This window comes from Canis lupus, chromosome 4 (genome assembly GCF_048164855.1).
Source record: "Canis lupus baileyi chromosome 4, mCanLup2.hap1, whole genome shotgun sequence".
Classification (NCBI taxonomy): Eukaryota; Metazoa; Chordata; class Mammalia; order Carnivora; family Canidae; genus Canis; species Canis lupus.
The window spans coordinates 10,393,651-10,465,739 of record NC_132841.1 but is presented as its reverse complement, the minus strand read 5'-3'; the positions used below and the strand labels follow the sequence as shown (position 1 = coordinate 10,465,739).

At 44.8% G+C, this 72,089-nt stretch overlaps 2 long non-coding RNA genes across 2 annotated transcripts; both read left to right on the top strand.

The window, feature by feature from the left end:
* The first annotated feature begins 16,594 nt into the window (after positions 1-16,594).
* On the top strand, positions 16,595-27,343 carry LOC140631834 (uncharacterized). The gene is made up of 2 exons (XR_012029339.1): positions 16,595-16,796; positions 27,169-27,343. It is a non-coding gene; the product is annotated as an uncharacterized lncRNA (long non-coding RNA).
* Positions 27,344-51,983: 24,640 nt separating this feature from the next.
* LOC140631833 (uncharacterized) lies at positions 51,984-65,059 on the top strand. The gene is made up of 2 exons (XR_012029338.1): positions 51,984-52,104; positions 64,742-65,059. It is a non-coding gene; the product is annotated as an uncharacterized lncRNA (long non-coding RNA).
* Positions 65,060-72,089: the final 7,030 nt, after the last annotated feature.

Genomic DNA, 72,089 nt, shown 5'->3' with positions numbered 1-72,089 from the left:
AATGGAGAAGAGCGATGCCCTTAAATGAGAATTTGGGACCCCATGGGAGGATGGAGCCTGCTAATAAGTCTCAACTGACTCCTCTGCACTTTTTACCTGAACTCCATGCAAATGCCTGATCTTCAGAACTTCTTGCCAGGTTAACTTGACCATTTGTTTACAACTTTTAAAAAAACTGCAAAAACCATTTATTGTTACTGATAGATATAAATATTAATATCAACCACTATTAAGCAGCCATTTGGTCAGACATCATGCTGGACACCTGCTTCCTTTTTAATATTTAATTTATATATGTAGTTGAGTTATTATACCTATTCTACTAATGAGAAAAGAGGCTCATTCGAGGTTAAGTTTCTTGTCTAAGGTCCTAGTGCTGAGTGTAGAGAGGACTTATGTTTGACTGAGTCCACATTCACATGCATTCCCTTAAATGCCTACCCTGTGTCTTTTGCTCTGGTTTAAACTCGGGACACAGGAAGCCAGAGATAGAGTGGGGAAAGCCCTGACTAATTTTCTCTGCCTTGGAACTCTCACTGAGTTCCTAATAATCCATATTTGAGTGTAATGCAAAACATGATTTTTAAATCCAATCTAACCACATGGTTATGAAGTTAGCTACACAGCTATATTTTAAAACTTTTCCCTACTAAGATATCAACACTTCTTGTTTAACCTCATAGCATTATTGTAATGATGAATTAGATTGTGCATTGCTAAGAGCTCAGGATTTTTCAGTGGGAAAAGCACTTCACAAATGCAAGTTATTATGATTATCATTCCCTCTTCTGTTTCTGACTCTGCCCTTGGGCAAGTGATGCCACATTTATTTGCTTCCAGTTCTCTCTGCCTGTAGAGATAATCGAGACTGCTTCTCCACGTTGGGACTGTAAAATGAGAGGTAGATGATAAATGAGTGTATGCACCTCAGAAGACCTAAATATTGTTATTTGGTTCAATTGGGATTAATATCGGTTTACACAACTGTAAGTTTCCTAGGCACAAATCATAATCTTTATACCTTGGACAATTCTGGTACACTGTTGGTACTTAGAAATATTGATAAGGCTCAAATATATGTAGTCAAAACATTTGATGCAGACATCAAGAACAATATATTTAAAAGGTTCAGGTTCATTATGTGAACGTTTGTGCAGGCAAACATTAACAACAGACCTGCACATCTTTTATAATTACAGTCTCCTGGGAGGGAGAAACTAGGCAAGGGTACAGAGCTACAGGCATCTTCCCAAGGCTATACAACCCTTTTGGTAATACCTGCCATTAATATTGTCCTGTGGCAGCCTGTGCCAAGTGCTAGGAATATAAGGCAGAGTAGGAAAAGAGAGGGCATGATCTCTGTCCTCAAGGAGTCGAGAGCCCAATGAGATGGATATTAATTAAAAACACTCAAATAAAATGGAGAATTACTAATGTGTTTGGTTATGGAATGAAGTACAAGGAGATAGAAGGAGGTAATTCATGGAGTCCAGGAGGTGGACAGAGGAAGTTCCCTGAGGAGAGGGATGGGGCTGAGATGGAAGGGAAGAGTAAGCACATCTGTGAGTGGGAGGGTGGGAGAACCCTTTCCTGGGTGGAGGAAGCTGCAGCACTAAAGCCCCACCTGGGAAGGAGGGGATGCGTCTGGTTAGAGGGGGTGAAAGAAGCCAGTGTGTTGAGGGGACATAAAATAAGGGACGTGGTAATAGGTAAGGCCAGGTAGTTGGGGTCTGTTTCCCACAGGGACTGGACTCCCCAGGCCCTGTTAGGGATTTTGGTCTTTATCTTCTGGATAATAAGAAGAAATTGTTATTAGAATAAAACGAAAATGAAAAAACAAAAACAAAAAACAAAACAAAACAAAAAAAGAATAAAATTAAAATGGTCTTAAAATAAAATCTTGTCCTTTGTGACAACAAAGAGGAAACACCTATGTGACAGAGAAAGACAAATACTATGTGATCTCACTTATATGTGGAATAAAAGGCAACAAGTTCATAGATACAGAGAATTGGTTTGTGGTAGCCAGAGGCAGGGGCGAGGGGCATTGAAATCTGAAACCACTTTCAGATTTCTGGTGTGTCCAGGAGGATGAATTGAGAATGGAAACCCAGAAGAGGATTGAGGTGAAAGTTTGGGGTGAAAGAGCAAAGTGTTACCTTTAGACATGTCATTTTGAGATTGTAGAGGTGTCAGATGTCAGCCAGGGGACAGGCCTGAGCTCAGAGGAGAGGCTAGAGAGGAAAACTCATGAATCACCTGTATATTGGTGGTAACTAAAGGCCATGGCCTCAGATAATGCTTTTATCTAATTCTAGTGTTATTTCCTGGCTTCAGTGGGTACATTTTAAAAGCCCCAGCTTTCTCTCTTTTATCTCTTCTGTTACTTTTTTCTTTTTTTGTAAGGGCACATCTCCAGAGTTTCCATTCAGATTTGTAGATGACTTCCAGTGAATCTAATTAATCTTGCCACTGCTTAGCCTTTAGAAAGGAAAAAGGGAAGATAGGTCAAAGAAAGGGAGGGAAGGGGGTGGAAAGAGAAAGACTGGAGGAGGACCAAGAAAAAGCAGTGTGGTTCTCTGGAGGAAGGGACCACATCACCTTCAATCCATCAGTCTGGGCTTGCTGGCTCCTTAGTTCTGATCATGCCTGGAGTTGCCTTTCTACCTTGCAGCCTCCTTCCAAGCCAAAGGCTTGGCATCCTTTAATGTTGCTTCCTGATAGTCCTAGGAAAGTTCTCTGCCTTGATCAGTCTACAGGTGTTCTGAGTATCTGGGATGGCCTTGTCCATGTTAGGGTCAGGATATGCCCAGGGTGCCAGGCTGAGTTATTATTATTATTATTATATTATTATTAATATAAATATTAATATCAACCACTATTAAGCAGCCATTTGGTCAGACATCATGCTGGACACCTGCTTCCTTTTTAATATTTAATTTATAAATGAGTTATTATGCCTATTCTACTAATTGGTGTCTGGATGGGCCACTTGACACCAAAGACCAACCTTATGACTTGGCCTGAAAGGTGGGAGGAGGATGGAAAGCAGGGGGCCTTCCTTGGAGCAGGTCAGATGGGGAAAGATGACAGACAGGAAGAGAAATGGCCCACAGAGTGGGAGAACAGGGCAGGAAGAAAATTATCATCAGAAAGGGAAGGCAGGGACCAAATGGTAGAGTTTCAGCCAGGACCAAGACTCACTGGAAAAAGCCAAGGAGACCTCCCATTGGGTGTGCCCATTTACCTGATCTCAGATGGGCAGGGTTGTTCCCAGGACTGGGGAAGGGTGGAGCCTGGTTCCATGGGGACAGCGGTGGCATCTCCTTTGGTTCTCGATTAAAAGGAAATACATCAAAATGCTACCCTCGGTTATCTTTTAAAATGTAGGTTTTTTTTTTTTTTTTTATAAGCCTGTCATTGAGCAGAACTAAAAGAAAGTAGTACAATCAGAAGCCCAGATAGCATGAAAGATTAGGAAGCTGTCGGTAACTTCATTATATTTCAATGTTTTTAACACAAATTTGTGCGTTATCAAACCTCTTTTACTAGCTGCATTCCTCATGTGGGAGGTTTTAAAGAACTGGCTGCTGGTAATGTTCCCTATTCTAAAATATTTATGTTTAAAAGCAGAAAAAGCATCGAGATGATTATAGTCTTTAGCAGCACGATGGAGTTGCCGTGAGTGATTTGAAATGATGCAAACGACTCCTGGTAGGCTGCGGTGTTTTAAACCTCGTTCCAGCTTCCTCAGCTCAATCTGGTGAGCAAGGAGGTGACAAGAAATCTGACCCCACTTACTGTGCGCCTGCGGGATCGCAACTGCTTTTCACAATCCTGTGAGAAACACACCATTACCCTCATCTCGTAGATGTAGAAATTGAGGCTCTGGGAAGTGCAGGCATCCCAGGCACATAAAGACTCCGCTACCAAGGATTCGAGTTTGAGCCCCGATCTTCTGACCTAGTATCCAATGCTTTCCCATGCCATCTTCCTTTTGTTCTTTGTGTTTATTACTTATTTATCCCTGACCTTTTCCCTTTAAGATGATTTGGAATGGCTCAGAGGTAAATGACAATCTTAAATTTCACGAAATAGAGCTTCTTATTCTCTTTCCCCCAAAATCAGGAAAAAGGAAAAGGGGTTCCTATGGGCAGCCACCTGACCAGCCTTATCCTTTCCTCCTTTACTTCCTGGTGGCTTCTTCTTGCCCGCTCCCTGGATTGAGATGCATGTGGCATCTGTGCATACCTCCCTGCATGCATGCTGCACCCATGTGCACCCCCTGTGCACATGCTGCACCTGTGCACACCCCCCTGCATACTGCATCTCTGTGCACCCCCCTGCATGCATGTTGCATCTCTGTGCACCCCCTGCATGCATGTTGCATCTGTGTGCACCCCCCTGCATGCATGTTGCATCTGCGCGCACCCCCCTGCATGCATGTTGCATCTGCGTGCACCCCCTGCACACATGTTGGATCTGTGCACAGCCCCCTGCATGCATGTTGCATCTGTGTGCACCCCACTGCCAAGCACCATATTGGCGCTTCTAGGGCATCCTTCATCCAATCTGATTAGATCGGATTACATGGGGGAAATCTTCACTGACATAACGAGCAGCATCTGATATTATCTTCAGCTCCTTCTTGGTTTTTGTTTTTTAAAAAAACATTAAAACCCACATGTATTTAATGTGCTGTGGCGGAGACGGGAGGAGTGGGTAACCTGGCGTGTTCATCGCCAACATTCTACTGTGTCTGGGAGACTAAAGTCTTTGAGAAGCACCCACCCCAGCCCTTCCTTCCTTTCATCTTCCACTTAGTTACTTCTCTTTTCAATTCATTTCCTTCCTGTTCCTTTTTCTGCTCTTTCCCCTTTTCGCTGCTAATCAACAAGCTTAACCTAAAACCAAGTCTTTGTAAATTTTAACATTCTACATTTCAATCCCAATCCAAGCCAGAGCACAGTGAAGTGAAATAAGACCTGTCTGGACCAACATGCCATATGTCCTTTGGATAAACCATCAGCATTTCCTTCTTTAAGCCCTTTACCAGTAACTGCCTCAATGTTTTTGTGTAGTAAGGATTGCCATCCTTGCTTTGTAGATGGGACAAAATAAGTGAGAGCTGATCCAAGGCACTTAGGAGCAGAGAACATTGGCTGAGAATAAAATAGACAACCTGTGGCTTCTCCTTTCATATCCTAGACAGTAGAGAAGGCCTCATGGGAGCTTGCAGAACACGTGTGACTATGGATGAGAGTCCACTGAAGTCCAGCCAGACTGAGCCATGTCTCCTAAAGCTCTCTTCCACGAAACACATGCCTTCAGTGGTTAGCGATAGGTTAGGTGAGTGATAAAAAAGAGTTCCACATTCATATGAGTTGTGGAACTCCTGGGCTTCCTGAAGTTAAATAGGGCTCCTCTCTCCAGAATTTCCCAGAGCCTTTAGCATGAAGATAGGCATTGAGAATCTTCCTGAGGAGTTCCACAGGATGGGGCGTCTCTCCACAGGGTACTTTCCACCCCACCCCACCCCACTGTCTTCTCAGCATCTCCAGGATGTTCTCTGCAACACAGTTTAGAGGAATGTTTATTGACACTTCTCTTCTCAAAATCAATGGTTTCTTATCATCACTAGTACACAAAATGGGTATTCAGAAAACTCTTAACCTTGGGGAGAAACGACCAAGCACAATGAACTTCACTTGATTCCTTCAGAGGAGAAGGAATGCAGGTGGGGTGGGGCACATTCCCTTCCCTCCTGCCTGGAGGTCCCTCTGTAGCAATTCTTCCAGGGTGTGTGGATAAGAAGGATGGAACCAAGTAAGTAGAAGCTGCTGCTTCAGATTTGCTTCTCTGACATGGGTCTTGAGGACCCCTGAAAAGGTCTCTCTCTCAGCTGTTGCTCTTGGACCTTGGGAAAGAAGCAACAGGCCCTCCTACATCATCCGGTGAATAGGGCCATCACTATTTGCAACATTAAATCAAGAAGTCTCCAACCAATAGAGCATCAGCCAAAGCTATGAGTGTTTATGAGGCAGAGATCCAAGTTCTAGGACGCGGAGGACAGCTGCATATATTGGCGTACATCCACAGAGACCAAATGGTGTATTTTTTAAAAGGAAGCTCTCGTTCAGACCTCAGCAGGACCAGCCAACTACTCTCTCCAGTTTCACACTGATCTCCAAATGCCTGGCTCACAAGTCCTTCCATGGTGGAAACTGGAAAATCCTGTCATACTTAGCGTTGAAGAGAAGAGTTTCTCAAAGTTGGGTGCCCATGCCCTGAGGAGGTGGTGTGTGCAAAGTCATGGGACAAACATCTAACAACCGTACATGTAGATTAAAAAAGCATTTTTGTATTTTATAATTATGTTAACATAATTCCTGGAATAAAAAAAAACCTCCTGTGTTTTCAAGATGAATTACGAGGCCTCAATGGAATTTTGTGGTCCTCTGTGGGTTTTCTCTCTGAAATGGGAATGGGGTAAGGAGTTGGCTATCCTCTACTATTAGGAACTCTTGGGTGAAGAATTTTGGGATTTTCATATCTAGTTCAATAGTCATCTGGTAACTGAAGAAACTGAGGCCCAGAAAGATTACATATCTTGCCCTAATCCCATGCCTGGTAGACATTGTCAGCTGTCTACCCAATATTGATTCCCATTCCTCCACCTACCCTCCCCCCTCCTTTTATAACTATATAAACCCTAGTTATGACCAGTGTGGGAGCTAAAAATACTTGCTTTCTCAGAATTCCTTTAGTTAGGAATAGTTATTTAATACAGTTCTGTCCAATGGCCCAGCCCAGAGTTCCTCACTTCCCGTGGGGCTTGTGGGTTTTTTGTACTTAGAGAAACACCAGGAAGATCTTAACTCTCCCCCTTGGGCCCCCTTTTTTCCCTCCTGTTACTCTGAGCTGTGAATACTTACATACTCTGTAAGTATGGCCCCTTTTCTGACATAGAGAGCATCAGAATTGTCAGTTGTCAGTCCCCACCACTGTAGGATGATTCTCTGTAGGCGGTTTCCAGACTCAGGCTGTGATGAACCAAATGAAAATGTTTGGTTTTGTAAAAAAAATTTTGAGAGTTTCTAGCAAGATTTACTTTCCTGACTCTGATGTCTCCCCTTCCTTTTTTGTTCTTCCTTCATATTTCTGGCCAAAGTGTGGGTGTGAGGTCTGGAGGTGCTGCAGCCACCTTGTACTAAGAGGCAACAAACCTAAGGATGAATGCCAACATTCTGGGGATGATGAAAGAGGAAGTTAGAATGACACTTTGTCTCCAACAGATTTTTTGAGCAGCTCCTCCAACCCTGGACTTCCCAGATTCAGACTGTGCGAATTAGCACTAATTTTGAAATCCCTTTAATTAGGTTTCTATTAGAGGCAAGTAAATTCCTGACTGATATGCCCTGCCAGCTTGTTTAGAGCAGTAGAATTTTGGTGTCTTATAAAAGGTACCTAGGTCTGTAAATATACTTACATAGGAATTTGCTTATAAAAATTTCTAGTTTATAAAATATTCAAAGGATTAATAGTATTGATCAATAATAGTATTGATCTCTAATTGACATATCCTTTAATTCATAGGTGTTATAATTGTGACTCAATGTTACTTCAAAGAAAATTATCAACAATTTTAAAATGCTTTGTGATCTATACATGACTTCATTCATTGTGCTCATTCCACTATCTAGACTAAGCCACAAGAAATTCCAGAGAGAATGAAGGGGTTGGTACCATTCACACCACGGAGGTCCCTAAGGTAGGGAAGAAGGCAACAGTGATGGAGAGTAAATCCCTCCCCACCCTGCAGACAGGAAGGGCAGGAAGTCCTCTGACTTGGAGCAAAAGGGTCATGATGATCCAGTGTGAGGGTCCTGACTCCTCCCTCTGAGACCATTAACCAGGGGAGATTGTGGCTAATGGTAGACATCTCAGAGAGGCCAAAGGAGGGCCTTCCCCACTGTTTCTTTCCATGGGACTCAGCAACATCATTGCATCCTACTGCAACATGGAGAGGTCATGGCAAAAAATAAATGATGGGATGGTGTGTTAGGGCAGGAGAACTGCTTATTTGTGATTGGGAAGAAACTGAAGTGAGCTGGGGAGAGCTGCGGTGGCAAGGTGCAAGGTGACTCCATAGCAGAGGTTGTGGGGTGATGGCCTAAGCTGGGGCTGGCTAAGGTACATGGCTAATGTTGAGAGGTGGCAGAAATAGGGTAGTCAGTGAGTGGGCCTCCAGCCCAGGTGCCAACTCTGTGAGCGACGGGCCAGAGCTGACTGATAGCAAGTGCTACTGGGGTGCCTAGTGATGGAGCCCAAGGAATGTTCCTGAGGAGGCCTCGGGTCCTGGGAACACACAGTGGGCCCAAGGCCAGTCCTCACCAACCCCCAGACCTGGCCATTTACCCTAATACTCTCTCATAGGAGCTAGGGAGAGGGTGAGGGACAAACCCTAAAAATGGAGCCTTAACTTCTAAGAAACCGTGACCCTGAGAAAGACAGTTTGAAAGTAACCAGACTGAGCTCCCTTCTCTGATGAACTTGAGTCCTCTTCCCTGGGTCCTGCCTTTCCTGACTCCCAACCATGAACAGGAGCGGGGGCACCAGAGCCAACTCAAAGCAGTTCCAGGGGTGGAGTGCCGCATTTTCTGGTGTGCAAGTTTTCACTCCTGTCACCCGGCCTTCTGCAGTTAGGGACCCTGGCCTTCTGCAGTTAGGGACTCTGGCACCAAATAAAACGGGAAGATAAAGAGGAAGGCAGGAAGAGTGAGACTCCTTTTCCCAGCGCCACAGCAGAGGGAGGGAAGCCTGATTCCAAACAGTGGACTCAGAAGAGAGCAATCGGGGAGGCGAGCCGGTGGGAGGGCACGGGGGATCCCCCAGCCGCCTGCGCGCCTTTTCCAAACAAACAAAAGCCCTGCTGTACTCGCTGAAGGGCCTGGAGGGACCAGGTCCCGCGTCCTGCACCTGCTGGCCTTCGAGGGTCTTCATCCGACTCGGAAGGCAGAGGTGGGAGAGAAGAGAACCGGGGTCCCACAGCTTGCTGGAAACCTCTGCCGGGCACCCCCTCTTTGCATTTCATTTCCAACAAGTGTTCACTGCCGAGTGTTCACTGCCGGCTCTCCTGCTGTCCCAGCCCCAAGCCCTGCATCGCCATGGTAACAATCTTTACCTCCTGGCATTTGCAGCGTTGTTTTTTTTGAAAGGGCCTCTGTTCTTTATTTATCTGTTTCATCTATTGCGGTGTACCGCCCCCTTACTGTGTGCCCAAGCTTTGTGCCTCTTCCACCCAGGTTCCAGCTCTGACTCTAGCGCCTGTACAAGGGGACCCACAGAGCTTCCCTCATCCCCCCTGGTAAAAACCGAAAACCCATCACAAACGCCAGGTGCCGACCTAGCTCAGCATCTGCTCCCCTGGGAAGGAGGGGAAGTGGGGGGGAAGGGGGGAAGGGGAAGGGGGCGGTGGAGCAGCAGAGAGCAGGATGTGGCCTGTGGTGGGGCCCCAGAGCGGAGCAGAGCAGGAGCCCCCCCAGCGCCCCCCCCCCCAGCTGCTGGGTCAAGGTGGGCCCTCAGATCACAGCCCAAACCTGCCCCGGCTCACAGCAGAGGCGGCCGGCTCTCCCCGCAGAGTGCATTTGACAATATTTAAGAGGAGACTCAAATCAATTGTGAATCTTCTCAAATAGAAGTTGCTTTTCCTCTCACTGAAGCTCAGGGGTAGGAGGAGGTGGGTGCTGCGGGTGCCCCACGACGTCAGGGCCGCAGGCATCTCCCACCTTCAGCCCCGCCTCTGGCAGGGAGCACCCATGCTTCAGGTCACCCTGCGGTCCCCGTGCGCTGCAGACCACCCGCACTCCATCGGCGCTCCAGGGAGGAGGGGGCGAAGGGCGGGCAACGTGGTTTTGCTCCTTGGTCTGTCTCGTTCAAGGAACCTCCCAGATGTCCCCGTGAACACACTTTCACTCTAGTCTCTTCTCCGAGAGCTTGGCCCGACGGCCCCAGCACACCGTGGTCCTGTGGTCAGAGGGAGCCCTGGTGATGCCCTCCTCCAGGTGGGCACCTTGGTGGCCCTGACATCGTGGGGGCTTATCGGGGACAACGGGTGTCGTGTAGTAATCACCCCTCCCTGCAGCTGATGGGGAAGGGGCGGAGGGAGCACCTCCACTGACCTTCTACTTGGTGTGTTCACATGTGCTGCGGAGGCTTATCCTCCCAGAGATGGGCTGCTCCACATTGCCACCTGGAATCTGGGAGGGGGTGGAAGCCACACGTCTGCTAGTGCAGAGCGCTAGGTGTGACCATACCCCCTGGGGAAAGACCGGGCATTGCAGAGGGTCTCCACTGTCAAGAACCCGAATGCCATTCGTCTCTGGTCACGACCTGTCTGTGCTGGGCAGGAGGGGCCGAGCCGTGCAGCAGTGACCTGAATGAAGAATAAACCACATCCACCCACAGGACCAGCATCCAGAAGCCACTGGTTCACTTTTGTTTGTTACCGGCCTGACAGCAAATGAGAGGGTATAGACCCGCCTGTCCCTACTAGATTTATACATGCTCCTCTCAAGGACCCCATCTGACTGGTCTCAGGCACTCAGAGCCTATGAAGGAAGCAGCAGCCTCTCTGTTGAGGTTGGTCAGCGAGGCAGGAATGAAAAACAGTACCCTGGAGACGATGGACTCTGCCTGAATCTTCCATTCTTCAGCCTCGAGAAGTGCCCATGATGGAGGCTGTTTGACCTGAAAGGGACCTAAGGATGCTATGGCTCACTCCCTTCATCTTCAGATTAAAAAAAAACAAAAAACAAAAATAAAAAAATGCAGGCTGGATCAGAGGCAGCAGGACCAGACTGGCCAGCCTCCTGCCCCTCCCCTATTGGCTGATGGTTGCAGTGTTGATTGTATCTTTGGGGCTAAACTCTGGCTGGGTTTTGTTCTAAACCCCTTACAGGAGGGTGACTCATGCCTTGCCAGTTCTCTTTAGTGCTGGCTTCATTATCAGCAGCTCAACAATAAATCTCTCTGGGAAGCAACCCCTGGAAGAAATAGAAAATTCAAGTGCTACTGATTTGGCCAACCCGACAGTGGTACCTAAATGCTAAGTATGCATTATTAATTTTATGCCCTCAGTGGCAGGCCATGCACTCCCGTGAGGTGCCAGAGTCATTGCTTCAAAAGGAGCTTTTGAGCGAGCTTGCAGCTGCGAGGAATCCACCAGTCTCCATCTGCCAGCCCCCAGGCTGCAACTTGGCTGCCAGGCGGGGATTTGCACGACTGCACGTTGTCTTGGCTCCCCTTCTTCCAGCGGGAAGATTGGCATGTGGTTTGCACAGCCAGACAAGCTGCCAGGTGACTCCTGATGTCCCTCCTGGGTGGTCACAGGCCACTAGGTCGCTTAATGCACTAGGACCTTGACCAGGCTCCCCACTGGGAGCAGTTAACTGCTGGGTGTCCCAGCTTTTCTTTGTCTCACCACATGGATTTTTATTCATTAGCAAAACAAGAAATGCTGATTTGCCCCCATCTGTAATGACCCAGTGCTACAGAAAAAGACATCAGAAATGTCTAGGTCCTTTATTCATTTTTATGACTGAAACACTACATGAACGTAGCCTGTCTTGCTCTACATTTCCTTCACAAAATGTGGATTTGGGGCTGATATAGTTGGTGTATGTTCTGGGAAGATACATTTTGAATTAGTTCTTGCTGGGAAAATTCTCTGAGTATCTTTGCATATTTACTGGGTGCCTAACTATAGGCCAAGAATCTCTGCCTTCATGGGGCTGATGCTCCATCACAGGCAGGAGCCAGAAATTGATGAGTTTTAGACAGGCAGAGCATGACTGCAACTCAGCTCAGAGAGAAGCACAGGACATCCCATGAAAGGAGATGGGGCTGGTCACACATGTGTCACAAGGAATCGAGAGTACCCCACAGGAAAGCTCTTGAAACATAGATCAGAGTTTGATGAACAGGAATGGTGGAAGAAGTCCGGAGAAAGAAAAGACAGGAGAGTGTGTTAGTCTGGGTTCTGCAGAGAAACAGGACCAGTAGGACGTATGCATGGATGTGGAGGAAAAGACAGGGAGAGAATTGATTTTAAGGAATTAACTCATGCACTGGGGTGTGAGCAAGGCTGAAATCTGTGGAGCAAACCAACAAGGTTGGAGACCCAAGGATGAATTGCAGTTTGGGTCTTTCTTCAGTAGGAGGGGTGGGAAACATCAGTCTTTTTCTGAAGACCTTCAGCTGATAGGATGAGGCCTCCCCACTGTGTGAAGATCAGTTCACTTTAGTCAAAGTGACCTGATTTATTTTTATTTTTTTTAAAGTGACCTGATTTAAATGTAAATCTTATCCAAAAGCTACTTCAACAGGCACATCCAGAAGAATGACCAACCATCTGGGCACCATGGCCTAGCCACGTTGACACACAAAATCAACCATTACAGAGAATAAATGTGTGAAGTCAGAAAGCGTGGGCATCTGGGGGGAAAGCAAATGATCCATGTAGCAGGAGTGGAGGGCCTGTGAAGGTGTGAGGTGGAGGGTGTGTCTTCTGGGGTCAGGTTTGTGACATGGAGACAGGTAGTGTGCCGTGGATTAGGGGGTTACTGCTGCTGGTGCAGGACAGTCTTGGGGGAGATTGTGTGGGTGGTTTGAGGAAGAAAGTCATGAAAAGCGAAGGTAGAAGCAAGTGACAGTTTAAAGAAAGAATCTACAATAGAATAAACTCCTATCAAACAGTGTTCTGGCCATGCTATGCCCCCCCGCCCCCCACCCGAGGGACATGAGAAGTAGCCTTATGATCTTTCCATTCTTTCCCATGTCATCCCAGGCTCTCAGTCTGAAATTTTACTGGGCATTTATTTTCTTAAGTCTTGGTACCAGGCATCGCTGTACTTCTCTTGAGTGATTCTTTGTTTTTATCTTTGAGTCATTGTGATTAATGACACTGAGCATGGCTTCCTCTTTATGTTAGATGCCAAGATCGCCAAACCTAACTTACAGATCATTCCATGAGGGGCATCATGGTGCACATGTTTTGAATGTGCACATATTTCTGGCTTTATCTTATTTTTCTCTCCCTCATTTTCTACCCGCTCCCCATCCTAACTTACTTGGGTTTTTTTTTACATTTTATTTATTTATTTCAGAGTTGAAAAGGAGAGAGAGAGAGAGAGAGAGAGAGCACAAGCAGGGGGAAGGTTCAGAGGGAGAGAAAGAGAGAACCCCCAGCAGATTCCTCATTAAGCATGGAGCCCTACGTGGGGCTGGATCCCAGAATCCTGAGATCACAACCTGAGCCAAAGTCAGAGGCTTAACCGACTGAGTCACCCAGGTGTCCCCTAACTTACTTGTTTTTAAGTCTGGTTATAATGTAGTCACCTTTGCAAGTTACTTCAAATCCTCTTTGGAATGAAGTGGAGTATTAACAACCAACTGGACTTGACAACCCATGGGGTCAAGGGTATGACTTTCCAGGCCTTCATTAGAGAAAGGAAAATCTGGAGGCAGACTGGTGCGGGGGTGACTCTGAAAATGAGTTTCATTTTAGAAGGGGGATTCCGTCAGACCTTGCCAATTGAGCTGCTAAGTGAGGTCTGCTTCCTGCAGGCTTAGCCCTCCCCGGGCTCTGGGACAATGAAAGTCAGTAATAGGCTGATCCACTTGAAGCTGCTCCTTCATAGTGAGTAGCGTCCAGAATTGACCTGCTGCCCTCCCAGAGTCTGGGTGCTGGGTTCTTATGTGAATAGCGACCTTTGGTCTCTCTCTCTCTCTTTTTTTCTCCTTCGGTCTCTTTGAATTCACCCACCATGCTTATAATACCCGTGGCTCTTTGGCCCTGGCTCTCTGTGGTGTCCTGTACTTGAGGGGTTTCTTTCCATCCCTTTACACACTGAACTGGACTTTGCTTTTAGCATCCTTCACTTCATCCCAAATGATTTTCTCTGGTTTAGGACCTGGATGGACTGAATGTTGATCTGCTACATCAGAACTTTCTGGGCTATGAATGCAGGTCTGGATCAGACTTGAGTTTTCTCTGCTGCTTTTGATTTGATTTAGGATTATCTGTTCCTCCCGAGGAGAGGCATCTGCCCAAGCTGGTCTAACCAGTATTCCCAGCCCTCACTCCACGGTTGCTGCAGAAGGGCCCCTCCTCCAAAGGTGAGCTCCCAGCATATCTAGCAGCCAGGACCAAGCTGAATGTCATGAGTTTGAGGTTCCAAAGGCAATCCAGGTAGAGATATATGCCAGTCAGGAAATATGAAGCCGACAAGATTAAAGAGAGTGAATGGTATTGACTTAGGAGATATCCTCATGGAAAGAATTAACTGTAGACATTGGCAAGAATACATCACCCAGAGACTGGTATTGTGGTAAGAAGAGAAAAAGGACAAGGAGATACCTTGGGGGCAATATCTCTACTATGGGGACAGGAGAGGGAGGGAGATCAATAAAGTAACCCAAGATGGTATGATCAAGAAGACCCAAGGAGAAACAAGGGGAGCAGAAGGTATGGGAAGCTCAGAGAGAAAGGAGCTACATGAAGAAGGCAGTGAAAAGTGACAAGTGGTGCAGAGAAATCAGGAAGGAGGAGGAGGAGGAGAGGGGAGGACGAGAGAGAGGAAGAGGAGGGAAACAACACATTGACATGGTGACCACAGGTCACCAGTGAGTTTTGTGGGATTACGCTGAATTGAATCATGGCCAAAAGTCTGACTGGACAGAATGAAAATATGAAGAAGTGGTGAGAAAATAGGGGATTTATGAAAAGCCTATATTTTAGGAAATGCTCCGAAGAGAAGAAAGAACTTTAGGGAGGTAGACGCTATAGAAGCACTGGGCCATAAAGCCTTTTGTTAGTGGTCTGTTTGAATGACAAGCTGAATCTGAACCAATCATGAAGCCTAATTTCCATGTTCTTCTTGGTGGAGAAAGAAGCAAAGCAGTATTTCTTCCTTTGGTAAGGCTGCGCAGACATCTGTCACAAGACTATACGCCCTTCCAAAGTGTCCTGATGGAAGGTGCAAATGTCAATATCCTTGAATAGTCTACAAGGGAACCTAGAACAGATTTTTGACTCATCAGAAGCAAAAGATAGCTTTTAGCAATGCCGGCTAATTTGGGCGAGAGACATGGTCCTGTTTTTCAGGGATTTGTCATCCCAGACAGGTTAGAATATCATTTAAATATTTTCTATATTCTTGTGTTGAGTACACTTATGTGGAAAGTGGCCCAGGGTGTTGGGGGAAATCTGTGGCAGATGGTCATTAAAGTAAAGACCACATCATGGAAGTAGAAATGACCAGTTTTTGAGTGACTACACAAGAAGAGACTTTGACGATTTAAATTCCTATCCAAAAACATATGTAGTTTTATCCACTTGAGAGTAAATTACTTTTAGAGTGACAGAAGATTAGCTGTGGAAGTCTCATCTGAATATAAAGTCTTGTCTATCTCTAATACTTACAGAGGTAAGTCACAGGGAAATTGCGTTTTGACGCCGATAAACGATCTTCCTCATGTTCACTGATCAAATTGCAAAGCAAACTTAATTCTGAAAGTATTAACAATGTTTACACATTTAAGGGTTGGTTACTCTGTCAAAAATATAGGTCCAGAATGAATTGTTAGAAGCTGAAAAGCCAAAAACACATTTCTCTCCACTGGCTTCCTATACTATGCTTTGAATCCAAGCTCCTAATCTGGCTTTGCCTTCAACTGTATGTCCCCCATGTTCTGTGGGCCTGCACTTTGCCTCAGTGAGGCCATTCTGTGTACTGCCAGGTCCACTTTTGCTTCCATGTCTTTGTCTCTGTCGGGTCCACTTCAGCTGTCTATCTTCAAGTCCAAGACAGAGAGACTACATCCATTGACTCATCATGGTCAGCATCTGCCCCTTTAGCTCTATTTAAAGAGCTTCACTGGAGACTTTTTTACTCATGACCTCACTCCCGCTTCATTCTGGTGTTCTCTGGTTTCATGTTGGCTTAGATCCAGTTTCTGTCTCCCCTCCTGTTTTTTACACATTGGGTATGAAGATGCTTATGAACTGACCTTCATTTTCTAGTTCATCCTTGGACACTTCCCAGGTGGCTTCAGCTGTACATTAGCTCTCTGGCTCTGATTCTCTCTAACAAGATACCATATCCTAACCCAATGCCACTGAGCTCTACACATGCACTCACTCACTAGGCTAGTGCCGTTGACCCCTGAGTGTATGTGTGTGTGTGTGTGTGTGCATGCATGTATGCGTGCAAGCACATGCATGCATGTATGCACACGTGTCTGTGTGCGAAGGTACAGTGCTCAGAAGTTTGCCTATTAGCAATGACCACCTTCTCTCTTATCTAACCAAGACCTATCTTAGCCAAGTTGGGTAAACCTAAGAGCCTCAATATTCTTATCTTTAAGATGAGGATAATGTTATTCCCAAATGGCGTTGTGAGGATTTAAATTTTGAAAATTACATTGCATTCAGTAGAGTCTATGGCACATGGACAGGGCTCAGTAAATGGATGCTTATCTCAAATCTTAGCACTATTATGATGATCAGATTTCATCAGTCAGATTTCTGATGATCTCTTCCTTTTCTAATATTTGGTGACACTTAAGTCTGAATCCTGAAATTGACCAATCATTCAGTCACATGTTAACTTGTATTATCCTCTTGATTCTCAAACCAGATTGTAAGAAGATTAAGAACAAGGATGATACATTATACTTTTCTGGTGTCTCCTACAAAATTAAGCACACAGTAATGTTTGACAGCACAGAAGAAGGTAAGAAAACCAAGAGAGGTCTAAGAGAATGCACTTTGAATGGTGCCTATAAAAGGGATCTTCCGTCAAGAGGCAAGAAAACATTAGTACATCTCTGAGCTTACTGACAGATTTTCAAGCTAGATTCCACTACTGCTCGCTCCCACCCTAAAACTCATGAAGAGAGCAACAAATATCTCCATCCAAAGATGTGATGGTCATCCTTCCACACCAAGCATATCACGTTTCTCCTCTCCTTTCTGCCACAGATGCTGATCTCAAGGAGTCACAAAGCAGAATGCAGTACCTCCTCACAAATAGTCTAGGGGGCCCCAGACTCAAAAATGTTAATGCCTCACATATTGCTGTCCAAGATCATAGGGCCAAGGGGATGTGGACCCTCATCTAGTCTCCATGTTAACAGGATTCCAGCAAGCCCTCCTTATGTTCACAAGTCCACCCCCGCCCCTTTGCAAGTTAGTCAGTGGGCCTTGCCTCCATGACTGGACCTTCTGGGAGGGTGAATTGAGGAGCTAGAAGGCCTCTCTTGGGGTTGAAAATCTATGTAGAAGCCCCATTACACAGGCCCAGTTGGAGAAGTCCATTTGCCCTCCTTCCCACCCCTTTTGTCACCATAAATAATATTTTGCAAGCTATTGCCCAGGGATATGACATTAGGAAGCCATTTGCAGGAACCTCGAAGGCTCTTCTGGGTGGAGTCTCATGTTGTTCCAGAAGGGAGCTCCCATTAGTGGAGTTATATGGCCTTTGGAAGGTATGGCAGTGGCCTCTTGCTTAGCTTTGAAAGGAAGCCAAGTGACCTCTAACCACCAACTGGTCCTAATTCTACTCATGTGTTTAAGTCTTCTTTCAGCCGATCTGGTAACCAGCAGTAGCAGATTAGTGAGTACAGCTATTCTGACTATTTCTAGGATGGCTGCCATTTTCTTGCATGGAAAGGAATCGGGCCGGCAGCATTTGCTGCCATATCCTCTCTCCTGGAGCAGTGATTAGTTGCACCATTGAATTCTAAGCCTCTCTTTCAGCAATTACAGCACCTTCTATTATGAGCTTGTTGAGAGTTGGTTTGGGTAAAATTTTGCTTATTTTCTTGCTCTACGGGAAAATCACATTCTGTTCCCTTGCCCAAAGCAACTGTGCCTCTAAACCTGTTCAGGGCATCTGGCTTTTGAGATCAATGGCAACACAGACACAATTGGACCATGCTTCTCTCGTGAGCCAATCTCTCCCTTTCACAGACCTCAGCAGTGTCAGATTAAGTGAGCAACAACTGGGCTGAGCTACCCATCAAAACAAATCAGTCAACCCATAAATAAACTGCTGGGATACCTCAAGGGATTTAGAAGAATTTTTCATTGTCTTGTTCTTTTGCTTAATATATGATTTCTGCAAGGGGCATGGTGGCATATATTGCTTTGGCAGCCCTCCCCCCTGTTAGTGTGGTGATTGGCAGAGGCTCACACACTGCCCTTCTGGGGGCACTTCAGTAGAGACAGCTTGGAGAGAAGTGGTATTTCACAGAGAAGCAATCTCTTAGCATGTTTGGTGTGTGACAGAAATAGGAACCATATTTTCTGTCCCAGTGATAAGAAAATACACACTTACAAAACTCAAGAGCACTTATGGAGAACTTACTTAGACACAAGGTTGCTGGAACCATAGTATACAGATAGCCTAGCATCTGGCGCAGATCCCGGCTATATCCCATATCTTGTCTCTGATGCTCTGCCCTTTGGGGTTTGTGAGTTTGTGGAAATTCTTTTGAGAAGATGTCACTTTTTCCTGATTATTTGGCTTATTCATATATCAACTTTTAAAAAAAGAGAAAGAATCATCTCTATATTTCGTATTATATCTATGCACTGATATTTGTCTTCCTTACCTTGGAGTGTGTCTTACCCACCTTTGCATGCCTCGGGTCTGGCATTATGACTTCTATTAGGTCATCTGAAGGAAACAACGGAACGGACTCAAGTAGAGATTGAAGGTGTCATTCAGCAGATGCATGTCAGGGAGCACCTGAAAATCAGGTCACTTCCCAGTCAAAGCAGGGTTTTAGTTCTGCAGGGCGAAGGAAAGACAGGTGGCATGTCCTGGTGGTTTGGGTCAAGTAAAGGTTTTGGTCTATTATTGGTGTGAAATGTGTCCCAGTTTTCGTGCATCTTTGCATGAAAGGATTGTGGATGTGGCCCCATCCTGGTACCTGTTAAGAACAGCACTTTCAAGAACCGTTTTTACAAACTCTGCAGTTTGTTGGTTAGTTGGGGTCCACGAGGAGGGGAAGGTAGGGGGAAAAAGGATAGGAAGTTAGGGGTCTGAGGCAGTGGTGAAACAGAGAGCTCTCTGTCATGCCAGTTGAAGTCTTTTTACAGAGTAAATGCCTAGCAAGTGTTTGTTGAGTGCATGAAGATATGGCTGAAAAGATGTAGGATCCACGTCTGAAGTGCGTAACTTTCCTCTCATTGGACAAGTGTAAAATAGGATTCAACTGCAAGAACTCAAAGACTTCCCAGGGATCTGGGCTGTGTCAGAATGAGCAGAAGCTTACTAAAATGGGACATATCTCTAGCTTAAGGAAGCAGGCATTTAATAGAGGGCATTTCATGAGCTCTCAGAAGAAAGACAGTTGTGTTCTGGTCCCCTAGTAGCAACCTCCTGGTTTTGCCACTCTCATTCCCTCAGGCTTCAGAAAAAGGGGTAGAAAGCTATACTCACACCTGAAATTCTAACAAGAAACAAACTGATGTGTACTATGGAAAAGTCACTCTTAGTGTGTCCAAAAAATACAATATTTATCTAGAACTATGTTAAATATGAACAAGATGGAAAGAAACTGTCCTGGTAACTGCAAAATTTCTCCCTGTTCCCCAACCTTGCTCAAGCTCTCCCTCCCTACCACCACACGAGTGAAAAAGAGAAACATTATGCTGCATTCAAAATACAGAAAAGAATCCAATATGGAAGAAATTATAATCTTTAAATCAGCATATTCCCCATGAGTGTTTCAAATTACAGGTGAATTTAGTAAGAATGTATACATTTATTTATTTATTTAATAATATCAATTTCAGGGATAGAATTTAGTGATTCATCAGTTGCATACAACACCCAGTGCTCATTACGTCAAGTGCCCTCCTTAATGCCCATCACCCAGTTACCCTATCCCCTCCATCCACCACCCCTTCAGTGACCCTCAATTTGTTTCTTAGAGTAAAGGGTTTACTTCCTCTTTGTTTTCATCTTATTTTATTTTTCCTTCTCTTCCCCTATGTTATTCTGTTTTATTTCTTAAATTCCACATATGAGTGAAGTCATATGATATTTGTCTTTTTCTGACTGACTTACTTCATTTAGCCTAATACCCTCTAGTTCCATCCACATCATTGCAAGTGGCAAGATTTCATTCTTTTTGCTAGCTGAGTAGTATTCCATTGCATATATATACCACGCCTTCTTTTTCCATACATCTGTTGATGGACATCTGGGCTCTTTCCATAGTTTGGCTATTGTGGACATTGCTGCTATAAACATTGGGGTGCATGTGCCCCTTTGAATCTCTATGTTTGTATCCTTTGGGTAAATTAAAAAGAATATATACTCATTTTTAAAAACAAGAGCACACAGAGGAAATGGAGCAATAGCCATAGAATTCTGAAGAGAAAAGCTCCTGAAGAATATAATTTGGCCCCAGTGGTCATTTAAATATAAAGACAACAAGTGAACATTCACAAGCAAATAATTTAGAGCATGTGACTCCCATAAGCTTCTTGATAAAAACTTCCCAGTGATAAAATGTAACTGCTTGAGAGGTGAATCAAAATGAATAACTTAGAAACGGGAAAACCATGGTCACCAAACAAACACTAATGCTGAATTTGTTTAACTGTAGAACTAAGATTAAGCCACTGGCAGAGGCGTAATTGCGCAGCAGAACATGAATGTCAGGAGCCCTCTAAAAGTAATAATAATGCACAGAACAAATATTGGGAGGTAGAGACAAGAGGACACTGGAGGAAGGCTTAAGAATATTGGATATTTTGTCTCTCATAGCAAGTAATCAATATTGTCTGAAGCTGAAACATGTACTTTAAAGAAATGAGTCCAGGTTTTTAAATGATTTTTGTAGCCTTTTTTCTTAAATGTGATGAGATATTTAAAGAACTTACATTTTGGGAGCAGCATTTTCTAACCATCTATCCACGTATCTACTTATCCATTCATCAAGCTGTCTTTTTATATGCAGTGGACCCTTGAACAATGTGGGTGTGAATTACATGGGTCCACTTAGACACAGATTTTTTTTCAATAAATACAATACAGAACTGTAAATGTATTTTCTCTTCCTTATGACTGACTTTATTGTAAGAATACAGTATATAGTACAGATTTTTCACTGCACAGGGGTTGGCACCCCTAACCCCCTTGTGTTGTTCAAGGGCCAGCTGTATAGGCAAAGAGAGATGTTTGGGGTGAATGTCACCAAATGTTAACATTGATTATTACTAGGGATTACTTTATTTTCTTTGTTCTCCTTTTCTTTATTGCTTGAATTTTTAATAATGAGCCAATGCTTACTTTATAAAAACAATAAAAGCGTTATTTTGTCCAAAAATTAGAGGACCACATCATATAGTCAGTTTTTCTTGAGGGTCAGATTTAGGCCTTGAGTAGTATTTCTTCTAACCACACCTTCAATTTGGAGATACAAGATCATCAGCAAGACTCACTGAGGTATTTCAAATTCCCTCCTAAGCTTATGAATTTTAAAGGCACTACCATTCAAGATAGAATTTAAGGAGGGAGAGCTGAATGAAATAAAGGAGATAAGAAGGAAACCTCATTTTGACCACGAAGTATCTGACATGGTTGTAGGACTATGGAGATGCTCAAGATGTCAGACCCAGGTTGAGGTATTGAGAGAGCAAGAGGGAAGTCACACCTGGAAGTCATGGTAACAGTGAGACCTCCAACATGCAAGCACATGGGAAGAGGACCGAGGACACAGGGAATGTGCGGTGGAAGATGGGAGCGTTAATGATGGGAAAGGAGAGAGGTGCACAGTTGCCAGGACAAATGGTGGGTAGAGAGCACCAGCAAGTCCAGGGCACAAATGATGCTGTGCAGACTCCTGCTTGCAAGGAAGATGGGACATGAGGGGTGCACTGCAAGACAGTAAGCAGAATGTCAATCCCTCCAAGCCCAATGCATCCAGCCATCTTAGATACAAAGGATGACGCTATACACATTACTAAAAGCTGGCAAGTCGGGGGTAACAAGACCCTTCCTTGCATTTAGACAAAATGAAATAACCGGAAACCAAACTGAAACCTTTCCAGACCCCAAATTTATTCTGAGAGAGAGATGGCTTGTCTGGATGAGAGTTTTCTCTTAATCACCTTAGTTGGTGTTCCAAGTAACATATATAAAGTTCTAATTCTGGTCTCCTCACCTGGGGGAGAAATGCGAGTGCCAACAACAACAGAACAGCAACTGCTACAATGAAAGTGATGCAGGAGCTAATCTTGGATTCAACACGATACAAAGGATCTAGAGGAGGAAAAAGGCAAAGAAAGACCTTAATCAATTGGAGTTTAACCTTTGGTTCAATGCATTGTGTCTTGTATCGGAACTACACAGGCTGAGGCTGCTTTATTTTAAAAGTTGTGTTGATGACTTATCAAAAACATTTTTATCTGGAAGATCATTCAGGTGAGAGAATACTCCAGAGTAATTTCTGTTCTACTTAGCATTTAGATAGCACCAGAGAGCTGTACAGGGTTATTAATACACATCTTGTACTTTCGAAGCAACTTACAATCTTTCTGGACAGTACCCCATCCATGGGGCTAAGTGGGGGTGGCCAAGGAGTCAGATGGCTTGAGCTTGAGCCTCCTCCTTTTGAACCATCTATTTGCTCTTCCTGCTGAGGATGGGCCCTTGTCTCGGAATCAGGTCCTTCAGCAGCACTGTCCTCATCTGTGAAGGACAGGACTCTCTTTGTCTGTGAATCCTCTGTGAGACAGGCCACTTCTCATACAGGAACACAAAAAGAAGATGCAGGACACCCAAAAATACTCCTTATGTGGCTCTAGACAAAATAGAGAATTGCATTTTACTCCCCTCTGGCACCAGCCTTCTTCCTGTTGAGACCACTTCTCATCCTTGCTCTGATTAGGACATTTAGGGACTTCATGCTCCCCCATGTTTTCCCAGAATCCCTCACTGGGCATCCCTCCTACCCCTCCCCACCTCCAGACAGCAGCAAGCAGTTCCTTCTCCTGAAGATAGCAGACTGGGCCCTTTTCTCTTGTTCTGGAATTGGGGCCAAATCTCTAGAGCTAATGATGAGCAGTGCTTGGTTCCCCATACTTCAGAGAGAGCTGCTGGGGATTGCCAGCAACCTGGGCCTGCAGCAGAACTGGCTTTCCCTCTTCCCAGACCTCTCTCTCCAGGCTGTAGGAGAGGCTGAGGCAAGAGAGACAGGGAAAGAGTCCCTGTGGTTTGTGCCCTTGTATAAAGTGTGGTGTCCAGCCTAAGAGATGATTCCCTTTCTTCCATTGAGCCAATGGAGGAGGCCTCTGAGAGAATTGCTTCTCAAGGTTGGCCCTTCTTGTCAGAAGGGGAGATGGCAGGGTGGTTTCTAAAAGTGTGCAAGCCCAAGGCAGCTCAGTCCATGGGGGCACCCTAATAAAGAAAATATAACATGTCCTAAGGTGCAGTGCTTTGCAGTGTCCCCTCCCCAGGAACAGATTCCTAGCTGGGGAGAAAGATTGCGGAGTGCGAGCAGGTCATGTGGCAGCAAGGCTAGATGAGTTTGGTGTGGGCAGGATATGTCTCCCCTGGATGGGGTGAAAATCATACAACATAGCAGGGCTTGAGCTATCTTGCTATACTCTATACCTGGGAGATGTTGGCTGGGTCAGGGATCCCACTCCAAGACGCCAGGAGATGGAGGATCAAGACTGGGCTCTGCAGGGGATAGAAAAAGTCAAGAGATGCCAAATGGTGTTCTTAAGAAGTTCACAGCAGTGGACACTGCCACACCGAGGCTGCCAGGGCCAGTCAGTATAAGCCCTAGAAGCAAGGCTGGCTGCCCCAGAAATATGGTTAAATAGAGACATTTACCTTCCCTTCATCCTCTGTGCAGCTAGTGAAATGTTGGAAAATGGATGAAAAAGGGCACATGAATCATATAACCTTTTAAGTTCTTTAACCCTGCTACTTCTAGATCTGAAGTGCAGTCACAGGAGTATAAATTTTGTTTGGCTTGTTTAGATTCTAATGTGATATGAGGTCTCATTTAACATCTGTAAGTTTTAATATCTGTAAGAGATACCTATTAAAATAATCTTATTTTGAGATTTAAAAAATAATTTTGTATTATGTTATATCTCATTGCAAAGCAATGCATACCCTCTACAGAAAATTTAGAAAATTAGGACAAGGTTTTTTTTTTTTTTTTTTTTTAATGTTACTGTGATAAAAACACTTAACAGATCTATCCTCTTCAATAGGCAAGTTTTTATTTATTAATAGAGTAAAATGCCCCCATTTATTTCGCCCGCAATTCTGTGGATTGGTGATTTGGGGCTGAGCTTCAGTAGGCAGTCCTCATCTTTTTTTTTTTTAAAGGAAATATTGGTATATAACATTGTATAAGTTTCAGGTATGCAATATTATAATTTGACATCTGTATACACTACAAAGTGATCACCCATCAAAATTCTAGTTACCATCCATTACCAGACAATTGACCCCTTCACTCATTTTGCCCTATCATCTTCCTCCTTTCCTCTTTGGTAACCATCAATCTGTTCTCTGCATCAATGAGTTTGTTGTTGTATTCTTTGTTCATTTGTTTTCATTTTTTTTAGATTCCACATATGAGTGACACCATATGGTATTTGTCTTTCTCTTTCTGACTTATTTCACTGAGCATAATACCCTCTATGTTCATCTGTGTTGTCACAAATGGCAAGATCTCATTCTTTTTACATGGCTGAGTAATATTCCAGTGTGTGTGTGTGTGTGTGTGTGTGTGTGTGTGTGTGTATTCCATTCATTATCTATTCATCCATTTGATGGATACTTTGGTCACTTTGGCTATTGTGATTAATGCTGCAATGAATATAGGGTGCATGTACATTTTTGTTTAATGGGGTTTTAAATATTTTATTTATTTGAGGGAAAGAGAGACAATGAGAGAGAGAGAGAGAGAGAGAGAAATAACGAGAGCGAGCATGAGCAGGGGGAGAGGCTGAAGGAAAGGGAGAACAAGGAGCCCAATGCAGGGCTCGATCCAAGGACCCTAAGGTCATCACTTAAGCAGAAGGCAGATATCTAACTGACTGAGCCACTCACACATCCCTGTTTTTATTTTCTTCAGGTAAATACCAGAAGCAGAATAGTTGGATCATATGGTAGTTCTATTCTTAATTGTCTGAGTAACCACCATACTGTTTTCCACAGTGGGTGCACCAAATTACATTCCCACCAGCAGTGCATGAGAGTCCCTTTTTCTGCACATCCTCACCAACATTTGTGATTTCTTGACTTTTTGGTATTAGCCCTTTTAACAGATGTAAAGTGATAGCTCATTGTGGATTTGACTTGCATTTCCCTAATAATTAGTGATGTTGAGCATCTTTTCTTAAAGATGCTTAGACCTTTTCTGGTCTGTTGGCCATCTGTATGTCTTCTGTGGAAAAAAATATCTATTCAGATCCTCTGCCCATTTTTAAATGGGTTGTTTTAAAACAGATATGTTTTTTAAAAGCTAAATATGAATCGAAAGCAATAAACAGTGCTATTTTTGTGTTGGACACCTCACAGATGGGGATGGTCTCATTGCTTCCCTAGCAGGGAGATTGTTGTTTGAAGTTAGCTTGTGAAAGGACATTTCCTTCAGAGGCCTCAAATCGTGACATCTGTGAACCTGAAATAATTTCTTCTGGTAGAGGTGGAGGGCATTGGGGCAGGGCAGCAGGAAGGTGAGATACCAAAAGCAAGGCAAGCATGAGATAGAAGGTGGAAGGCAGATCTGGAGCTATGGGCCAATCGTGGGCCTCTGATGGGGCTGCTTAGAATTCTCCAGGAAGGCTGGGAGGCCAGGTGACATGAAAGGCTATGGATCAAACTAGACAGGAAGTCTAAAACTATATTTCCTCTCTCTCTTTGAGTTCCTCCTATATGCCAACCACTGGGCTACCCTCTGGTGGCAGAGATGACCAAAGCTCCATACCATACCAGTCTCTGCCAAACTAACAAGGATGATGTAGGTGAAGAGTTCATTAAAATGTCATCGGTTCCACCAGAGAAGTTTGAACTCGGTGCTGCAAGAGGACAGGGAAACCGAGAGTGTGGGAAGCCTCACACAGCGGGTGATACCTTAGTTGAATGGGGTGGGGCAGACAGAGGGGATAGCATGCACAGGGTGCAAAGGTACTGCCAAGGGTGGGTCGATGCGTAGGATGAGCAGCTCAGGGTAATGGGTGACAGTATTTGGGGAAGAGAGGGAGGAAGTTCTAAAAATCAGTTTTGATAGAGTCCTTTCGAGTTTTGCTCTAATTAGCTGTGATAAAATGGACAGACATGAGCTTTGTAGCCAGGCCAGTTAAAGCTTAATTGTTTAGCCCTGGTCTGTGCAAGCTGGGTGGCCTCAGGCAGGTTCTCCTTGCTTAGCTTTCATTGCCCATCTGTAAATAAAAGCGGTCAAAGCTGGTTCTTCAGGCTGTGCTAAGGATCAAGGGAGGGAACGGGAATGAGAGCACCTAATAGGCCAGAGATCTGGGAAGCAATGGCTTCCTCCTTCCTGCCTGAAAACCTAACTCTCCCAGGAAATCCTGCCACCTGCCCAGCTAGAAGGCTCCACATTCCATCTTCTGAGGGCAACACTGTGTCACTTCTCTGCCACCATTCTGGAGTCTGCAAAGGCGGAATCCACGAGAGTGATGAGTGTGTCGGGGCCTGGGTGAGATCTGGAGTTTGGAACACCACCAACTCTGTGTTTTGCCTTTAGGATGAGGCCTTCCTGAAGAGTGGTCCCACACAGTCACATGAGCTCAGGATACCTGGTGCAGCTCCAAATACCTGTGGTAGGAGACCTGGCAAGATAGGCTTAACCACACGCTCCAGCCCTTGGCAATCCCCCTCGATAGTGACCACTACGTGGTGCCCTCACCAGCCACTAACAGAACCCATCTGTCCTCTGTCAGAGTATTATGGCTGAATTGTGTCCCCCTGCCTGATTCACATGCTGCAGTCCTAACCCCTCGCACCTCGGAATATAACTATATTTGGAGCTAGGGTACTTAAACGGTGTTTAAGTTAAAATAGGATAAGCCCTAATCTAATAGGACTGGTATTCTTACAGTAAGAGGAGATTGGGACACAGACACACACAGAGGGAGGACCACATGAGGACACAGGGAGAAGACGGCCACCTACATGCCAAGGAGAGAGGACTCAGAAGGAGCCAACCCTGCTGACACTTTGATCTTGGACTGCCAGCTTCCAGAACTGGGAAACAATAAATGTTTGTTGTTGAAGCCCCTCTCCCCATGTGTGGCACTTTGTTGAGGCGCCCCTAGGCAGCAAATACGCAGTCTGAAAATCTTCGCCCCTCCTTGGCATTTTTCTTGTCAACAAAGACCAAACCCAACACATTCTGCTGGTGCTTGTACGTTCACACTGTGTCTGTGGCCCCTGCAACTGCCAGCCATGGAGAAAGGCATTCTTTCCTGCACACTCAGACCCTCACAAATGATACTTTCGACAACCACTTCAACCCCACAGCTCTCTCTTCCCCAAACCCCAGTCATCTGTGAGCCTTAATATTTTCTCATTGCTTCATGCATGTCAAGCCTGAGGCCTCAATGAGAGTATTGCCATTTGTTGCTGGAGGAGGTGGCAGCGTGGTTCAGCTTTGGAATCACGAGTCAACCAATGAAAGACCAAAGGGCAAGCCGCAACATATAAGATGTCTGTTTTGGGGGAGTCTTAGGGATTGCAATCCAAGAGACTCAGATTCCAGAGAACTCAAAAACATGCTCTAAAGAGACAAAGGAGGTTGGAGTTTTTAAAGAGGAAAGAGGGAATTTACATAAGTTGTTTTGAACGAAATGTGTGATTGGTGCTGGTGTAGCTGCAGTTGGCCTCATCTATGTGTGATTGGTTGCTAGGGCTAGTGTTAGGCAGAAAGTCCATTTATGTTCATTTTATCATATAGTAGATGCTTTGGCATTTAGCTGAGTTCAGCAAAAATTCCAAGAATTTGGGACAGAAGACACGCCGCACCTCCTCAATGTCTTCCCAGCTTCCTTTTAAATAACCCTCTTAGCCATGCTTACTCTCTTTTATTCTGTTGTTACACACAGAGCTGGTTTGAATCTCAGCTCCAACATCCTGGCTGTTACCACCTCGAGCTTTGGTTTGCTTGTCTGCATTGCTACAGGGAATCCTTACTTAGCTGGTCCTACAGAATGGGCCAGTCAGATCAACCCCACCCTGGAATCCATGGTTCCTTTCTTGGTCCATGGTGGGTATGCCATTATCCCATGTTGCATCATCCACTGCTACCACCAGGACCACACGTGGGCTCCCTGGCCATGTGGTTCTACCTCTGCCAATCTGGACTCACTTCTGGGCTCTGTAGTGGGTGCCCAGCCCACTGCCATTTGCAGGCTAGTCCAGGACCCTGACCCGCCAAGGCTGTGCCTTCACACTGTGCAGCTACCTGACTTATGTCCAGGCACCAGGTCCCACAAGAGCACAGGGACAATGAGATCTTTGTCTTACTTGTGCATACCCAAAGGTATTCTTGAACTGCCAGAGTAACAGTCTCCCTACAGCTAAGAACTCTGACTTCCATTTTTTCACAAACACCATTGTTATGGCGTTAAAGCAGAAGCACTCTGCCTCTGTGATCCTCAAGAAGCACTGACTTGGCTACAAACTGCAAACCAAGGGGCAAAAGCCTTGTCTGAAGAGGGGTATTGAACACCAAACCGTACTGCTTTGCCAAACAGGTATGTGGGCTGAAACGGGGGTGGGCAGGTAGGTATAATTATGTCAGAGGTAACTAAAGCAAACAGACCAAAAATATAAGGAAAGCATATTGGTTAAAAAAATAATAAAACTTCTGAGTTTTCAAAGGGGTCGATTATAATTACTTTTATTTGAACTCAGAAATCTTTCCCAACCACAGCTAAATCTTTTCTTGAACAATCTATGACAGTCCCCTGCTACAGGAAGTTAAAAGGGCAAATTTTTCATGGCCAATTAAAGAGAATCATTGAGATGTCTGCTGTCTAGACTGAACAGCCCTCTAGGGCTGGCCCCCTGGATCAACTTTACCTGTAAGCATCAACCAACCAAGAGCCAAAACTTTTGGTAATGGGACATTTAAAAAATATTTCTTCTCATTCTTTTTCTCTGTTATAATTTACCAAGATTTTAGGAGCAGGAGCCTAATTCCCTTTGGGAAATGTGATGTGGTGGCATTTTGGCCTCTTTTCAAAGGCATGTGCAGTCTGTCCTTATATCCAGGTGTGAGCAGCAATGAGAATCTATAAAAGCCAAACCTGAATCTTAGCAGCACCCCTTCATTGAGGTATACAGACTGTGATGTGAATAAGCAGAGTTTGAACACAATGCCTCCACAAAAGGACCTCTCCTGTCACTCCCCCAGTTCCCATGGGCTTCATAGCCCTGCTCACCATTGGGTAAAATATTTTGATACCAATAACTCTATAAAGCTTGCGGGACTTGAAGCAGAAAACTATGGGGACCCCTCTTAAGAAAAAGAGCAAAAGTTATCTTAGTTTGACACATTTTCCCAAAACCTATGCACACGTGAATACTTTGTGGGGGCCTACCCTTGAGTGTTGGAGGGGGCTGAGGCTCCTGTGCTTTCAGGAGTGCCGGTGGCCAAGTATTCCCAGGCAAATCCTAGGGCCACCTTTACCCCCTTGGGCCTTGGGTTTTCTTCCTTCCCGAGCTGCCTGAGTGTCCTACAACCTTCATTCCTTCTCTAAGCTTTAGTGTCAGATACAAAGATGAGCCCCACTATGTACTCTGGGCCTCAGTTTTCTCTCCTATTAAGTGAGGGCTTAGGATACTATCTTCAGAAAGTGTCTGGAACATACTCTGCTCTCAGTAAATGCTATTCTGTGCCTATTTCTCAGACCTCTTGCCTGAGTTCCTAACCACTCAGTAGCCCGGTTTCTATGTCTGATTCTAGCACAAAATGTTACTATAGCTAAGAATTATAAGAAGAATTGTACCCTTCTCCCTAAGGGGGAAAAAACAGCTACCAAAAGAGACCAGGGACCATCAGGAGCATGAATATTGAGATGTTCCACAGACAACGTTCCCACTGAAGACTTGTCTATCCTAGGAAACAACCAAACCCAACTTCAATTTTAAATATCCAACCAGAGGAGATTGGTGAAATGAAAGTATCATGATTCAATGGAACACACCAAACTCATTTTAAATGATATCAATAGATTTCTATAACATACTGCTAAGTAACTGATACAGGCTGTGGAACTGTATTTACAGTATGACATACTTTCCACACACATACATACATAACCGGAAGTATGTATTACAAATGTTATCGGTGATGATCTCAGGATGGTGAAGGAAGGGCCATTTTCTTGTATCACTTTCCTGCATTTCTTATGTGACTGCTGCCCTGCCGATGCCCAGAGCACACCTTGGACCACTTTTTTCCTGAGCCCACACCTACTTTGAGCTTATAATCAAATTTTCATCATCAAGTAGGTGTGCTATTGCAAGATGCTTCTGGGCTCATACTAGTGAATTTAGAAACAGCACGCACTTTCAGCCAGTTATTGCTGTGACTCTAGAAGAATGATTACTTTCACCATTTTGTGGGTCTGATGATTCTTCAGGAAATTGAGCTGAAAGTTTAATATCAAGTGACTTTGTGAACAGCATTTTTATTTGAAACTTGAGCCTTTGGTTTCCGAGATGTGAAGCACACTGTTCCACTCAGTAGGGAGTTTGCTTGGACCATTAACGACGTCAGTTTGGTTCAAACAGGACCTGATGTGGGGGGTCACATCCACAGGTGATCCCATACATTATTTGTCCCCAGTCACAGCTCTCTGATTTTAAGCAGCTCCACATTGTATGAGGCAGCTTCCTAAGGAAACACTGGTTTCATCTGTGGAATTATATTTCTGAACACCAACCTATATGTAGAGTAGCTGAGAAATACTTGTCAAAAAATACTTAAGAATAGTGATCGAAATGATTTCTAATGTTTATATTCTGTTACTCTGTTTTACTAGTAATATTAAGTTAAAGCTTAGCTTTTGTACTTAATTTCATAGTTTGCAAACTACTTTGTAATCACAGTTTTGTTGATGTATAATTCATATAACCATACAACTCACCCACTTAAAGTACAGTTCAGTAGTTTTCATATATTCTCAGGGTTGTGCAACCATAACCACAACCTAATTTTAGAACATTGTTTTCACCCCCAAAAGAAACTCCATGCCTATTAGCTGCCACTTCCCATTACCCATCCCTAACCTTCATCCCCAGACTTAGGTCACCAGTAGTCTACTTTCTGTCTTTAACAGATTTGCCTTTTATGGATGTTGCATATAAATGATACCATACCATGTTGCATAGGGTCTTTTGTGACAGGCTTTTTTCACATAAGCACATAATGTTTTCAAGGTTCTCCATGTTATAACGTGTATCAGCTCTCTGCTCCCCCCCTTTTTTAAAGATTTTATTTATTTATTCATGAGAGACAGAGAGAGAGGCAGAGACACAGGCAGAGGTAGAAGAAGGCTCCCTGCAGAGAGCCTGATGTGGGATTTGATCCCAGGACTCTGGATCACAACCTGAGCTAAAGCGGGACAATCAACCCCTGAGCCACCCAGGTGCTCATCTCCACTCCCTTTCATTGCTGAATACTCCACTGAATGAATAGATCACATTTGACTTGTCCACATCAGTTGATAAGCATTTGGGTTTTCTACTTTTTGGCTATTATGAATAATGCTGCTGTGAACATTCATGTACAAGTTTTTTATAGATACATGTTTTCATTTCTCTTGGATATATCCCTAGAAGTGGAATTGCTGGATCATACAGTAACTGTACAGTTTACATTTTGAGGAAAAACAAAAATGTTTTTCCAAGTGGCTGTCCCATTTTACATTCTTACCAGCAATGTACAAGTGTTCCAATTTCTCCACATCCTCACCAACACTTATTATTGCCTTTAAGAACATTATAGCCTTGTTTGGTTTTCCAAATAACAACCAGTTCTTCAGTTTTCTGACATCAACCAGATGCCTTATAATTCCACTCGATTCTGACACTCTCTACCTGGGGTTAGTGTAGACCCCACAGATTCAAGAGCTCAGTCCCACAAAACTGACCCTGGTGCATCCCACCAGATGCAAATAGGGTCCCCAGGCTACCCGAACTTCTGCCCAACTGACTACACATTCAGGGCTTATCATCTTAGGTTCAGTAATGGGCTAGAATGATTCACAAAACTCAGGAAAGCTCTGGAGTTATGATCACATTTTTATTTAAAAAAAAAAAATACAACTGGGTCGCTTGTGGGGCTCAGCGGTTGAGCGTCTGCCTTTGGCTCAGGGACTGATCCCAGATTCCCGGGATCGAATCCTGCATTGGGCTCCTTGCATGGGGCCTGCTTCTCCTCCCTCCACCTGTGTCTCTGCCTCTCTTTCTGTGTCTCTCATGAATAAATAAATAAAATCTTTTAAAAAATTAAATTTAATTTAAAAAATAAAAAAAAAATACAATTTAGGGGCAGCCAAAAATGGAGGAGATGGATAGACAAAAGTATGGAAATAAGATCACAGTGCCTTCATGCTCTCTCCAGGCATGCCATACCCCCAGCATGTCAATGTGTTCACCATCCCAGAAGTTCTCTTAGCTTCTTTGTTTCAGTGCTTATCAAAGTTCCATTGAATACCCACATCTGATTAAATCGTTGGCCATTGGTGATTGAACTCAATCTCCCTTTCCCCTCCCTAGAGGACCAGGATGGATGTTAACAGTTCTAACCCTCTAATCTTGTGGTTGGCTCCTCTGGGAACTAGCCCCCATCCTGAGGCTATCTAGAGGTCCACACAGAGTCAACGGATCAGCAAACACTCAGGTGTGGTCATAAGAAGCTCACTCATCATTTGGGAAATACCAAAGATTTTAGGAACCCTATGTCAAGAACTCAGGATGAAGACCAAATATATATTTTTATCACAGCCATTCTGCTGGGTATAAAGTGCTATCTATTGTGCTTTTTATTTGTATTTCTCTAATGACTAATGATGTTGAGTATTTTTTCATATGCTTATTGGTCATTTGCAAATCTCTTTTTGGAGAACACTCTATTCAGATTCTTTGCCCATTTTTTATTCGGTTATTTGTCTTTTTATTATTGAGTTGTAATAGTTCTTTTTATATTCTGGATATATGTCCCTTATAGACTTGCAAATAATTTCTCCCAGGCTATGTGTCGTCTTTTTACTTTCTTGATGATTGTTTCTTGCAGTACAACGTTTTTAATCTTCATAAAGTCCAACTTATCCCTTGTTCCCTTTTTTGCTTGTGTTCTTGGTGTCATATCTAAGAAACTATTGCCTTACCCAAAGTCACAAAGATTTACTCGTTTGTTTTCATCCAAGAATTTTATGGTTTTAGCTCTTACATTTAGGTCGATAATCCATTTTGAGTTAGTTTCTGTATATTGTGTGAAACGGAAGTACAACTTCTTTCTTTTGCATGTGAATATATAGCTGTCCCTGCATAGTTGAAAAGTTTATTTTTTCACATTGAATGGTCTTGGTACCCTTGCCAAAAATCAATTGACCATAAATGTAAAGGTCTATTTTTTAGACTCACTTCTATTCCATTGATGTATATGATTATGTTCATCCCACAGTCTAGTTATGGTAGTGTTATAGTAAAATTTGAAGTCAGAAAGTTTGAGTTCTTCTACTGTGTTCTTTTTCACTATCATTTTTGGCTATTCTGAATCCCTTGCATTTCCATATACATTTTAGGATCAGTTTGTCATTTTCCACAAAAATCCAGTTGGGATTTTGATAGATTGTTTTGAATCTGGAGATCAATGATTCCAACCCATGACCATGGTGCACCCTTCCATATATTTAGATCATCTCTTCCAATGGCTTGTAGTTTGTAGTGGACAAGTTTTGCTCCTCTTTTTATTAAATTTATTCCTAATTTTTTCTTTTTCATACAATTATAAATGATATTTTGTTTTCTTAATTTTATTTTTGAGTTGCTTGTTACTGGTATATATAGAAATATAATAGATTTTGTGTATTGGCTTGTATCCTGCAACTTTGCAGAACTTGTTTATTAGTTATAATAGTTTTTTAGTGGATTCTTTAGTATTGCAAGTACTTTTTGCACATTATCTCATTTAATCACCAGAAGAGGACTGTGACTGGTGTAGGACAGACATTAGCTTCATAATTTTACAGATGGAGGAACTGAGGCTTGGAGTGGCAAAGAACTTGCCTTAGATCCCATTGTTAATAAATGGCAGAGCTTTGACTGATTCTCAGGAAAGAGTAGGAAGACAAGGCAGATTGTCCAGAGTCAATTTTCTCACCATCCCAAAACTCTAAAAGAAAAGCAAAAAAAGGGATCCCTGGGTGGCACAGCGGTTTGGCGTCTGCCTTTGGCCCAGGGCGTGATCCTGGAGACCCGGGATCGAATCCCACATCAGGCTCCCAGTGCATGGAGCCTGCTTCTCCCTCTGCCTCTGTCTCTGTCTCTCTCTCTCTGTGACTATCATAAATAAATAAAAATTAAAAAAAAAAGCAAAAAACAAAAAACAAAAAAACAAAAAACAAAACCTATAACCTGCAAGAAAAAAAGAGGCTGGGAAAAGATAATAGCTGATAAGAAATGTCAACAAATTTTTTCTGAAGGGAAACTATGGCAGTTACTGCCTAACTAGAATAGAAGGATCCTTAGTGTGAGTGTCTAAGGCAGAGTTTAAGAAGTTAGCACACTTATAAGATCACTTATACATAAAAGAAACAAAATGATCTGCCCAAGTCCTGAAAAAACCTCAGGACTTAGAAAGTACAAAGTCTCCTAGAAAATGGGGGTGAGTTATGGGCTGGGGATTTAATGAAATCTGCACATGTGTAGTTAAATCCCCGCACCTGCTGTCACATCTGAGTCTAGTGTCTCCCCCTCCACCTGGGAACAGATAGTTGGTTTATACTTTGGAAAAGCTGACTAGGGACACCAGAGAGAGTAGGGATTGGCAGGATGATAGGAAGAAAGCAGATAAATGGTGGAACCTCACTCAGGTCATTCTTGAATGCTGGAAGGCAGACTTGCATTCTGCTCCCCCTGCAATCTCTAGATAGGAGAATAGAGGAAAAGACCTCTCTTGAAATAGATTGGTGTTGACACTTGGGGCTCCCTCTGTTGAAAACATAAGCTGTCACCAGCCATTTTGTGGAGAGTGGCCAAGTCCTTCTACACATATACAACTTGTGGTCAGTATTTGAGGGAAGTATTCAATATGAAAGAGAGAGATAAAAAAATAAAGAGGAAAAAGGAGGCCAGAGGAAGCATAGATAATGCAGGAGGCAGAAAACTAAGAAAACAAAAACAAAACCTCTTAATATCTTCAGGGAATATGAGAGACCTCTTGGAAATTAAAACCAGGATATGAAAAATAGAAAAAAAATGTAAAAGCTTCATTAACAGGATTGGAATATAAAGTTGAGAGAAGATTCCAAGGAACTGGAATTGGACAACAAAACAGAACCATGGCCAGTAGAAAAAGAGAGATTTAGAAACACAGTCTAGGTTTCAATGTCTGATGAAGAGACACTATATATAGAGAGATCTGCACAGAAAAATTGGTGAAGAGGAAATTATCAAAGCCACGATATTCAAGACTGAGGGAGAGAAGCATTAAGTTAAAAAGAGAGGGATCCCTGGGTGGCGCAGTGGTTTAGCGCCTGCCTTTGGCCCAGGGCAGGATCCTGGAGACCCGGGATCGAATCCCACGTCGGGCTCCCGGTGCATGGGGCCTGCTTCTCCCTCTGCCTGTGTCTCTGCCCCTCTCTCTCTCTCTCTCTGTGTGACTATCATAAATAAATTTAAAAAAAAAAAAAAAAAGAGACACAGAGTGCCCATAATAATGAATTTCTAAAAAGCATCACATTGGGGCACCTGGGTGGCTCAGTCAGTTGACCATCCAACTCTTCGTTTTGGCTCAGGTCATGATCTCAGGATTGTGGGATAGAGCCCTGTGTCTGGCCTCTGTGTTTAGTAGGAAGTCTGCCTGAGATCTCTTTTTCCCCCTCTCCTTTTTCTCCTTCCCCCCAAAATAAATAAATAAATCTTTTTAAAAAAGTGTCACACCATCATTTAGAATTACCAGGAGTTAGGAGAAAACTTCTAAAAGATTCTAGGTATGATGTATGCATAAGGTGTGTGAGTGAGCATGTGTGTTGATATATAAAGGGTTTTAAATCAGAACAGCATTGAACTTCTTAATAGCAAAACTGAAAGATAGAAGATAATGCTACAATGCCTTTAATATTCTGAGGGACAATGACTTTGAGCCACAATTCTACCCTCAGGCAAACTATTAATCAAGAGCAAGGGTAAGAGAAAGACATTTTCAGAAAATCAAAAACTCAAATATTTTACCTCCAATGTACTTTCCTTAGGAAGATATGCTTCAGCAAAAGAAGGAAATTAATCAAGAAGGAGAAAGATGGCACCTAGATAACAAATGATTCAACACAGGGAATGGCTAAGGGACATCTCGGGGTAATATTCAACCTCCAGACAGGCACAGAGGCTTGGCACTCTGTGGGAGGAATTCTCTGGCAGGAGCCCAAATGGCATCTCTGTATTTGAATATATATAAACAATGCTATTGATTTTTAATTCTTTTGGAGGGTGAGAAGTAACCATTAGAAGATAGAAAATTTGACAAATGAAAAAATAAAGCAATGATTAACTCCTGGAAGAAACAAAGGATCATAGAAGAAAGGAGGTGGGGTCACAATGGACTTTTTGACTCAATAAAGAATCGTATTCACAGTCATAGTATTTGTAAGCACGCTTATTGACTTAAGAATTGTGATATAACTGTTGGGAGATGGGTAGCAGTTGGGGTGGAAGGTGGAGCAGGAGTACTAAATCCTTCTCTCCCTCAGCAGGAAGTCAGCCGTGTCTAAAGTGGATGAATTAGGATTTAGCACTATATGCATGTTATTCAGAAATGAAAAGGTTAAAAATAAGGGGGAAAGCTAGATGATCTGAGAGGGCTTGCCTCAGAGGAGGGTCTGGGGAGATGATGAAGGGTAGGGCACTATTGCTTTTTATAATTAGCCATTTGGTACCATTTGACTTTTAAAACAATGTACATGGGCAGCCCCAGTGGCTCAGTGGTTTAGCACTGCCTTCAGCCCAAGGCCTGATCCTGGAGACCCGGGATCAAGTCCCATGTCAGGCTCCCTGCATGGAGCCTGCTTCTCCCTCTGCCTGTGTCTCTGCCTCTCTCTCTCTCTCTGTGTGTGTGTCTCTTGTGAATAAATAAATAAAAATCTTTTTAAAAATAAAATAAAAAATAAAACAATGTACATATATTAACACTGAAGAGAGAGACTGAGGGGATGAGGATTGGTTTTAGGTCCTCCCACTGTATCACAAGATTAAACCAGTTCCCTCTTTGATGTGCAACTTTCTAAGCTTTCTGTCTCACGGTTTCTAAAGAACTGTGTGCCCTCCTTCATCTGCCACCCCTGCTGCAGGCCACATAGGACTCTTGAAATCTCTATTTTCCTCCCTCAAATCCCTGCAGGGAGCCCAATTCTAGGTTTCATGGTTCCTGTGGCATTCCACTGTAGCATCAAGTCTGATCTGGCCTCAGGCTTTCCCTAGAAGGCATCTGGTTTCCCAATAAGAAGATTTTTCTGGCTCCCCCTTTGGCTACACTTGGAGAATAGACTTGTGGCTAAGAAGTCTAAAATCAACAATTTAAAGTTTCAGTGAGCCTTTGTGTTTCTGCTTAATGTAGCAGTGGAGAGGTGACTGACTGCAAGAAGTTGCTCTGCTGAGCTGAAGAACTAGAAGCCCAGGACTCTGGGACCCCGTGCACTTGAGCTGGCCTGACCCTGGAGGCCACTCAGACTGCCAATGACCCTGGAGGCCACTCAGACTGCTGGCTGGAGGGCCTAGAGGAGGTCTTAATGGCCTATGAAATGTCTGGTTTGTTGCATTTTGGGTAAGTTGGACTGGACTCCGAATCAGCCTGGTGGGTTTGCTAGGATTGGTCCTCTCCATGGTATGAGGACTGAGCTGACCCCCAGTGGTCACAGAGAAAAGCTGCTCTGTATCAGGGCAGAACAACCTTTCCCCCCAACCCCCTCCCAGCCCAGCCACCCTGTTAGTGCTCACATTTGAGGACTGACATCTGGGCATAGCTAGGGTTGCTTTTACTCCCTTTCTTAGTGGTGGCTTCCTTAAGATGGACTGACCTCTTTAGATGGTCACTCATGGTATCTGGGCTTCTTTCTATTGAATGGGACTAATTTAGCTCCCACCTCTTAGACGTTCTGAATAAAGCTTACATGGCCCCTAAGAGGTAGCTTTCTCAATGTGTTTTCTTTTTTTTTTTTTTAATGTGTTTTCTTTTTAAATGAAGCACAACTAGACATTTTTTCGAGACCTATGAAACAAAATGGACCTTCCTATTAACCTCCAAGAGCCTCTACCTTGCATTCATCCCCACTCTTCCCTCAAAATGTACCAACCCACATAATAAGAAAAGAAACTCTCTTCCAACTCCAGGCAAAGACCAACTACATAATCATAAAGGGACATTGAATAAAAAATTATCTTATGATATAATCTGGAGGTGCCTTCATATTTGAATTCTATTGTCCTTTTAGAATTTATTCAGTGGCGGAATAAAAACTTGGGCTATCCCATGAATTTTCTGCTAATATGTGAATAAGAAAAAGTCCTCTTGTCACTTTAAGTCACAAACACAGTCCTGGTTCAAAAATTAGAATATTCAGTCCCATGCCATAATAGAAAAACTCCAACTTCAGTCAATTTATTAACCGCTCCATCTGTCCTCCAACAAGGTCCTGCAATGGCCTAGCACTTCAGAGTGAGGAGGAGGTTGTGGCAGCATTCACAGAGGAGAGACAAATGCTCTCTGCTCCCCCAGCCTCTCCAGGGACCCCAGAAGAAATGGGCCTTTGCTCAGGCAGCCCACACAGAGATGGTAGGTGGGAGAGGTGCCTTCTCTTCTCTGCCACTTCCTCCACCATCCCCATAAACTGTTGGCTCCTCCCCTACTCTTCCTCTCCTGACTTACTCCATTTGTCTCTGCTGTCCTCAGTTCCTCACAGCTGCTGACACCAGAGGTGGGGACCAATCCCCACAGAGAGAGTGTAATCTATGTCCTCTGCACCATTTCCCATCCTCCCCCATCACCGAAGAGGGCTCAGCCTTAAATACTTCTCTAGACCAGGCATCTGATACATCCTGTCCCAGGTCTGAATGTTGGCAGCCAGCCACACTCGGGACCAGATGCACAGACTTGGGGCAAAGCCTTCTGGTTCTCTGGCACAGCCCCGACTGGCTGCTGCGTTTTCCACCTCCCTGTGGGCGCTCCTGCCAGCTGAGAAATAGGCACAAGGAGAGCAGCTTCATGGGCACTCTCCAGTGAAGCAGGCTCTGGGGGCTCAGCCTGGGCCCGAGGCCAATAAGGGGTTTCCTGCTGTCTCTGGCCTCCTGTGGAGAAAGAAAAGTGGACACTTGCCCAGCCAGTTGCTGAACTAATCAAGGCTCCTCCCCAAATTGTGGAGCAGGGAGCATGCAGAGAGAGCACTGGGCTTTTGGGCTCTGCCCACCTGAATGGACATCTGACCTTTCTACCTTTCACCATCTACCTTTCTACCATCTACCTTTCACCAGAAGAAACACTCTTTCCACCATGGGAAGGAGCCCATAAGAGAAAACCCTGAGAGGGCTGAGAAATGTTCCTCTGCAGAGGCTCCCTATTCAGCCACTCTCTGGGAAGGTGCTGCTTCCCCTCCCTTTGGGTCAAGGCTGTACTTGGTCTTAGAACCAGGACCTCCTTTCCTTACCATCCTGCAACTGCAGTTCTCCCCCAACTCCAGCCTGTGTGATGGGGTCCAGGCCCTCCTCTGGGGCTTCACCCTCTGGACTGAGCTCCTGCAACTGCGATCCCTGCCTTTCTGCTGCTCAAGTGTCTTTCACTGCCTGGGCCTCCACTTGGGCCTGCCACCCTGACGGGTTGCTTTGGCACTGCCACTTCTGATTTAGACAGACTATGGCATCTCTCAGCCCCTGCAGCGCCTGAGCTGCCTGAGCATCTGCCCTGGAGCAAACATTTTGTGGGTACCAGGCTCCTCTGAGATAACATTTGTCCTGGCTCTTCAGGTGCTGGTTGCCCTTAAATGCCCTGTTTCTGTCCAGCTACCCGTGCCATGAAGGAGTATGGCTAAGCTATGACAGTTCTCTTGCTCTCTTAACCCATTTCTTATTTCTTTGTCTTCTTTCTTTCTTTTTCATCCCATATGTCTTCTGGGATGACCCACAGTCAGGGATGAGAGCCCTCTGGACTAGGAGAGAGGGAGGAAAGGGGAGTAGGACTGTGGAAGAGGAGGCTGATCTGAATCTAGCAGCTATTACTGAGCACCTGCTGTGGGTGAGACACTGCACAAGCCTTTGTGGGAGATGTAAAGGAGATCTTGCTTTAAGGAGACCATAGTCTAAAAGCACTTAGGAGGCACATGATCCCATAAAAATCACTCTCTCTGACACCTGACTCCAGTTCATGGTGTCTATACCTATACTACATTCTAACAGAGTTAACTCATGGTCCTCCTATTTACGAGGGTCCTCTCAGAGTCAGGAATTCCTGAGCATGGGTCTTTGCTCTGCTGCTGCCCATCCTGGCCACAGCAGCTGTGTGGTTCAACCCTACCCCCGTTGCATGCTGAGCCTCCCACTTACTTTTGAAGCCAGTCTGTTTTCTAACATAGGAAGTTGGGGACTCAGGCTGTCTTGGACATCCACTGTGCTTGTTCCCACTTGGCTTTACATATAGGCCAACATTTCCCTCTGAAAGTCCTGCAAAGCTGGAGCACTTGCCTACTGGGCAGCAGCCACGGGGCATCTTACTTGTTGCAGTTTCGAGTTGGAGGGACCAGCAGAGCATTATTTCTTCAGTGACTAAGTAAAAGAGAGGTTATTCCAACCCTTGAAATTTTCCTCACTGGCCCAGCTGCAAGGTTATTTTTTTTTTTAATTTTTATTTATTTATGATAGTCACACAGAGAGAGAGAGAGAAAGGCAGAGACATAGGCAGAGGGAGAAGCAGGCTCCATGCACCGGAAGCCTGACCTGGGATTCGATCCGGGGTCTCCAGGATCGTGCCCTGGGCCAAAGGCAGGCGCTAAACCGCTGCGCCACCCAGGGATCCCAAGGTTATTGACTTCAAGAATGGGATGGTTATTTACTGGGTATGAGTAATAATAAAGGTGGTAATGAGGGTATGTATCCACCCTCTAGGCAGCTCCCCTTGGCAGTCAGAGGGGACTCCAGGAAAATAGGTAGAATGAGATAATGGGAGGAAAGATGCTTTGTAAGCTGTAAATCACTATATATAAAGGATTATTGTAGCAAAGGGCATTCTACATCTTTTCTTGTTTACCTTTTCTCTCTTGGCTTAGGAAAATGAATTTTTATTGTATGAATGATCTAAAAGTTTTTAAGAGAGGGATCCCTGGGTGGCGCAGCGGTTTGGCGCCTGCCTTTGGCCCAGGGCGCGATCCTGGAGACCCGGGATCGAATCCCATGTCGGGCTCCCGGTGCATGGAGCCTGCTTCTCCCTCTGCCTATGTCTCTGCCTCTCTCTCTCTCTCTCTCTGTGACTATCCTAAATAAATAAATAAAAATATTTAAAAAAAAATAAAAAGTTTTTAAGAGGGAACAACTCTCACCAGGTGGTTGGCAGGGTAAGAAGTGAAGGCAAGATGTGACACATATCAGGCACTCAATAAAATTGTTGAACGAATAGATGGAGAAAAACAGGTGCTTCTTGAGAGGCACAAACATGGGCCGAAAGCCTTACAACCCCAGGCTTCACCATGCAAATACCTCTCAGCTAAGCAGAAGATGCCATGGAAGCAGCTTCCTGTTCACTGGCCTGGAAACCGGACCTCTTCATGATGCTCAAACTCAAGTTGCGGATAGTGCGCCCAAACTGATTTGGCAAAAAGCAAACCACAAGTACATTAATCAATACAGAAATTTGTCTGAAATTCTAATTTAAACTTAAAAATATAACCAAAAAATCCCAGTTACTATTGCTCATTTGTTTGAACCAGTACCCCTATTTGGTGGTTCTGCTGCTTGCTCCCCCTTTGCCCCTCTTCCCTGGGCTCATGGGCAAGAACTAAGTTTTCCAGTTAAAAGATTTCAATTTAGCTTTCCAAAATCTCATAAAGATAATTGGTTTTAGAAACAGCTCCTAAAAGGGGAGTTTAAAACCTTAAGGTAGCTTACAGCATTATTATCATCAGCTGGCATTTCCTGAGCTCATCACTGTGACACCTTGCCTTAAGTACCTCACATGGATTGTAGCATAAATCTTCCCAATACCTCCAAAGATGTGGGTGCTAGTTCATGTTTTTTCACTGTTTCTTGCTACTTGTAACAATTTCAAAGACAGGAAAACTAAAGCTAATTGCCACACCCAAAGTCCCACATTTCATGAGTGACAGAGTGCACGATGGACTTGGGCTCAGCCTTGGAGCCCAAGGGATTGGCTGTTGCCACCCATGTGGCAGAGGGCTGTACTCAGCACACATCACAGTGACTGTGGGGCATGGTACTGAGCTCTAGGCTACATATGTTCAGGGAATTTAAAACAGTAAAGTGAATTTATAGGAATGGTGAGGGAGAACCAAAGTCAGGGAATACCCAGAAAGTCATCTTGGGATGCTTCACTTGGAGTAGATTTCTCAATAGTGGCATTTTTGACACTTGGGGCTGGACTATTCTTTGTTATGGGGCCTGTCTTATGCATTGTAGGATGTTTAGCAGCATCCCTGGTCTCTACCCACTACATGCAAGCAGCATACTCTCCCCGAGTTGTGATGACAAAAATGATCTTCAGACATGGCAAGCATCCTCTGGGGGGTGCTGAGAATCACTGACTTAAAGAAATGAAGGCTTGGGAGAACAGATTGTCATTGAACATTAAAAAGCTGTCTTCAGGTATGTGATCTTGACAAGGACCCTAAGAAGTTACTTGGGCTGAGAAGAGCTGGGTCTTCTGAACTTTGATGCATGGAGTTAGCCAGAAGAAAGAGGCCTGGAAGGACTGCCTGGAAGGGAAGTGGGGAAGACCACAGGGGTCATCACCCTGGCTTGGTGAGAATTAGTTGAACAATCTGTGTAAGTTTAGATTATCAGATAATGAAGATATTTAATTTTTAGTTTTTTTATCTTTTTTTAAAAAAGATTTTATTTATTCATGAGAGAGAGAGAGAGAGAGAGAGGGAGAGATGCAGAGACACAGGCAGAGGGAGAAGCAGGCTCCATGCAGGGAGCCCAACATGGGACTCAATCCCAGGTCTCCAGGATCAGGCCCTGGGCTGCAGGCGGTGCTAAACCGCTGAGCCACCCGTGCTGCCCAGTTTTTTTTTTCTTTTGTCTCTGGCCACGTGGATAGATTTAGGTAAGCCTATTTTCAACACACATTTACTACGTCCTCTGTCATTATATTGAATGGGATTATTTCTTTCCATCCCCAGGACCTGGTACACAATAGATGCTCAATAAGTGCTTGTTGATCATAATCTTGAATTAAGGAGGAAAATTGCCTGTGAAAATAAGGTCATCTTGGAAATGGGTTCCTTATGGCCTTCAGGCCTGGGAAGGCACTGTTGATCAGTGGTGACTGCTCTCTGGTGGCACGAGATGATCTACTCATATACGTACTGATGAGTCTATCATGATATGCAATGGATTTTTGTTGACTAACTTATTTGCCTCCCTACTTTTCTAATTTCCTCCTGACAGTGCTTCCTTGTGTGGCAGAATTTAGTGGAAGCAGATTCTGAGGAAGGTTTGCCAAATTGTTGTGGGGATGGGGGCAGGGATGTGCAAGCACACAATGTCGGGCTTGTGATGGGGAACGATGGGGAAAGAGCCTGACCTCAGGAATGGACATTCACATGAGATCATCCTGGGAGAGGCTCCAGAAGGAAACCAGGAGCCCAAAGAGCAGAGGTAAAATCATGTTAGCAGGGCAAGGCCAAGTCAGAACACATGTTCTTGTATGGCCTAGATTACCTAATATATCAATATGTTTTTTCCTGGTTGTAAAAATTGTGCATGATCATTGTAGGAAAAAAATAGAAGAGAAAGGAAAGCCTAGAGAAGAAAATGAGAAATAAGTCTCATTCCATCACCCTAGTGATAACAGCTATTCACATATGAGCGCATTTCTTTGTGGCCTTTTTTGTACATATGTGACTTCACGTAATATTGTGAATACTCTCCCATGTCATTAAAAGTTAAACATCACTTCCTGTAGCTGCAGGATGTCGTATTTGGTATTTCCTCACAACTTATTTAACCTTGTGTTCATTTTCCAATTTTTCTCAATTAAAAATAATACTACAATTTGAAAAACTGTCTTGAGAAAGGTCAAGGTGAGGTCAGGGAAATACTGGCTCTAAATAGGGTGCACTCCTAGGATTTGAGGAAGAGAGAGAAATGAATGACATCATCTAGCTGCAGAAAATTCCCCAACCCTCAGAGATGTTCTGAGAGTGTCTTTCTGAGAGTGTTGCTGTTGAGGCTGAGGTGTCCTCCCTGCTGGGACCTCAGTGGTGCATAGAGGGCAGGGTCCCACTTTGCTACATGCAAAGAGGCTCCTGGAAGGTGTGCAACAAGAGGCTTTGCTTCCAAGCTGCCATGATGGAGATTGTTAAATCTTATCAACACCAGGACGTGCAATATAGTAACTGAGTCAGAGAAGCATCAAAGTGTGATGAATGTTGAACCCTCTTCCCCAGCTGTGTTGGAAGAGGATGCCCTCATTGGCCGACAGGAGTGCTCTTGTCCCCTCAGCAAATCTCTCCCTGTCCTGTCATGTGTGTGTGGTATAATAAAAGTCTATTTGGTCTTTGTCCTGGGTTCCTGGCACAGAGCTACTAAAACCTTGGAATCTTCTGACTGATAGAAGTATCTGTTGTTATTTACAACAAGCCCCTTTCAAAAGCACTTGAGTTTATGCTAATGAGGTGAGTCTTGGCCCAGTCTTGGCCTCCCCACTAATGAGGGTTGGGGGCTGGTCCCTGAAGAACCAACTATGTGACTACAGGGTTAGAAGTATCAGTCACACCCCAATTCCTGGGAGAAGGGCTGGAGATTGAGCTCAGTCACTTGGCAAGTGATTTAACCAATCATATATAATGATATTTTAACAGAAACACTGCAACAATAAAGCTAAAAGAGCTTCCTGGCTGGTGAATACATCGATGTGCTGGGAGGGTGGCACACTGGATTCCACGAGAGGGCATGGAAACTCGGTGCCTGCCATCCCCTGTATCTTACCCTATATCTCTTCCATTTGGCTGTTTCTGGGTTTGTAATAAAACCACAACTGTAGTGCATTCCTGAGTTCTGTGAGTCATTCTAATGAATTCTCAAAACTGAAGGGGATTTGTGGGAATCTCCAAATTTATAGCCCCTTGGTCCGATGTGTGGGTGGTTTCCGATACTTGTAACTGAAATCTGAAGTAGACTTTTCCATTGAAAGATTGAGTTGACTAATCAACACATGTTTGGCAATTATATTTCTCAGTATAGAATAAATAAATTGGGACAGTGGTTTCTCAGTCTCTGGTGCAATTTGCTAGAGTGTGATAGTACCATCATGTAGGGTGACCAACTCCCAGTTTGCCTGGGACTTCCCTGGTTTTAAAACTGAAAGTCCTCTGGCTTGGGAAACCCTGTAGCCCTGGGAAAAATGGAACTACTGATCACCCTACCACCAGGACAAGCGTCTCTCTTTCTCTCTCTCTCTTTTTAAAGATTTTGTTTATTTATTCATGAGAGAGACACAGAGAGAGGCAGAGACATAGGCAGAGGGAGAAGCTGGCTCCCTGCAGGGAGCTCAATGTGAGACACAATTCCTGGACCCCATGATCATGCCCTGAGTCAATGGCAGATGCTCGACCGCTGAGCCACCCAGGTGCCCCAGGACAAGAGTCTCTTGACAGAGTTGAGCACAAGCGTCTGGTTTCTGGGGATAATTGTCCAGTCCCATTCACATTTATTCCTCCAGCATGAGAAGCCACAGCCTGCTGGGCATGTGGGTGACAGGCTCATCATCTTAAGGGAAGCATATTTGACCTATAAATAACTAGAAAGCATATCGAAGGCTCAAAGGCTGTTGTTACAACTTTGTATACAAGGAAGATGTTGCTAAAGCAACAAGTAATGAAACTGGTCCAGATCTAAATAGTGGGTTTCCTGGCAGTGTCCCTAGCACTGGCCATGGCCACAGCTCTCAAAGATTCCTCTAAAGCAGCAGATGTCAGTACTGAGTGAGTAGAACAGTAGTTAAAATGTGGATTCCTGGGATGCCATTTCCCTGCATACTGGTTCACTGCTTCCAGGGGTAAAGTTAAGGATTCTGCATTCTTAATAAGATCCCCCACTGGGCAGCCTGGGTGGCTCAGCGGTTTAGCGCTGCCTCGGCCCAGGGTGTGATCCTGGAGACACGAGATCCAGTCCCAGGGCAGGCTCCCTGCTTGGGGCCTGCTTCTCCCTCTGCTTATGTCTGTCTCTCTCTACTCTGTCTCTCATGAATAAATAAAATCTTAAAAAAAAAGATCCCCCACTGATGGTGTTGGTCTATGGACCACTAAGAACCATGACCTTTAAGCAATTGAGAAAGTTAGATGTCTCCAGACACTTGGAGTCTCCATATACATGCAGTCAACATATTTATGATCGCCTATAATCTAATCAATTTTATTTAATCTTATTTAAACAAAGATGGAGCCTTTTGAGTATGACTTAATGGCTGTGCCTTTGCAATTTTTTCATATAAAGAAATTTATTAAGCAGATGGCTTTTTTTTGGTCAGACTGTTCCCTCTCACTTTTTTTTTTTTTTAATTGCAGAAAATGACTTCTGAACTCCTAGAAGGAGGCTATGTTGCCAAAGGTGCTTCCTGCCCAATGCCCCCAAATCTCAAGGACTGGAGGATTATTTTACTGCGACCATCGTCATAGGCCCCTCCCTCCCGGCTCAGGACATCTAAACGAGGGGTCAGGAGAGTAGCTATTAAGCAAACTGCAGAGTGCTTTGGGGGCAGTCTCTCTTGTAAATAGTATAAAGTCTTCTGTCTGTGGGTTTTACATTTAGAATGACTTCACAGGGCATCAGCTGTCTCTGATTCCTTTTTTCCCCTAGGAAGGAGATCATTGGAAGCAGGTGAAGGCAGAATTATAAGAAGCCCAAGTCAGATTGCTGCTGGGATTTAATGCATGAGGAGCTTTTGTTTTCCTCTTCAAATCTTTTTGAATTCCTCCCAGTACTTCAGGCTTCTGCCTCTGATCCACCAGCTCCCTGAAGCAGGCGCCGAATGGTTTGCTGGGGTAGCCTATTATCAGAGCAAAACAAACACCTTCTGCCTCCAGCCTCATTGTTTCAGCGCATATCAGGAGTTTATGAGATTGATCGGGCTTCAGAGAAACACATTTGGCTCCACTCCTCACCTGCTTGGCCCTATACTCTATAAATCAAATGACTTGTTTTCTCCCAAGAGCCTTTAAGATTGCTAACTGGCTACCCTTCTGGAGGGTCAGTTGGGGGTAATTTACTTTATTTTATAAAAGATGATGGCACAGCACGCCCATCCTGAAGAAATGAGAATAACCCGGGCTTCTATCACCAGGTGCGTTCAAACTGGGAGTCCTTTCTCTTTGGAACCAATTCTGGAGGAATGCCTCCTCCATCCAAAGGACTAGGTGCTCAGAATAACTACAAAATGAATTCATGGCACAAAGAGAGGGCTTGTCTTAAAGAACCCCTCACTCTCCCTGTTTCCTCACTCCCCAGACACGAATTAAGAGTTTGCATTTGCTGTCCCCATTTCCTGCCATGTAGTATGTTTTCTAAGCCCCTCAAGTCCTCTGTGTCTCTCCTTGCCAGCTTCATACTCACTCCTCGGCAGAATGACAAATGGCACCTTTTCACTGTGTTCTTCTACAAATCGAAAGACGGTGATGATAGCTGGAAAGAGTCTCATTCTTGGATTGGACACCATTTTGTGCCTTTAATTTAGGGAGTTAGCCTCCCATATTTCATCCTACAGGGAACAAGTCCAGTGTGTTTGGTTCCTTAGGCGGTAGGGTTCCATCTGCCTGTCTGCCCACTCCCTGGAACTTGATTTCTCAGGTGTCCAAAACAAAGACAAGAAGACAAACCTAAGGAAGGGAAGGTGGGGGGAAAGATCAGACTACCCTAAATAAGAGAGAAAAACCAAAATGGGGAGGAAAAAAATAGAAACTAGAGATAAGAGGAAACTCCCAAGTGAGAAATGAACAAGAATTCTAAATTAAATTTTACTGCTTCTACCCTAAGCACAGGCAACACATCGTATAGACAGTCCTCACTTCTCGTAGTTCTAACACGCATGACTTCCATTCACGCAGTTTATTGAAATAAGGCAAGCCCCTCAACAACAAGGCTCATCTTCCAGTTACCACATGTATCAATTACGAGTCATTGTACAGAGTAATTCTTCAACTGCTAGTTATGAAGTAAATGCCAGAACCATATCATGACAAGCGACCAATGATGCCACCCCGTCTTTCAAAGTCTTTGGGCAGCTGGTCACCATGCATCTGTTACCCAGCAATTCTGTTTACACCCAGCAGAGGTGCAGCCACACTGCCTTCTTGTCGCGTAGCGATGAACCCCATGTGCCATTTTACCAAAACGGGTGGTTGAAAGAGGGAATTGGCCAACAAGATGAAAGTGCAGCGAAGAAGCAAAAGTGAAATTGAAGACTGAAATGAAGATTGCACATGAAGATTAGGAGATCTGTAAAGGCCAAAACAGAGGGACGTTAGAGCAGGCCTGGGTCTGTGGTACCAATGCATGTCAACAAGGAAGAGACACCAGCAGAAGCCTCACAGGAAAGGAACTCTCAGAGTTATTTCATGACCTTGAAAGCACAAAAGATAAACTATTGGGACTTGATCCAAACCAAGAAAGGAATATGACACTTTGCCAAGGCATCAAAAAGATGCTCTCAGTTTGGTTAAGTTCTATGACTCACAGTTTCACACAGAAGTGGCATAATAAGTGGCTGTTCATACTCCTCTTCCTAGGTTTGTTACAAAGAAATAAAACACCCTGTCAGTGTTTCAAATGTTTTAAGTTACGACGTGCTAAATAAATACAAGTTTTTACCAGTTTTTCGTTTCCCTATATATTTATAGCCAACAGCAAAAGAGCTCTCAATGTTTTCATAGAATTTTTAAAAAGTCACAAAACAATCATGATTTTCTCATTGGTTATTAGGATCATTTGCACAGTTTTGGCTGGCATGGTCATTTCTCCAGTCCAGTGTTGCTGCTCACAGGGGACAGCTTGCTTGGATCACAAGCATGTATGCATAGATGAAGCAGAGCTAATCATCGCAATTGTAATCATTTGTAAATTTTAAGTGTTATGATCCTGGTGTTCACAGGAAAAAAAAAAGTGTGTTGTGTGTGTGTATGGGAAGCTGGCAGGTAGCTTCCCCATCTGTTGAATGCTGGGTGAAGATGCCATGAGTCAGTCCCTTAATCCTGCCTCTGAGATAGCTGCCAATTTCTGGGGTGAAGACTGGGGCAGGGTCTTAACATCCTTCAGATCTTTGCTTCTGGGGCTCCATGTTTCTCAGGGGCTACCTTAGCCACTGTTTACTGATGTGTACCTGGGCCCCTCTTTGATTTCCACAACACAAGAGTTACTCACACCAGATTTTTGGAATTCAACAAACTTTATAGAGGATTTGGAGAGGTCATGAAGAAGTCACACAGTGTGTAGCCTTGGGCCATTCTGCTCTTCCTTCTCTTTGTTTCTCCTTCCCTCTCCCTCCCACTCTGGGAGCAGTGCATTCCCTGCCCTGGGATATTTATAGCAGCTTCTCCTTTGACTCCCAGGGGTGGGGTGGTGGGATGGGACTCTCCCAACTGTTACCTACTTCAAGTATCTATCCAAGGATCTTTCCCAGCAAAGCCATTACGAGCAATTCAGGCGCCAGCTGATTAATTAAGTTTTTTATATATACACATACAAAGTGCACATAGAAAGAAGAAATTATATACATGAAAGTGTTAACCCGCAGGGAATATCTCTGGGTGGTGAGGATTACAAGTGATTTCCTCTTTTCTTTCTTTTGCTTTTCTACAATGAATGTATGTTATAAAACATGTACCATGTACATATATTAAATTTTAATAAGAATAAAATCATTAAAACAGGCTGTGAGCAAGCCTTCACAAAGGCAAGGCCACGAGAGGCTCAGAGGAGGAAGGTAGGTGTTTGGCAGGCAGTGTGGAGAGATCCCAGGCAAGCTCAGGAGACTGAGGGGAGAGGGGGGAGTGGGGCACACAGAACAGGGGCATGGGAAGGGAGATGACAGCACAAAGAAGTGGGAAAAGAATCCGATCACCACTTTAAGGTAACATAATTTGGCTCCATTGTGTTTCTGTGTTAAGGGGTTGACTAACAATTACAATGGTAATTATAACAATTTTAGGCTCTTCTCCTGCACACTGTATTTTCATTATCCTCCACCGTAATGTTCCTAACATCCTGCTACTACAAAAGAGGAAATCCAATAGACGCGGCCTTAATTTTAGCTCTACGTTATAGTTGGCTAGGACACAATGCCATTTTCAAATTGCCTGCACACATTAACATGAGTTTTTCTTGCCCCACCCCACTGCAATCCATTCAATATTGTAGTAGTTTAAAATGATCAATCTGTGGGGGTCAGAAAGAGAAGTGTGTGTTCCCAGGGACACAGTGGAGCCCCTGTCTCTCTGCACAGTGTCCTACTGCACCCCAGCTCACTCTGGAGCTTCCCTTACCCTTGCAGCGGAGCCCAGTGGCACCTGAAACAGGGGAGCTGTTGTCACGAGTGTTGTCATGACCCCAGGAGCTGAGACCTAGAAATGGCAGAGGTCCGTTGAAGGGGAGGGGGTTGGCAATGGAATATGGTAATGGTGGAGGACAGATGGCTATACCCCTCCAGCCCCACAGCCACTCACGAGTTTAAGGGCAGAGTGGACTGTGAGCAGCAGGGATGGCAGGAAAGCTTTGGAGGTGATCCTGGACCCCCTCTGGGGGCTATGCTCACAACCATCCTCCTTTGGTCTTCCCATTTGTCCTTCCCATTCAAAACTATATGCAAAAACAGACAGTGAATCCTTTCTTCCTTTGGTATCCTCTTTTCTTTCCTTATTACATTTTTTAGAAGAGAGATCCACACTTTCTGACTTGCTTGCCTCCCCTCTTATTCATTCTTCAAACCGTTGCGGCCTGGATTCAGACCTCTCTGCTCTGTTCACTAATGAAATTGCTCACTGAAGTCAGTGCTGATGTTCTGTTTTCAAACCTTCATCCCGCCTCGTCTCCTTGCAGTCCTGACAATACTTTATCTTCTCCCCTCAAACCTCTTCTGTTTCAGCTCTCCCTTGCTCTTGATTAATGGCTGTGCCAACCTCGGGTTGCCTGAGCAATAAACTTTGGTGATGTCTTCAACTCCTTCTTTGCCGATATTAGAAACATCTATAGAATCCCTCCTCCTTTCTCATGCCCAGCTCTACTTCTTGGTTTAACCTCACACATCCTTCCTCCGAGCTGTTATCCTCTGATCAAGCTACTATTTTTAGCTATGAACTATTATTGATTTCTAAGGTAATTGCATTGTGGTCAGGAACTGTGGTTTGGATGTGGATTCTTTGAGCTTTGTTCAGTGATGTTTTATGGTCTACTATGACATCGATTTTTATGAATGTTCCATGTATACATGGAAAAGCATGTGTATTCTTTGGTTGTTGGGTCATGTGTTCCATGTGTCTCCTGCAGATTAAACTTGTTCAAATATTCTACATCCTTATTGATTTTCTGTCTACTGAGAGAGGTAAGTTAAGTGTCCCACTCTGTTGGTGTATTTGTCAACCTTTCTCTGTAGGTCTGTCAATTTTTACTCTGTGGATTTTAAAATGATGTTATGAAGGACAAACAAGTCTGAAACTATTAAAGCTTCTAATGAATTGGACTTTATTTTTTTTATCTTCAAGAATACTTTTTTCCTGAAAGTCTAATATGTCATTATGCCAGCTTTCTTTTGGTTAATATTTAACTGATATATCTTTCTCTGTTATTTTGCTTTCCTGCCTTCTAGGGCCCTCTCTAAGAGGGGGTATAATATGGAGGTAAAAAGTATAGACTCCAGAAGGAGTTTGCCTGGGTTCAAGTCACCACTCTGCCACTCAAGTTAGATTACCAAGCTATTTAACTTCTTAGTGACTTAGTTTTCTTATCAAAATTGAGTCTGTCTCATTGGGCTTCTGAGAGGAGTAAATGAATTAACATTTCTAGTGTACTCAGAACAGTGCTTGGCACATAGGCCACTGTTACGATCAGATATAGCTCTCACAGATAGAATATCACGGGATCTAAATAAACAGGATCTGATCATCTTTGTCTATTAGTTTGAGTTTGGTTATTTACATTTGTTTTGATTGCTGATATATTTTTATTCATTTATACTATCTTATTTTGTACTACCTATTTTATCTTTCTTGTCTGCCCACCCCCAACCCCATTTTTTCTTGCCTTCTGTTGGATTGATTATATCCCAACCCCTCCCCCCGCCGCCCCCAACAGTTTGGAAGTTATGCATGTTACTTTATTTTTTAATTTTTAAAAAAGATTTTTTTAAGTAATCTCTACACCCAACATGGAGCTCAAACTCACAACCCTGAGACCAAAAGTCACATGTTCTACTCCCTGAAAATTATGAATTTTAGCTGTATTATTTTAGTAGTTATCCCAGATATTTTAGTGTCTATTTTCAACTTAACAAACACCTCTAAAATTCTAAAAGGAAACTTTTATAAAACACATAAAACATTGTAACATCAATCATACCCCTGCAGGATTACATTACATGTATCCAGGATTCAGGTTCCAACTTGAGCTTTTTTTTAACCTCACAGATTAGGCACCATTGCTATTGTTTTATACAGTTAACAATTATTTGGATTTTTTTTTCCAGATCTGCCATTCATTTGTCTACCATTCCTTTTTGTATCTGAGAAATTTTGGGAAGATTATCCCCAATTCCTAAATTACATCCTTTTTAGGAAGTTCCTTTAGTGAAAATCTGTTGGTAACAGATTCTATCAGCTTTGGTTTATCTGAAAATGTTTTTACTTTGCTTTTGTTCTTGAAAGAGTGGCAGGAGGTAATGCTCCCTGAATATTTATGATTCTTCTCCCAACACACATACACATACCTGTACATCCTCCTTTTTTTTTTTTTTTTTTTTCATCCTCCTTTTTAATTGGGTGGGGCTGTGCGACTAGTTCTGGCCAATATATTGTGAACAGAAATCATGCGTCATTTCTGGGCTGAGGCAATGAGAATATCCAGCATGACTCTGGTTTTCTCCTCCCCTTCTTTGTTGGTTCTGCAATCTATGTGCTGAGATGGTGGAGCCACAAGATGTAGGAAGCCTAGATTTGTGAGTCCCTGGATAGTGGTAGGTTGCCTTAGAGGGTTATCTGATTTGTAGGATATTTGCAGTAAGCATGAAAAAAATCTTTGTGTAGTAAGACACTGATATTTGGCTTCATTTGTTACTAGCCTATTCAGTCCGTATAATAGATATTTTCTCTTAGGACATTGAAAGGATTGTTCTGTTATTTTCTGGATACTATTATTGTTGATTCCATTGAATTATTACTTCCTTGTCAGTAATACATCTTCCCGTCTTTCTCTATTTTTTAAAAATATTTTATTTATTTATTCACAAGAGACACACACAGAGAGAGGCAGAGACACAGGCACAGGCAGAGGGAGAAACAGGCTCCATGCAGGGAACCTGATGCAGGACTCAATCCCAGTAGTCCAGGATCATGCCCTGAGCCAAAGGTAGACGCTCAACCCCTGAGCCACCCAGGTGTCCCCATCTTCCTGTCTAGGAACTTTTAATATCTTTGGAACAGAGGGAGGGCATGTTTTAGGGTTTTGTAGTTTGTCTGGGTGTGCAGATTCCTTGGTATTGCTGAATCTAAGGACTCTGAAGATTGGTATCTTTCATCAGTTCTGGAAAATTCTTGGTCATTATTTTTACAAATAGTAGCTTGTCTCCACTGTTTCTGTGATGTCTTCCCAGTATTCTAAAAAGATGTATTTTGGATCTTCTTTCTTCATCCTTTATTTCTTTTGATACTTCCTTTTCATATTTTCCATCTTTGTTTCTCTCTCTCTTTCTCTATAGTTTAGTGTGTCATTTCTTAATATCCATCTTCCCCTTCACTAATTCTCTCCTTGGCTGTATCTTACATGCTATTTAGCTCATGCTTTGAGTTGATAATATCAATTCTATTTTTCCTTTCTAAAAGTTCTGTTTGGTCCTTTCAGGATCTGCCTAGTGATTTTATGACCTCTTGTACTGTGGTTCTGTATTTGTCTGACATTCTTTTTTATTTCTTTAAACATAATATACTTAGTTTTTTTTCTATACTTGAAGATTGTCCTACTTGTTTTTGTAGTACTTATTTTGTAGTCTGTAGCTTTTGCTGATTGTCTCACAGTGGCTTGTTTACTCATATATTTAGTGACTTAAGCATTTTTTTCTTCCTAAATTCCTTTAAATTCTAATTTTAAATGATTGCTTAAAGAATTAGCCTATTTTATGAGATAAATGAAATAATGTATGTGAAAGTTCTCCGTAAAGTGTAAATAGCTACATAAATGAACTATATATACTGATATTAGATTTCCTGAACCTTAAAAGTATTACTTAAAACAATGTGGTTATACCCATCTTGCTTTAATACAATGCAGTTAAGTTTTTATTAGAAATGGAGTCAGGCGGGGGTGCCTGGGTGGCTCAGTCAGTTAAGTGTCTGCCTTGGGCTCAGGCCATGATCCTGGAGTTCTGGGATCAAGCTCCAAGTTGGGCTCCATGCTCAGCAGGGAAGTCTGCTTCTCCTTCTTCTTCTGCCCCTCCTTCCACTCATTCTCTCTCTCTCTCTCTCTCTCTCAAATAAATAAATAAAACCTTAAAAAAAAAACCTTTTAAAAAAGAAATGGAGCAGGGTAGAAACTGGAACTGCAGATTCTCATGCAACTCACTGAATTAAAACTTGATTTTTCGTCTCTAGGTCTTTGGTTTCATTTATTTAATTTTTTTCTTTTTATTATGAGTATGATTTTTTCTATTTTGTTTTTGATTAGTCATTCTTAGTAAATAGAACCCCATTGAATTCTTTTGTTATTGAAGTATAATTAACATATTGTGTTATATTCTAAAGTAACACACACACAATCTGGGGTCACTACATTTTTTATTTTTTTATTTTTATTTTTTGGCAATTTTAAGGCTATTCGTACAATGGGAACTTGGACTCCAGATCTGTAAGTGCTGGCTAGTAGCTAGGAATTTTCAGGAGGCATGTTTTTTTTTTTTCTCCTGCTTCCTCAGAACCAAGGCACAAGCAGACAATGATCTCTTCCACATTCCTCTGCAGGATGGGCTTTTTCCAGTTCACCTATTTCCAGTTCACCTGAGCTGTCACCCTTCAGAAATGACAGTTCCTGACCTCCCAGCCTGACCAGACGTCTGGCTATGGCCCCTTCTCTTTACATTTAATCTACTGACTTTGTTCTCAGCCATCAGGGATCAAAAAACACAGATTCCAATGTTCCCAGATTTGTGCTTACTGCTGTAATCAAAAGGATGCTTTAAATATTTTCCCCATCATCTTTAGGTGTTCTGTACAGGAAGGTACTTTAGAAAATGGAAGTTTCTAAATAGAGTCTACGTGGTGGGCTCAGTTTTATGGGAATCCAGTAAAGAAAACAAGACCACAATTGCTGCTTTCAAAGCATGCATGCTATTGCAGAAAGGCAAAAAATTCAAACTATAGATAAGTAAATATAGAGAAATAAGCAGTGATTACTGCTCAATAGATAAATAAAGCACATACAGAAGATAGAAGAATGCCAGGAAAGGGGATTGATTTGCAAGAGGATGGTTACAGGAGGCCTTGCTGAGAATGTCAGCTGTGTAAACACCTGAGGAAGTGAGGGCCAGGTGTTGAGGGTGGTGAAAGTGGCTCCAGGAAGAGGGAGCACACAATCTACTCCTTAAAAACTCTGGTTAGTAACATTAAAGCTCAGTAGCATGGGCCTCTCCTCAAGAGTAGAGGAAAACTTTTCCAGGAAAAGATGTCCTAGAGGTTGTAAAAATACAGAGCAGTCATTCTAAGGGTCAGGGCCTGTCTCTGCCCTGGGAGGTCCCCACAGGGAGACTCTCGGCATCCTGTGTCCCATATTTCCTAGGTCCCAGGTGTAACAACAAGCATGGAGCTCCCTGCTATCACCTCTTCCTTTTTCCGCCCCGTCATTTGCCTCCTCCTCATACAGAGATTTTCTTCCCTTACACACAGGTTCTCTCACTGTGTTAGCCAGAGCCTTATGGTGTTTGTTTAAATAAGTAAACCCATCAGCAGTGCGATATGAAAGAAAAGTTGGACCTTCACACTGATGATGGATGTGATGTGCAGAGTTTTTTAAGGCACTTAACTGGAAAACACAGCCTTGCTCCCTTGCCTGGGACATGCTAACTTTCCTCAAACATTTCTTCCAACAGAGCAAGTAAGTTCTTTCTCCCCTCTGTGAGAGGAGCCGCCTGCCCCCTCAGGAGCTCTCTGTGAGGAGGGAGGAAACAGTTTCTGCCACCAGGCCCTGGGGCCAGGAGCAGCCTCATAACCAGGCCAGCTGTGGACAGGCCCGTGTCGGGCTCAGCCCCGTGGCTGCTGCTCTGCTCCTTCAGGGCAGCCCCTTCCTCAAGAGCACCCCTTTCTCAGTTGGGTGCTGTGATGCCAGTGGAGAGAAACAGAAACTCTACCTCAGAGGTACTTCAGGGAGGGATCAGACTTTCTTTACCCACTTTCTCAAGTCTTCTCGAACTAGCAGGAAGCATCTGCTAAACAAAGCATGTTCTTCCATCCCAAGGGTGCCAGGGGTTGTGTGTTGATGGAGAATGTTTGAGTACAGCCTGTCTCCACCTTCACTGCCCCGTCACCCTGGCCAAGTATCTCCATCCCAACGTGGTTGGGCCTGGGGCTCCCACCAACACTAGCCTACCATGTGGCCAAAGTTTATGTGTAGAACTTTGTGCTAATTTTAAAGTTCATGCGAAATTTTCATTCTATTCAGCAGATGCCAATGTGTTTTGCTTTGATATTTGTTTTCCCTAAAACGTGTCTGTAGAACTGATGCTCCAGATGGTGTGGCATGTGTGGCCTGGGCTCTGCACAACCCTGAGGTCACCACCTCCTGACTCCTGGGGCACGTGTCCCATCTGAGAAGCAGAGGTGGTGGAAGGACACAGGCCTGGGAGTCAGGAGGCCTGGAGTCTAGCCCAGGCTCTGCCACACTTGCCAGAGCACCTGACCTCAGGTAGCCATTCCAGTGTCTGGGCTTCGATGTGCCCATCTATCAAATGGGAACATCGGGCAAGGTGGTCTCTGTGGTCCCCTCTAGCTTGAGCATCCCAGACCTTACCACTCTATGTGCAGTATCTGGTTGCATCCTCATTTGGGAGGAATCCTTCATCAGAATCCAAACATTTCTGGGGCACCTGGGCAGCTCAGTGGTTGAGTGTCTGCCTTCAGCTCAGGTCGTGATCCCGGGGCCCAGGGATCGAGTCCCACATCGGATTCCTTGCGGGAGCCTGCTTCTCCCTCTGCCTGTGTCTCTGCCTCTCTCTGTGTCTTTCATAAATAAATAAAATCTTTAAAAAAAAAATCCAAACATTTTATGTTTGTTTTTAGCTCAGTGATGGCATGTTTAGTGAAGTCAGTGGCAAATTGTTTTTTTCTAAATGGTGACCAGAAAAAATAATATTTTCTTCCTATTTTTAAAAAGTCTCAGGTTCTGGCAAGCCTGGCATAAGTGTCAAGTAACACAACCCCAGGCTTCACATTATGCTTGAGCACTAGCCTCTTTGGGATCCAAAGTAATGAGGCCACAATCCAGGTCCTAATCCCTTTCTCCCAAAACATAGCAAGTAAATTACTCATGCTTCACTAGCCTCTTTCCCCATGGGAGGTGGGAATGAGAAACAAGGATTTGTTTCTAGATGCACAGCGTGGAAAAAGCTTGCAAGGACTTGAACGGGGGCTTGGTTTGGAGCCTGGGGAGGCATGAGCGGGTCCCCTGATTCCCTGGCTAAGACTCTTCCACTTAGCACAGGAATGCAAGTCACATCATAGAAGTCCTCTTGATATAAAAAGATCACGTTTGTGGCAGCTCTAGCAAATTGTTAAGTGCTGCATAAACATGAAGAACCAATACCAGTACTTTTATGTGGAAAAAGAGCTGTCTCTATTGCTGTCTTGATAAATAGTAAACCCCTTCCTTCCTTCTTCCAGCATGTACTTATGTTTGTTCTGTTTGCATTCGCATGCAAATTAGTCTTTCCTCTTTAAAGAAGTCAGTTTAACTAGAAGCATTAAATATAATGAAGTAGAAATGCATTAATGTCATGCTGGCAAGAGAGCAAAAAAGCAGAGCACCTGGTTGGATGTGCTCCACAGAGAGGATGCGCATCTGCTTTCATGGCTGAAGAGGGACCATGATGCCGGATGGCTGCGAGGAACCTTAATGATCATCTGGCTCTGGAGTATTCAGTGAAAAGTGGCTTCCTTGGCCTGTGGCTTTGGTCTGTCTAAGATATTTAGTTAAAACCAATGTTTTACATCTTTGATCAGATTTATAAACAAATGGTATGATTTGGCTTCCTCATGTAGCCACCATCAACTTCCTGTAAATAGATGACTGTTGCCAGGTGTCACCTTAGCAGGACTGAGCCATTAATCATGGCAAATGAAGCTTCAGGTAATTAAGTACATAATTTTGAGCTGTGAAGTGAAATTCCATATAAAGGATATCATGAAGCTGGGTATTATGTAGAATTGCTGACAAAAAGAGACTGCATGGAAATATGGTCTTTCAGTAACATTTGACTCCCATCCAATCCTTGTATGCCAATCGTTGAGAGTGCTCCATGTGTATATGATCCTGGACTCACATGGTCTTCACAGGTAAGGATTTCTGATTGGGTCAGCCAAGTTAAATACCCTGATCTAGCCATTCCTCTTGGTTATAAGTTATAAGAGGAGTTATAAGAGGAGTCTGGTTATAAGAGGAGTCTGTGGTCCTCAGGATAAAGAAACAGTATGAGACAAAGGTCAAGGACATGGAGGAACACCTGGACCTGGCCAGGGCAGTGGGCCAGATCAGGGCTGGGTGTTAGAGGGTGAGGCCAACCCAACAACAGTGGTCCAGATAAGCTTGGTGCCAGGGCGCCCTGCTGTCGGGGGCAATGAGAGGCCACTGTCCTTCTTTCCTCCAGACTGTCTCAGGCTTCGATGGTCTGGTGCTCAGGGAAGGGCCAGCAATGAACAAGACTTGCCCATGGGGCACTAGGCATGGAACCAAACATATCCCAAGGGCAGGGCACAGCAGCAACACTGGAAGATGCGTTGGTAGATAGGGTCAAGAGGGAAATGTCTTGCTTTAGTGGCAATAGAACAGGAGTGAGAGAACCCAGGGGGATAGAACATACATTAGGGTTGTGGAGAGACTCCCTGTGGTCTGGAGTGAAGCTTCCATGAGAGCTGCAGCCTTGGGTCTAGGTGGAGAGGAAGCCACTGGAGCCATTGAGCTGTTTTTGATACTTGCAGGGGAAGGCAGATCATGAGTCCCTGCAGAGTGAATCCAGAACTCTGGGGTTTCCAGAAAGCCTCACTTTCCAGCCTGGGAACCTGGGATGCAGGAGCTGGCCTCCTGTAGGAGGTGCTAAAGGGCTGGGTGCCTAGGCATGATGGTGCCTGGGGTAGATGTAGGCCCACAGTCACAGAGAGGTTGGGCTTCCAGAGCAACTGGGAAATCCAAGAGAAGAGGTGAAGGAGTTTTATGGACCAAATGTTTATGTGTCGTTCCCCACCTCTACCCCCCAAATTCATATATTGAAGCCCAAATCCTGAAGGCCATGGTATTACAAGGCAGGCCTTTGGGAGGTGATTATGTCATGAGGGTAGAGCCCTCATGATGGGATCAATGTCTTTATAAGAAGACAAGAGAGAGCTTGCTTTCCTTTTCTCTCTGCCCTTTGCTATGTGAGGCTACAAGGAGAAGGTAGCCATCTACAAACCAGGAAGTAGGCCCTTACCAGACACCAGATTGGCTGGCATGTTGCTCTTGGACTTCCCAGCCCCTAGAATCATGAGAAATAAATGTCTGTTGTTAACCCCCACTGTCTGAGGTATTTGCTATGGCCACCTGAGCTGACCAGAATAGGGAGGAAGCCCAGCATCAAGGTTGGGGAACCCAGGGAACACTGCCAGCCAGGCCTCCTCCAGGCATCGGGGTCTCCCCAACACCTATGGGATCCTTTTTTTTTTTTTTTTAAAGATTTATTTATTTATGATAGACACAGAGAGAGAGAGAGAGAGAGAGGCAGAGACACAGGCAGAAGAAGAAGCAGGGTCCATGCCGGGAGCCCGACGTGGGACTCGATCCTGGGACTCCAGGATCGCGCCCTGGGCCAAAGGCAGGCGCCAAACCGCTGAGCCACCCAGGGATCCCCCACCTATGGGATCCTAAACAAAAGTACATTCTGTGTCCTAAATGCTCCACAAATCTGTCCATCTTTACCCTTATGTCCTGATGCTAATTTATACCATTGCTGGCTCTGCCCCGTGTTATGGCAATGGCCCTTCACTGGTGGGTCTCCCATGCCTGCTACTGCCGCTTAGGTCTGAGTATGTAATGATACCACTCCTCTGCTTAAAACCCTTCTGTCACTTGGATAATTCCAGTCCTCCCCCACCTCAGAACTTGAGCCAGACTAGTCCATCCACCCAGGTGCTGCTCTGACATCTTTGTCTCGGGGATACCCCTTCATACCTTGGCTCAAATGTTCCTCCCACAAGCCTACTTCTTTGGTCCTCAGAACGCACATACCTGAAGGCCTCCTTGTAGCCTTAAGATGGTGGTCATCAAATAGCGAGCTGGGTGCTTGATGTCTAACACTCCATGAGCCCGATGGTGGGTCAGCCCGATGAAGGCAGACTGCATCTGCCATTCACTACTCCGTCCTAGGGCTGACCTTACCTGCTGAGTGTTCACTGAGACAAATCAATGAGCAAATGAGCATTGTCAGTACTCCGGAATAATATTACTCAGTAAGGAAAAAGAATGTATTCGGACACATACCACAACATGGATGGATCTCAAAATGATTAGCCTGAGGGAAAGCAGCCAGACACAAGAGTACACATGGTATGAATTCATGTATATAAAGTTCTAGAAAGCTCAAATGAAGCTCTAGTGACAGAAGAAGATTAGTGGCTGCCTGAGATAGGGGGTAAAGAGAGAGTGGACAGTACCAGGGCAGGAGGGAACGTTTGGAATAATGCAGTTCAGTCTGTATCTTTGCTCATCAAAGTGAGCAAAGTGGTGTCAAAGCTCATCAAATCATATACTTCAAATGAATGTAGCTTATTGTGTATAAATTATACCTAATAAAGTTGATTGATTTTTAGATTGAAAAATGTTGCCAAGTTTCCTAATTAATGCCAATGAGACACTCACTGTTTCTGTCATTGAGCTACACCCGGACCAACTACATTGGTCCAACAAGAACCACGTGATACTGAACCTTGACTTTGTGCCATGTACTGAGCCTGGCACGTCACATGATTCAATCTGTTTGGCAGCCCTTGTCCTCCTGCAGCCCTCACCCACCCTTTGCCCTGGCATCCCTGTTTGTAGGCCATGCCCAGCCTGTGGCCAGAACCCATTGGACCAGGGTGGACCCAGGCAGGGCCAGCCAGTTCCCCTTCTGTGGGAGTTGGCCCCATGAGACTCAGAGCCCAGGTCCTGCTGTGTGGTTCAGAGTAGGCTGGCAAGACCGGATGCCTGCAGGGCAAACTGAGGCCTGGAGAAGCTAGAACACAGAGAAGAGCATGAGGAGGTGGGGAAAGGAACAGCCCCAGGCCCTGGAGCTCCATGAGGAGGGGGCAGTGGTTCCCAAGCTTCCTTTTCTGAACCAGCAGCTACTCTACAAGAGTGGTCTAAAGGCTTGTAAAAACTGGTCAAATGCCAACCATGGCAGGTGTGCGTTCCCGCAGGAGTTCACGTCATGGGATGCTCTCTGGCCCAGTTTAAAGGAAACAATATATGTCAAGTGCCTGGTCTCCCATAGATACCTACTAAATACTTACGCAGAAAAAATAAAAGAAAGATGAAAACTCATGCCACTGAGGTTTAGGAGAACTGAAGCTTCTTCTCCAAGAGGCCTGGGATAGCAAGAAGTGGTGTGGAAGTAAAAAAGTTCCAACTGCCCAAATAAAGGATTACCTTATGTGTTCAAAGAAAGAAACATTTTCCCGCCATTAACTCTTCTAGGGACATGTTGTTAAGGCTCCTTGTAAGTGGCTAAATCACGTAATGGATGGTTATCTTCAAAGCGGTAGCACAAAGGATTCGGACAGGGTCATATGTCCCCTCTTTGTAGTAAATCTTGATAAAAGATCCTCCACTAGGAAATCTTGGAAGGACAAAACTACAAATTAAAAGAAAATTAAACAGAAAAACTCTAGGTAGAGTGTGGGCTCCAATCCCCTCCAACACTGAGGCTCTGCCCCAGGCTCCAGCAGGGGGCTAATAGGCTGGGCTGCAGTTTTCTCTTGAAATCAGATTTTTCTTAGGCAGCAATGCCATCTCCTATCTCTTGGAGGCTGACTGCAGCAAGAGTCATTGAACAGCCTGCCACTCATCCTTGCCTAAGAGGGAGGCTTCCTCACTCAGCCTGCGCAAGGCCTGCCGGCTTCAGCTCTTCCAAGGTGGCCTGGAGAAAGGTACTTTTATTGGGCTGGTTAGTTCAGAGCCCAAGTGGGGAGCACAGCTCTTAAGTCACGGTAACCCCCTGGCGCAGCAGCTCTTCCCAGTCAAACAAAGGCAGGCCCAGCCAGCCTTTGACCCTTGGACTTACTTAACCTCTCACTGCAACTGCCAGTGATTATTATCGTGAGATGCTGTAATACAAATGTGATGCCAGGACCCCATTCCTAGGGGCCAATTGATTCAATTGGCCTCAGGTGGAGGCCAGTACCAGGAAATTTCAACGCGCAGCCAGGATCGAGAACCATGCAAACAATGAAGGCATTGCCACCTCTCCATCCCCCTGGAGGCTGCCCATCCTTAACACAAAAAATTCAAGAGCAAGACAGTGGAGAAGAAATTTTGTAAAGTTAGGATTAATTAATTTTGTCTTCTTTTCCCAGAAATGAGAATAATTGTAGTTTTGGTCACAAGTTTTTTTCTTCTTTAAATTTAAATATATTTACTATCAATCCATTCATTTATTCAACTAACCACCCATCTACCCATTGCTCCATCCACCTACTCACCCCCCTGTTTACCCATCCACCTACCCACTCACCCATCCACTGACATCTGCCTTCCCCCTTCCTTCCTTCCTCCCTTCCTTCCTTCCTTCCCTGCTCCCTTCTCCCCTCCCTTCCCCCTCCTTTCCCCCTTCTCCCCTTCTTCCTTCCTTCCTTTCTTCCTTCCTTCCTTCCTTCCTCCCTTCCTTCCTTCCTTCCTTCCTTCCTTCCTTCCTTCCTTCCACCCTACCCATACATATTGCATTCAAAGTCATGCCTGGGACAGAGGAAGAAGCCTGGGGAGAATCTGGGGCAGAGGTCTAGAGCTCTTTTGTTTCTCTTGGTTCTGCACCTTCTAGCCAGTGGGTTGAGGCAAGTCCTTTAATAAAGCTGGGGTACAGGCTATCTAAACATTAGAGCATTGGATTAAAAATCCCAGAGGATCGGGCAGCCCGGGTGGCTCAGTGGTTTAGCACCACCTTCAGCCCAAGGTATGATACTGGAGACCTGGATCCAGTCCTGCATCGGGCTCCCTGCATGGAGCCTGCTTCTCTCTCTGCCTGTTTCTGCGCATCTCTCTCTCTCTCTCTCTCTCTCTCTCTCTGTCTCTCATGAATAAATAAATAAAATCTTTAAAAAAAAAAATCCCAGGGGACCTATTTTTCTAAAGGTCTATGGATTTATAAATCGTGTACTCTACCATCAAAAAGTTTGCAATGTGCTTAGAGATACAAGACACATAAATACATAAAAATACAAGACACATAAATACATAAAAAGCTAGAGGACCGAATGCACCTCGCTGAAGATAAAGCCTCAGGGCAGAGGTCCTGCTGGCATAGTGACTACTCTCCTCCAAATCCTAGGAGTGCTTCATGACCAAGGTCCCTGATCTTGCAGAGCTGGCACAGCAGAGTGCATGATTTGACTTGTTTTTGCAGGGGTAGTTATACGTTTGCAATTTAAAAAACCTCTCCAAAATCTCAAAATAAGGCCAAGAAAATGATTGGGTGATTTTCCAATGTCATCTGAAAGTTTTGTTTCATAGGGTGACCCTAAGATTTTTTTTTTTTATATTTCTAGGAGGATGCGGCTGTTGTCTGACTTTGACATTTACTGTTGATTAAGGGCTCAGATTGTGTGAAGTTCCATGTCACACTGCAGGTGTCCAGTGGAGATGCAAATGATTCCTGTCCAGTGAGAGGAAAGAATCAGGATTCATTGCTCTGTAGGACATTAACTGGATATGTCTCAAACATTAAAAATCTATTTTAGTGTGTCTTTCCCAATGGACTATATAAATCCCAGTACTTCAAATGCCATTTGAATCAGCATTTCCGACTTTCTGGCTCCCTCCTTAATTGATGAGCTGAATAAAATTGTGGGTGTCTGTTCATTCTATTTTGCTTGAGAGCCATATTTTTAACTTCTTTTAAAATTTCCCTTAGCACTGATCCAGGCCTTCTCCCCACGAGTCCCCTGCTGAGGTGAGTGTGCAGGAGAAGATCCCAGCTGAGGGATGGAGGGGGCCACCCCCTGCCCTGGTTTGTCTGGGCTAAGCCCACAGGGGGCTCAGCAGCCAATGGTCTCACAGTGGAGCCACCAGCACACTCCATGATTCCAGCTCCAGTGCTCAAAAGGGCCCTTTCTGGACAGGAAACCTGGAGGGAGAAGGTGACTCAGCTTTAGCATGCCTGGCCTCTCTCAGAAGCATGGGTTGGCACCAGAAATCAAGCAGGGACAGAGACCTGGAAGACCCAGGCTAATCAGGCTGTCTGGGACAAGCTGGGCTACGCTCCTGTTCCCCAACCTGAGAATCACCCCTCCACACACACTGGAAAATTCTTAGGGCATGTCACCAGGAGGCAGGTGAAACCCTTGGAATGTCTGTTCTTGTCCAGCTTGGTTCCCAGGAGGTGGGAAGGTAATCCTGAAAGGGTGGCATTTTGAGTTCATTTAACTTAGCTCTCTCAATGGAGTCTTAACCGGAAGTCCAAAGCCCAGGACAGTGCAATAAAATGGCCCACCTCCACTGACCGCCTTATACATTGATTTCACCCCAAAGTAACAGAAGCAATATTAGAGATGGTGGGAGTCAAACTTGATGAAGGTCAATTGAAAAGCACTGGGCAAGAGGCCTTACTGGGTTCACGTCACTAGTCCCAATAATTCTGAGAGGCTTTCCTGAGAAGCCATGCTGCCACTACCAGGAGTGAAGGCTAAAAAGGGAATGCCATGGAAGGATGTGCATCCACCTGGCCACAGCTCTGAGTGGCTAATGCTGTGACCCGTGGGTTCACCTAGGGAAGGTCAGGAAATGCCTCAGGACTGCCCGCTGGGGATTATAATGCCCTGTGTGTCTACGTGTGTTGGGGGGTTTCCTGGGCCATTTCATTCTTCATCCTGAAGCAGATCTGGTCAGCCTGCTTGGATAGGCCATGGGGACCTGAGGACAGGTAGTGGGAGGAAGTGGTGGAACCCAGAAGATTCTGAGTGGCATATAGGGCTGATGGGCACAGCCTGGTGGTCTAGGAATGTGGAGTCTTTCTTTTCTGGGATGTATACTGGCTTTGGAAAAACCATCTTTCTATTCCCAGGGACAGGGTTCCACTCTCTATCCTCAGCAGGCTGGTCACATCCTCCATCACCCAAAGCCAGGTTGTTTGGCCCTTGCTAAGTCCACGCGTGGGCTATTGGGGGCTGTCTGGGATGGATATGCGGTAGGATCACTCCAGGCCCGAGGCCTTGGTCCAGCCCTGATTTATGAGAGCAGATTCATCTCTATCCAAACACAGAGTTAATTCCTTTCCATTTATAGCAGCAAAGGCTGTGGGTAGACACCCCTGCCCCCCATGGGCCCCTTCACACCTGCGTCACCAGACCCAGTACTCAGCTTCTCTGTCTAAAATGTCTGCTTTTGGTTAATAGCCACTTGCTCACTCAGGTGGATGGATCTTCCAGAACGAGGGTGCACCATCAACTCTTAAATAATGCTCGAGGCCCTACCTCTCAACTGTGTGCAGCTTCGCGGTTTCTGCCGGTCACATCCATCACTCAAACCACTGGCATTTTACCCTGACCTTCCTATTAACTTACAGTGTAGAACGCTTTCTTCTGGATTTAACCGCGGAACCCCGCAATGAGGTAAAGCTCTGCATGAATTTCAATTTTCATATTTGTGTGATGAGGTCTGAGGCTCTTGCTGTGCCAACACCATCCATAGGGGCTCGTCAATGCTTGCTGCTTTGTGCTACTGTCGTGTTGGAGTCCAATTCAGCCTCCTCTGGGGTGGGTGAGGTGGGGGGGACGTGGGAGGGGGGCAGGTTGTCACAAATCCTGGAGCCTCCTGAAGATGAATGGGATGCGGAGAGCAGAGGATTGCTTCCCTGCCTGTCCTTCCCAGGTGAGGTGGTCTCCCCCGCAGAAGTGCTTCCGAGGAGGGGGACAGCAGGGAGAGGCAGATGACCCTCCGCAGATGATGACTGGGCTGGTCACACAGCAGCGGGGCAGGTTTGCGGGGCTGACTTTGGAAAGGTGGGCAGAACTTTTCCAGCAGGGCTCACCTCCTCTCCCCGGAAGCTGGAACAAGGGACTGCTTCCTTCCTTCTTTCTTGCTTTTCAAACATACAGTGGTAATCGCTAACACGGAGTGCTCACGTGTGCCAGCACCGTTCTGAGACTTTTCAGGCATTAAACCTGTCATCACCTCCAGTTGCAACGCGAGAGCCCCAAAACCTGGACAGGTGGGGGACTCAGCTGCTGGAACCAGCAAAGAAGGGGCCGAGCAGGAACTGGAAGGCAGGCCCTGACACCATTTCCCTCCCACCACCGTGGGCTGTCCTCGGAAAGCCTTCCTGTGGTCCACATAAGACAGGACTGTGCTGCTGAAGGGCTGAGCTTCTCGGGGCTGAGCTGGCCTGGCTGAGAGCAGCAGGCAGAGGTGGAGAAGGGGGAGCCAAGAGGTGACTGGGACCTCGAGGAGGAGACAGGGAGAGACCCGAGCCCCTGGAGGGCAGGGGCTTTGCATCATTTGCTTTTCAATTTTTATGCTTAATTGTGATAAACGCATATAACATAAAAGCTACCATCTAGCCCATTTTGAAGTTCAGGGGCATTGAGCACCTTCACGGTGTTGTGCAACCACCCCACCATCCACCTCCAGAACTCCCTTCATTGCCAAAAACAGAAGCTCTCTCCGCATCAGGGGCTCCTCCTGCCCCTGCCCCAGCTCCCAGCAGCCACTGGGAGTTGCGCCTTCCACCTCTGAGCTAGAACTTCCTGCAAGTGGTATGGTGCAGCATCCATCCTTTTTTTTTTTTTTTTAAGATTTTATTTATTCATGAGACACACACACACACACACAGAGAGAGAGAGAGAGAGAGAGAGGCAGAGACACAGGCAGAGGGGGAAGCAGGCTCCATGCAGGGAGCCCGACGTGGGACTCGATCTGGGGTCTCCAGGATCACACCCTGGGCTGAAGTCAGTGCTAAATCGCTGGGCCACCCGGGCTGCCCAGCATCCATCCTTTTGTTATGGTTTATTTCGGTGAGCATCATTTCCACCAACAGCACACAGGGATCCAAGTACCCCCCCACCCCGTCCTCACCAGTGCTTGTTATTTCCTTTATCTTTTCTATAATAGCCATCATAACGGGTATAAATTTGAGTCTCATAATTGTGGGATCCCTTAAACATGGTGTCTGGCTTACATTTGTATGGAAACTTATATTTTCAAATTCTAAATTAATTGCCTCCAGTGTTCACTACTTTAGATATGAAGTTGTGGGGAAGGCATGGATTCCCACCTCACAGATGAGGAGACCAGGCTTGGAGAGATGAAATGATGTGTCCGACATGGGAAGACTCGTAAGTGGCAGTGGCCGATGAGCACCCAGGACTCCCACCACCTTGGGGAGGCTGCCAAGGAGGGCTTCCACAGGGCCAGCAGGGTTCAGCCCCGGGCACTGGTGTCTCCCTTTACCAACGAGGAAACAGAAAGGGTGGTGGAGAGGTGTTGGTTTGCAAACTGGTCCCTGGATGTGGAGAGCAAGGAAAGGAGAAAGAGACAGCCACTCCAGAGGGGTAGATGGCAGGATGAGCCCATGAGGGAACTTAATTCCGAGGCCTGTCTTGGATACCACAAGACAGGTAGGTCTCCAGACCTGCCTCCCAGAATCCTAAAGATTTGTATAGTGGTCTTAATGGGGTTGAGTCACGTATACTGTCTGGATGGTCTCAACAATGCCTTGCTGTCTCCTGGCTGTGACCTTGGGACAGCCCCCACCCTGGGCCCGGTAGGCGGAGTGGGCACTCCAAGGATCAGGGAGGGGTGAGGAGGCTCTGACTGCCTAGGTCCCGTCAAGGGGCGGTCATGTCCTCTCAATGACCTCCTCCAACAAGAGGGGTTCCATGTGTCCCTCTAGGCCACGCAGCCTGGGAGGGTGGAGCCTGCCCGCTTCTTTCCAGCCCCTGCCCCCTGGAGCACACCTTGCTTCCTTCCCAAACTCAGATCAGTCTCTGGCTGACCATTGAAAATGAAGAGGGATAGGAGAACCTGGGTGGCTGAGTGGTTGAGCCACTGCCTTCAGCTCAGGGCATGATCCCAGGGTCCCGGGATCGAGTCCCCCACGGGGCTCCCCACAGGAAGTCTGCTTCTCCTTCTGCCTGTGTCTCTGCCTCATTCTGTGTGTCTCACAAATAAATAAATTTTTTTAAAAAAGAAAATGAAGAGGGATAAAGAAAATTAAGTGGCGGTAACTGGACAGCAATAACAAATGCTGGGAGAAAAGCAGAGCCACTGGGACAGGCATATCTGGCTTTTGTCAGCCAGGTATCAGCAGTCTTGTCTTGGAGAGAAGTAAAACCTCAGAGCCTCATTTTCCCCATGGCTGATGTTGTGCCCAAGATTGTGAATCCGAGAAACCACCAAGGACCCGACACCGAAGCAAGTACATGAGCGCTTATTTACAAGCTCGAGCTTGGGTCCAAGTATACTCCATACAGCAGAGCAGGGACTTGGACCCCGAAGTGGGTTACAGCTGGGTTTTTTTATGGGCTGGTCTAGGGGATTTTCAGAAGGGGTGGAGGAATTTTTTTTTTTTTTCCATTCCAATATGGGGGAAAGGGTGGGGGAGTTTCTTAAGATCTGATATGGGATTCTCTGCTGAGGGCAATTCTGAGCTTTGTTGTCTTTCTGATATGGGATTCCCTGCCTAGGACAATCTGCAGTTTTTCCTGTAAAGTTCAGCTCTTATTCCCAGGGACCTAAGATTGCTATCCTTGTGCTAATGCTAAACTTGAGGTGCAATGGCCTTGATTTTTCTCTGCCTCCACACTGAGACAGAGATGGCAGTTGCTGACCTCACAGGTTGTTCAGAGAACTCATTGTAGGCCGCCCAGCACAGGGCAGCTCCCGGCCAGGGCTCAGCAAACGTTACTTCCCTCCCCGCTCTAAGGCGCTGAGCGGCCCTGGCTACACCTGCCCCTGGCCAAGGAGAAGCAGCTGTCCTGTTCCTGCGATCGGGCCAGGAGAGGGGGAGAAGGAAACAGGGCCCAGACTCCGGAGAGGCGGGGCTTAGGAGGAGGGCAGCAATGCTCTTGAGTGTCACCCGGCCTGTCACCATTAGTCAGCTTCAAGGAAGTGTGCAGACCCTATAAATAGCTGCAGGAGTGACGCCGCAGAGGGTTCTAGACCTTGCAAACTCTGCAGAGGACACTGGCTGGCCCAGGGAAGTTTATTTATATTCCAGGCAGGTCTAGAATTTATGTTATTGAAAATAAAGATTTTATGTATTTGTACATATCTAGCCGTGTAGATGCCTATAAATAAAACTTATACCTACCTTTGGGGGGCCCAGTCCCCCAGCTCAGTCGGCATCCAGCCTGGATGGGGGTTGTTAACAGTGTCTGGGAACCAACCGTGGGCCCCTCTGAAATATCAGCCTTGTCAGTGCCAGGCCTTTAGAGCCGAGTGAGGTCTCTACCGTGGAGTTACGGCGTTCCTATTAGCATGCCTGCTAAGAAATTCTTATGCTGGTGATGTGCACTTCCCTGAAGTGTTTCATGGAAATTAGATTTCGGGAGAACAAAACAGCAGAGGGCTCAGAGGCTTCAGGAGGCGGGGAACCCTCTTTGTTACTCATTTGCCCAGTAATTAATTTCATCCCCAGCGCAATTTGAAGGAAAAGATTGTGTTCATTAATTTATCATCCACCTGTTCCCGAGGATTATTTTGATCGCTTTTTAACAGGAGACTTTGTATCCAGGAGGGAGATTTAATATCATCCCAAGAGCTGGCATCTGAATGCACCCAACCGTGTTACACTGAGTGATTTTCACCAAACACAAACAAATGGGCTCGAGTGACTGTCACAGCAAGGACTTGAGTGATGGGAGCCTCTCTGTGCAGATTCCCAAGGGCCCCGTGCCCTGCTTCACTCCCCACCCGGGATTTTAGGGAGATATTGCTAGGTGTTCAGATCCCTGGCGCCTCCCTTTCTTCCTTTTCCACCCAAGGGGAGCAGGTCATAAACGTCTACAGTGTTTCTGCAGAGAAACCAGGTCAACGCGAGCCCAAGTACAGGAAGCACACAAATACTTTCTGTGGCAGATCTGATTATGTGTAACAAATGTGGAGGATTTGAAACTACTAAATGAAATCTCACCCATCGCCTCAAATTCAACTGTTTGTTATTTTTTATTTAGACACAGGAATTACAGCTTGAGAGCATTCAGAAAATTATATTTAACCCTCATTTAGATTCAATCTGAATCAATTTAATGAAATGTGAATACTTTTCTAGATTCACAGAGAGAATAAAGAGAAATTTAAGCCAGAAAGAAAGGCAGTAAATGTTTTTTCTGTACCCAGTAGGTGGAATACCAGGCCCTTTTGCCATTGCTAGGGTTATTTTCCTCAGCTATAATGGAGGGGGTGGAGGGAAGCACAGAATCCCAGGAAAATATAGTTTGGAATTCATGAGATCTGTTCATCCAGCCATTGAGCTATTTACTCAACATATATCCATAGAGCCAAGCATTGTGCCAGCCCCTTCAGGTCAGGGGTAAGCTGACCGTACTCCCTCTTCCTACAGCTCGGTCGAGTGGGAGAAACTGGTATTAATTGAGTTATCACAACTGATGGGAAACTGTAACTCTGCTATGGGCTGTGTGAGGGTGGTTTGCCCTAGCCTGGAGGGTAGGGAAGGCTTCCCTGTGGACAAGACACTCAGCAGACTCCAGAAGGAGAAATGATGTTCCTGGAGGAAAAGGGGTTGAGAAGAGTGCCTTAGGCCAAAAATAGCATGCACAAAGGTCCTGTGGCCAGAGGGGACATAGACACATGAGAAACTTACAGAAAGCTGATATGACTGAGCTGAAGAGCAGAGATGAATGCAGCATATGAATGGCTTGCAGAGGCAAGTAGATCTAA